Here is a 71,634-nt window from a genome sequence, read left to right on the forward strand (position 1 = left end):
GAGAGAGAGAGAGAGGAGAGAGAGAGAGAGAGAGAGAGAGCTGTGTTATCAGAAGTTACTGTAAACTGTTGAATCATGTAGTTCATCTACTTTTAGTAGTTTGTTTAAATGTTTTAATGATGTTGTGTTTGTTTGTAGAAGTGCATCATTCCTTGATTTATTGTAAAATGAATCTGAACTCTTTGATCTGTTCTGATGATAAACTGAAGCCATTTCTAAATTAACCCAATTAAGTGAGTTTTAAATCGTCCTACTTTTAGTTTATCAGGAAATGATGAAGAGGAACAAATTAAATGATTTGAAAATGATATCTATGTAGGTGCTGACGCTGTTGGTGGTTCTAGTGTTTACAGACATTTATATTAAATATGTGTAATGGCAAATTCCATTTATGATTTTCTTACCTGGAATTCTGCCTTTCTGAACAGACTGACTGAGTCCTAGCTATACTGAGTCCTAGCTATACTGAGTCCTAGCTATACTGAGTCCTAGCTATATTGAGTCCTAGCTATACTGAGTCCTAGCTATACTGAGTCCTAGCTATACTGAGTCCTAGCTATATTGAGTCCTAGCTATACTGAGTCCTAGCTATACTGAGTCCTAGCTATACTGAGTCCTAGCTATATTGAGTCCTAGCTATACTGAGTCCTAGCTATACTGAGTCCTAGCTATACTGAGTCCTAGCTATACTGAGTCCTAGCTATATTGAGTCCTAGCTATATTGAGTCCTAGCTATATTGAGTCCTAGCTATATTGAGTCCTAGCTATATTGAGTCCTAGCTATACTGAGTCCTAGCTATACTGAGTCCTAGCTATACTGAGTCCTAGCTATATTGAGTCCTAGCTATATTGAGTCCTAGCTATATTGAGTCCTAGCTATACTGAGTCCTAGCTATACTGAGTCCTAGCTATACTGAGTCCTAGCTATATTGAGTCCTAGCTATATTGAGTCCTAGCTATATTGAGTCCTAGCTATATTGAGTCCTAGCTATACTGAGTCCTAGCTATACTGAGTCCTAGCTATACTGAGTCCTAGCTATACTGAGTCCTAGCTATACTGAGTCCTAGCTATATTGAGTCCTAGCTATATTGAGTCCTAGCTATACTGAGTCCTAGCTATACTGAGTCCTAGCTATACTGAGTCCTAGCTATACTGAGTCCTAGCTATATTGAGTCCTAGCTATATTGAGTCCTAGCTATACTGAGTCCTAGCTATATTGAGTCCTAGCTATACTGAGTCCTAGCTATACTGAGTCCTAGCTATACTGAGTCCTAGCTATATTGAGTCCTAGCTATACTGAGTCCTAGCTATATTGAGTCTATATTGAGTCCTAGCTATATTGACTCCTAGCTATATTGAGTCCTAGCTATATTGAGTCCTAGCTATACTGAGTCCTAGCTATATTGAGTCCTAGCTATACTGAGTCTATATTGAGTCCTAGCTATATTGAGTCCTAGCTATATTGAGTCCTAGCTATATTGAGTATATTGAGTCCTAGCTATATTGAGTCCTAGCTATACTGAGTCCTAGCTATATTGAGTCCTAGCTATATTGAGTCTATATTGAGTCCTAGCTATATTGAGTCCTAGCTATATTGAGTCTATATTGAGTCCTAGCTATATTGAGTCCTAGCTATATTGAGTCCTAGCTATATTGAGTCTATATTGAGTCCTAGCTATACTGAGTCTATATTGAGTCCTAGCTATATTGAGTCCTAGCTATACTGAGTCCTAGCTATATTGAGTCCTAGCTATACTGAGTCTATACTGAGTCCTAGCTATACTGAGTCTATATTGAGTCCTAGCTATACTGAGTCCTAGCTATATTGAGTCCTAGCTATACTGAGTCTATATTGAGTCCTAGCTATATTGAGTCCTAGCTATATTGAGTCCTAGCTATACTGAGTCCTAGCTATATTGAGTCCTAGCTATATTGAGTCCTAGCTATACTGAGTCCTAGCTATATTGAGTCCTAGCTATATTGAGTCTATATTGAGTCCTAGCTATATTGAGTCCTAGCTATACTGAGTCCTAGCTATATTGAGTCCTAGCTATATTGAGTCTATATTGAGTCCTAGCTATATTGAGTCCTAGCTATACTGAGTCCTAGCTATATTGAGTCCTAGCTATACTGAGTCTATATTGAGTCCTAGCTATATTGAGTCCTAGCTATACTGAGTCCTAGCTATACTGAGTCCTAGCTATACTGAGTCTATATTGAGTCCTAGCTATATTGAGTCCTAGCTATACTGAGTCCTAGCTATATTGAGTCCTAGCTATATTGAGTCCTAGCTATACTGAGTCCTAGCTATACTGAGTCCTAGCTATATTGAGTCTATATTGAGTCCTAGCTATACTGAGTCCTAGCTATATTGAGTCCTAGCTATATTGAGTCCTAGCTATATTGAGTCTATATTGAGTCCTAGCTATACTGAGTCTATATTGAGTCCTAGCTATATTGAGTCCTAGCTATATTGAGTCCTAGCTATACTGAGTCTATACTGAGTCCTAGCTATATTGAGTCCTAGCTATACTGAGTCTATACTGAGTCCTAGCTATACTGAGTCCTAGCTATATTGAGTCCTAGCTATATTGAGTCTATATTGAGTCCTAGCTATATTGAGTCCTAGCTATACTGAGTCCTAGCTATACTGAGTCCTAGCTATATTGAGTCCTAGCTATACTGAGTCTATATTGAGTCCTAGCTATATTGAGTCCTAGCTATACTGAGTCCTAGCTATATTGAGTCCTAGCTATATTGAGTCTATATTGAGTCCTAGCTATATTGAGTCCTAGCTATACTGAGTCCTAGCTATATTGAGTCCTAGCTATACTGAGTCTATATTGAGTCCTAGCTATATTGAGTCCTAGCTATACTGAGTCCTAGCTATATTGAGTCCTAGCTATACTGAGTCCTAGCTATACTGAGTCTATATTGAGTCCTAGCTATATTGAGTCCTAGCTATACTGAGTCCTAGCTATATTGAGTCCTAGCTATACTGAGTCCTAGCTATACTGAGTCCTAGCTATACTGAGTCCTAGCTATACTGAGTCCTAGCTATATTGAGTCCTAGCTATACTGAGTCCTAGCTATACTGAGTCTATATTGAGTCCTAGCTATATTGAGTCCTAGCTATATTGAGTCCTAGCTATATTGAGTCCTAGCTATACTGAGTCCTAGCTATACTGAGTCCTAGCTATATTGAGTCTATATTGAGTCCTAGCTATACTGAGTCCTAGCTATATTGAGTCCTAGCTATATTGAGTCCTAGCTATACTGAGTCTATACTGAGTCCTAGCTATACTGAGTCCTAGCTATATTGAGTCCTAGCTATACTGAGTCCTAGCTATATTGAGTCCTAGCTATATTGAGTCTATATTGAGTCCTAGCTATATTGAGTCCTAGCTATACTGAGTCTATATTGAGTCCTAGCTATATTGAGTCCTAGCTATACTGAGTCCTAGCTATACTGAGTCCTAGCTATATTGAGTCCTAGCTATACTGAGTCCTAGCTATACTGAGTCTATATTGAGTCCTAGCTATATTGAGTCCTAGCTATACTGAGTCCTAGCTATATTGAGTCCTAGCTATATTGAGTCCTAGCTATACTGAGTCCTAGCTATACTGAGTCCTAGCTATATTGAGTCTATATTGAGTCCTAGCTATACTGAGTCCTAGCTATATTGAGTCCTAGCTATATTGAGTCCTAGCTATACTGAGTCCTAGCTATATTGAGTCCTAGCTATATTGAGTCCTAGCTATATTGAGTCCTAGCTATACTGAGTCCTAGCTATATTGAGTCCTAGCTATATTGAGTCCTAGCTATACTGAGTCCTAGCTATATTGAGTCCTAGCTATATTGAGTCCTAGCTATACTGAGTCCTAGCTATATTGAGTCCTAGCTATATTGAGTCCTAGCTATATTGAGTCCTAGCTATACTGAGTCCTAGCTATATTGAGTCCTAGCTATACTGAGTCCTAGCTATATGGAGTCCTAGCTATACTGAGTCCTAGCTATATTGAGTCCTAGCTATATTGAGTCCTAGCTATACTGAGTCCTAGCTATATTGTCTGCAGTTCTAGGGTTAATATGAATCTAATATGATTGTCATCGGTCTAAATTAGATTTCAAATGATTAACTGTGTATGTAATGAAGATCATAGTGTGGGTTGAATCCATTTTCATAACTACTGTCTTTTAACTGATTTAAATACGGAAACTGGGGTTACTCATCAGAATTTCATATGACTTGACTTGCTTGACCTGAGCAATGACTTGACTTGACTTGCTTGACCTGAGCAATGACTTGACTTGACTTGCTTGACCTGAGCAATGACTTGACTTGACTTGCTTGACTCTCACCACAGTGACTTGGGACTTGCTTGATACTTGTAGGTCAAGACTTGAGACTTGCTCATGACTTGCACATGTAGGACTTACTCCCACCTCTGATGATTACCTAGAAGAGCATCAGGACTGTTTGAGGCATATGATAGCTATGTGATTAACATGATGACTCAGCCTCTATGGAGAGAGACATCAAGCATGCTCATTTCTGACGTGGAGCTAATCTGAAGTAAACATTGAATACTGCTTTCTATTCCTCCATCTTGTGACTGTGTAACTCCCTCTCTTGGATATCAGCATGTGAAGGACACTGTTCAGGAACTAGTTGATGCTCTGTATGTGATGACTACTTCCATTCTGGAGAGGATCACAGATACATGGATCCTGAGATTGAAGATCAAGCCGGGGACCAGTGATTATTAACATTTAAAGAGGAAAAGCCATATTTTTGAGAAAAAGTCATATTTTTGATATGTTTTTAGAAAAAGTCATATTTTTGATATTTTTTAGAAAAAGTCATATTTTTTATAAAGTCATATTTTTTTAGAAAAAGTCATATTTTTCATATTTTGGGAAAAAAGTCAGGATTTTGCGATTTTGAGAAAAAGTCAGATACCAAATACCAACAAATGATCTTTTTTTGTTTTGACTACTTCCATTCTTGAGAGGATCAGAAATACATGGATCCTGAGATTGAAGCTCAAGCCGGAGACCAGGGATTATTAACATTTTAAAGTGTTCAGAAAAAGTCTGAATTCTAAGAAAAATACATATTTTTGAGAAAAATACATATTTTTGAGAAAAATACATATTTTTGAGAAAAAGTCATATTTTTGAGAAAAAGTCATATTTTTGAGAAAAAGTCATATTTTTGAGAAAAAGCCATATTTTTGAGAAAAAGTTATATTTGAGAAAAATACATATTTTTGAGAAAAATACATAATTTTGAGAAAAAGTCATATTTGAGAAAAATACGTATTTTGAGAAAAAGTCATATTTGAGAAAAATACATATTTTTGAGGAAAATACATATTTTTGAGTAAAATACATATTTTTGAGAAAAATACATATTTGAGAAAAATACATATTTTTTTTAGAAAAAGTCATATTTTTCATATTTTGGGAAAAAAGTCAGGATTTTGAGAAAAAGTCAGAATTTTGTGAAAAAGTCAGATACCAACAAATGATCTTTTTTTGTTTTGACTACTTCCATTCTTGAGAGGATCAGAAATACATGGATCCTGAGATTGAAGCTCAAGCCGGAGACCAGGGAGAGTTTTCTAACAACATGTTAGTATTATTCACTGTTACATGAGATTACCTGAAGGATTAGTAATACTGGTGGCATCAGTTATTCAGTTAGTGACACATCTTACATTATATCTGACCTTTTTTACTTTATTATAGGGACCTAGAAATACCCCGGGACGTATGACCTTTGACCCCTAACCGATCACTGCTTCCACTCCGACTACTATTTATTTAATGTTTTACTTTATTATTTGCCCCTCTTGTTTGTTTGTTTGTTTGTAAAGCTTGGGTCCTTGAAAGGCGCCATACAAATCTATTATGAGGGTCTGAGACCTAGGTCGGCGAAGACCCTATTGAAATCGGTCGCGACCGATAAACCTTTGACCCCCGCAACATATGTGAAAACTCACTAAATGTTGCACGCGCGTCAGAAGTGGTGCAACTTCAGATGTGTAATCGGTTCCGGAACTTTGCGTCAAAAATTGCGTAGGCCACGCCCACTTCCGTTTTTTAACTTTCACGTAAACGAACGAAACTCGCTACGCATATCTAGGGTGCGGAGACAAACCAAAAAGCCTCTTGGAGGGGTATAAAATAACGTACAGGAAGCCGGCCATTTTGAATTTGGCGTCGGAAAAACGCGATTTATCGCGTTTTTCGTCCTCCGCACGAAATCTATCTTCTCCCAGGGACTTTATCCGTACGACTCGAAATTCATCGGGTAGCGTCTCGAGACATGGGCAATTCAAAGCTATCACGGAAGTTTTTTTCTTTCACACGGCGTAGCCGTGGTTTGGCGCCAAAGTTCGCGTTCGCTCGATGCTAGGCGATCCCTCGCCATGGAACACGATGATGTCATAACGCCAACTGACATACTCAGAACGCCACCAAACTTCACGTGATGGTTAACACTGCAGCCCTGAACAGCTCTACGTCAAATGTGATGTTACTTAATATGGCGTTACCATGGCAACGCATCCCTCGCCATAAAACACGGTGTCGCTGTAACTCCAATGGACACGGTCCCATCGTCCCCCAATCTTCACTTTTATATCACCGGTCCATGCCTCAACAGCTCTACGTGAAATCTGAGATCTCACCGTATGCCGTTTCCATGGCAACGCATCCCTCGCCATAAAACACAATGTTGTCTTAAATCAATGGAAAATGGTCCAAACGGCACGAGACTGCAGATGACAGTTAATGGTCCGGCCCTCAACACCTCAATATGACAATAGTGAGTTTTCCTCAAAAGCTGTTGCCATGGCAACGCATCCCTCACCGTTAAGCACCATATTGCTTTAACTCCTGTGTAAATGGTAAAAAAGTGTTCAAATTTCACATGTGTGCTAACCGTCAAGCCCTCGAGACATATATGTGTCAGTTTTTAGATTTCGTCAAATGTCGTTGCTATGGTAACAAAATGGTCGCCGTGAAACACGGTTTTCTCATAACTCCAGTTACCATGCTCCAAACGGCCCAAAACTTCACAGGTTTGATAACGATGCAGCCCTCAACACATCTAGGCGTATTATGGGGTGTCATCAAATTCCGTTGCCATGGCGACAGATCACTCGCCATCAAACACAATGTTTATGATACAGCTGTAACTCCTAAATACATTGTCCGATCGGCCTGAAACTTCCCACGTTTGCCAACGGCCGAGTCCTCGAGACATCTGCCTGACGTCGACGTGCGGACAACAGCCTGCGGAGCGTTGAAGACCCGCTCAACGCTGCTTGCAGCTTTAATTATTATTATTATTATTAATATTAACGTTACAGGAAGGGGGGCAGACTACAAAATAAAAGCATTTTTCATCTGCTGACGTTAGCGGTGTTATTTGTCACAGGGACAGTGCGCATTGATCAGCATTCTGTAAATGTGCCAGAGGCTATTTTTCATCTGGAGTCCCTGGACAGATTTTGTAAATCAACCTAAAACTAATTTCATTTTAAACAAGTAAATACAATCAAATAAAAACATGCAGCATACAGTACTGGAAGACTTCATAAAACTAAATTAAAAAAACAGAACAATAAAATAAAACAAGAAGAACATGTTAAACCCAGGCAGAGGGTTGTGAGGAGCAGAAGATGCTGTCAGAGTTTCAGATTCCTCACTAACCAGGTTTTGAATTGGGATTTAAATAAAATAAATGTAATGTGGTCTCTGGTTGGAGGGTTGGAGGATTGAGGTCCTTTGTTGAGAAGCTTTAAAGGACATGAAGACCGACTGGAAGAACTTCTCCTGAGTGGAATAATCTCTTGCACCAAAGATATTGAAGTGACTGTTATGTTGTATTGATTGTTGTGTGTTTTTATCTTCATGTGTGCATGTGTGTAAATGTGTCTGCTGATTGTGTATAATAGGATATACATGTTTTATACATATTCGTAAACATATCTGTATAATTTATATTCTGGATTGTTGGAAACGTCATTTCGATCTCTCTGTAAACTCAAACTGAGTAAGATGGACATTCAAGTTGACTGTGCCTCCTCTTGGTCTCCGTATGATAAACTGAGAGGAGGTCAGGCCGTGGGTCATCTGGTGAAGAAGGCAAGTGTTTTCTGACTCACCCATTGGACGTCGCTGGGCGTCAGGTGACCCGAGCGGCTCAGGATGTGAGGGCCGGGCTGCGAGGGGGGGGGGGGGGGGGGGGGGGTTACAATATTAGATTTAATTATATAAATATAAACATGAAGACGCTCTACAACGATACTCAGCGATACTCAACGATACACAACGATACACAACGATACTCAACGATACACAGCGATACTCAACGATACTCAACGATACACAACGATACACAGCGATACTCAACGATACACAACGATACTCAACGATACACAGCGATACTCAACGATACTCAACGATACTCAACGATACTCAACGATACTCAACGATACACAACGATACTCAACGATACTCACCGATACACAACGATACACAACGATACACAACGATACACAGCGATACTCAACGATACACAGCGATACTCAACGATACACAGCGATACTCAACGATACTCAGCGATACACAACGATACTCAACGATACTCAACGATACACAGCGATACACAACGATACTCAACGATACACAGCGATACTCAACGATACACAGCGATACACAACGATACACAACGATACTCAGCGATACTCAGCGATACACAACGATACTCAACGATACACAGCGATACACAACGATACACAACGATACTCAACGATACACAACGATACTCAACGATACACAACGATACACAGCGATACACAACGATACACAACGATACTCAACGATACACAACGATACACAACGATACACAACGATACTCAACGATACTCAACGATACACAACGATACTCAACGATACACAGCGATACTCAACGATACTCAGCGAAACACAACGATACTCAACGATACTCAGCGATACACAGCGATACACAGCGATACACAACGATACTCAACGATACACAGCGATACACAACGATACACAACGATACTCAACGATACACAACGATACTCAACGATACACAGCGATACTCAACGATACACAGCGATACTCAGCGATACACAGCGATACACAACGATACTCAGCGATACACAACGATACTCAGCGATACACAACGATACACAGCGATACACAGCGATACACAACGATACTCAACGATACACAGCGATACTCAACGATACACAACGATACTCAACGATACACAACGATACTCAACGATACTCAGCGAAACACAACGATACTCAACGATACTCAGCGATACACAACGATACACAGCGATACACAACGATACTCAACGATACTCAGCGATACACAACGATACTCAGCGATACACAGCGATACACAACGATACTCAGCGATACACAACGATACTCAGCGATACACAACGATACTCAGCGATACACAACGATACACAGCGATACACAGCGATACACAGCGATACTCAGCGATACACAACGATACTCAGCGATACACAACGATACACAGCGATACACAACGATACACAGCGATACACAACGATATTCAACGATACTCAGCGATACTCAGCGATACACAACGATACACAGCGATACACAGCGATACACAACGATACTCAACGATACACAAATACAAACTACAGGAGAGTAGAAGTAATCATAATTATGTGTTTTTTTTAAGTTTCTTGATCTTTTAGGAAACACCATTTTTTAAATTGTGAAAATAATGTATAAGAAGAATAAAAGAAAGAATATAAAAATAAAATAAAAAAGTTAGAAAATGTTGGAATATAAATTAATAGATAATAAAATATTAAAATAGTATAATTATATATATATTATTAAATATAATAAATAATAATATATAAAAATATTAGATAAATTAACTACATTTCCCTTGTTTCTTGCGGTGCCCGGCTCTCACCTTGCTGACGTAGTTCCGGAAGTAGTAGAGCTGGAACAGCAGGAACGCGGAGCTGCACGCGACCAGCAGCCATAACACCGTCCGGTGAGCGCGAGGCATCCGGTGACTCTGCTCGGTAACCGGAAGCTCATCACAAACCCGCCGGGAATCCGGGGAGAACGGCGGGGGAAACACGCGGGAGAAACAAGCGCGGAGCAGCGGCGAGACCATGGGCGAGACCCAGCGCCATCTTTAAAACCCCCAACTTCCGGCTGCTGGGACCTTCAGAGTAAAAGCATGGAGGAAACAGCTTCCGGCTGCTGGGACCTTCAGAGTAAAAGCATGGACATGACTTTTATCCCAGTTGAGTATTTGTACAGTGTTTTACTTTGGTGTTAGTACTTTTCCTCCCAGTAGAGTACTTGTACAGTATGAGTACTTTTCCTCCCAGTAGAGTACTTTTACAGTATGAGTACTTTAACTCCCAGTAGAGTACTTGTACAGTAGAGTACTTGTACAGTATGAGTACTTTTCCTCCCAGTAGAGTACTTGTACAGTATGAGTACTTTTCCTCCCAGTAGAGTACTTGTACAGTATGAGTACTTTTCCTCCCAGTAGAGTACTTGTACAGTATGAGTACTTTTCCTCCCAGTAGAGTACTTGTACAGTATGAGTACTTTAACTCCCAGTAGAGTACTTGTACAGTATGAGTACTTTTCCTCCCAGTAGAGTACTTGTACAGTATGAGTACTTTTCCTCCCAGTAGAGTACTTGTACAGTATGAGTACTTTTCCTCCCAGTAGAGTACTTGTAGAGTATGAGTACTTTTACTCCCAGTAGAGTACTTGTACAGTATGAGTACTTTTCCTCCCAGTAGAGTACTTGTACAGTATGAGTACTTTTCCTCCCAGTAGAGTACTTGTACAGTATGAGTACTTTTCCTCCCAGTAGAGTACTTGTACAGTATGAGTACTTTAACTCCCAGTAGAGTACTTGTACAGTATGAGTACTTTTCCTCCCAGTAGAGTACTTGTACAGTATGAGTACTTTTCCTCCCAGTAGAGTACTTGTACAGTATGAGTACTTTTCCTCCCAGTAGAGTACTTGTAGAGTATGAGTACTTTTACTCCCAGTAGAGTACTTGTACAGTATGAGTACTTTTCCTCCCAGTAGAGTACTTGTACAGTATGAGTACTTTTCCTCCCAGTAGAGTACTTGTACAGTACGAGTACTTTTCCTCCCAGTAGAGTACTTGTACAGTATGAGTACTTTTCCTCCCAGTAGAGTACTTGTAGAGTATGAGTACTTTTACTCCCAGTAGAGTACTTGTACAGTATGAGTACTTTTCCTCCCAGTAGAGTACTTGTACAGTATGAATACTTTTCCTCCCAGTAGAGTACTTGTACAGTATGAGTACTTTTCCTCCCAGTAGAGTACTTGTACAGTATGAGTACTTTTCCTCCAGTGAAGAAGCTGAAGACTTTCCGCTCCTCTGGTCCTCAGTCAGGCACAAGATGGCGGCCAGCTGCAGTTTCTCACAGTGAGGCCCGAGAGAGAAAACTTCTCCTGACTTTAGTAACTGTTTCCCCGCAGTGACCGAAGAGATGAGCCGGTACTGACGGGTCCTCTTCCCGGTACCGGCAGAGAGAGGCTTCCCCGGGGATGTTCCGAGACTCTGGAGCTCTTTGTTTTCTTTAAAGGTAAGAACCACAGCGAATGCTAACCGTTAGCTTCATGCTAACGGTTTGTTTTGGTTGTTAGTCGGTGTTTTAACGGCCTTTTTAACGGTGTTTTAACGGTTACCGTCTCTAACCGGGGACAGGATGGAGGGACCGGTGTTTAATAAACCAACCGACAGGCGATAGTTATGGATTTATTCTGAGAAAAGTGAGAAAAAAAGTAACGGGTCAGTTGTTCTGTTGAGCTAACGGCTAACTGCTAACATAGCTTTTGTCACAAAAACACTTATGTTACGCGATACTGTACAATATTTATATAGTATTGTATTTATATAGTACTGTATTACATAGTACTGTACAGTAGTTGTATAATACTGTATTCATATAGTCCTGTATTACATAGTACTGAGCTGTATTGATATAGTACTGTATTTATATAGTACTATATTTATACAGTACTATACAGTAATTATATAGTACTGTATTCATATATACTGAGCTGTATTTATATCACAGTCTTTATATAGTACAGTCTTTATATCACAGTATTTATATAGTACAGTATTTATATAGTACTGCACAGTATACAGTATCAACATAAATACTGAACTATGCAGCAAAGATAAAGTATCTATAGAGGATACAGTATATATATTAGATAAGATCGTAGAAGTACTTAAAACCACAAATTGTAGTTAGCATCTAACCAGAAGTGAAAAACGTATATTATACTTGCGTGAAAACAATAGCTGTAAGAAAGAAGATAACAGAAGAATGTGGAAGATATACTATGATGTTCACTATATCTGAATGTGGAAATCCGTATGGGGTTAACACAGGGATTTCATCCTCTGCAGACCGTTTACATGCACTAACAGCTGGTGAGAAGTAGTTCCTCTGCAGACCGTTTACATGCACTAACAGCTGGTGAGAAGTAGTTCCTCTGCAGACCGTTTACATGCACTAACAGCTGGTGAGAAGTAGTTCCTCTGCAGACCGTTTACATGCACTAACAGCTGGTGAGAAGTAGTTCCTCTGCAGACCGTTTACATGCACTAACAGCTGGTGAGAAATAGTTCCTCTGCAGACCGTTTACATGCACTAACAGCTGGTGAGAAGTAGTTCCTCTGCAGACCGTTTACATGCACTAACAGCTGGTGAGAAGTAGTTCCTCTGCAGACCGTTTACATGCACTAACAGCTAGTGAGAAGTAGTTCCTCTGCAGACCGTTTACATGCACTAACAGCTGGTGAGAAGTAGTTCCTCTGCAGACTGTTTACATGCACTAACAGCTGGTGAGAAGTAGTTCCTCTGCAGACCGTTTACATGCACTAACAGCTGGTGAGAAGTAGTTTCTCTGCAGACCGTTTACATGCACTAACAGCTGGTGAGAAGTAGTTCCTCTGCAGACCGTTTACATGCACTAACAGCTAGTGAGAAGTAGTTTCTCTGCAGACCGTTTACATGCACTAACAGCTGGTGAGAAGTAGTTCCTCTGCAGACCGTTTACATGCACTAACAGCTGGTGAGAAATAGTTCCTCTGCAGACCGTTTACATGCACTGACAGCTGGTGAGAAGTAGTTCCTCTGCAGACCGTTTACATGCACTAACAGCTGGTGAGAAGTAGTTCCTCTGCAGACCGTTTACATGCACTAACAGCTGGTGTAAAGAAGTAGTTCCTCTGCAGACCGTTTACATGCACTAACAGCTGGTGAGAAGTAGTTCCTCTGCAGACCGTTTACATGCACTAACAGCTGGTGAGAAGTAGTTCCTCTGCAGACCGTTTACATGCACTAACAGCTGGTGAGAAATAGTTCCTCTGCAGACCGTTTACATGCACTAACAGCTGGTGAGAAGTAGTTCCTCTGCAGACCGTTTACATGCACTAACAGCTGGTGAGAAGTAGTTCCTCTGCAGACCGTTTACATGCACTAACAGCTGGTGTAAAGAAGTAGTCCTCTGCAGACCGTTTACATGCACTAACAGCTAGTGTAAAGAAGTAGTTCCTCTGCAGACCGTTTACATGCACTAACAGCTAGTGTAAAGAAGTAGTTCCTCTGCAGACCGTTTACATGCACTAACAGCTGGTGAGAAGTAGTTCCTCTGCAGACCGTTTACATGCACTAACAGCTGGTGAGAAGTAGTTCCTCTGCAGACCGTTTACATGCACTAACAGCTAGTGTAAAGAAGTAGTTCCTCTGCAGACCGTTTACATGCACTAACAGCTGGTGAGAAGTAGTTTCTCTGCAGACCGTTTACATGCACTAACAGCTGGTGAGAAGTAGTTTCTCTGCAGACCGTTTACATGCACTAACAGCTGGTGAGAAGTAGTTTCTCTGCAGACCGTTTACATGCACTAACAGCTGGTGAGAAGTAGTTTCTCTGCAGACCGTTTACATGCACTAACAGCTGGTGAGAAGTAGTTCCTCTGCAGACCGTTTACATGCACTAACAGCTGGTGAGAAGTAGTTCCTCTGCAGACCGTTTACATGCACTAACAGCTGGTGAGAAGTAGTTCCTCTGCAGACCGTTTACATGCACTAACAGCTGGTGAGAAGTAGTTCCTCTGCAGACCGTTTACATGCACTAACAGCTGGTGAGAAGTAGTTCCTCTGCAGACCGTTTACATGCACTAACAGCTGGTGAGAAGTAGTTCCTCTGCAGACCGTTTACATGCACTAACAGCTGGTGAGAAGTAGTTCCTCTGCAGACCGTTTACATGCACTAACAGCTGGTGAGAAGTAGTTCCTCTGCAGACCGTTTTACATGCACTAACAGCTGGTGAGAAGTAGTTCCTCTGCAGACCGTTTACATGCACTAACAGCTGGTGAGAAGTAGTTCCTCTGCAGACCGTTTACATGCACTAACAGCTGGTGAGAAGTAGTTTCTCTGCAGACCGTTTACATGCACTAACAGCTGGTGAGAAGTAGTTCCTCTGCAGACCGTTTACATGCACTAACAGCTGGTGAGAAGTAGTTCCTCTGCAGACCGTTTACATGCACTAACAGCTGGTGAGAAGTAGTTCCTCTGCAGACCGTTTACATGCACTAACAGCTGGTGAGAAGTAGTTTCTCTGCAGACCGTTTACATGCACTAACAGCTAGTGAGAAGTAGTTTCTCTGCAGACCGTTTACATGCACTAACAGCTGGTGAGAAGTAGTTCCTCTGCAGACCGTTTACATGCACTAACAGCTAGATCTGAAAAGCTGCCCGGCGTACCAGGGTATCGATCAGATCAGAAACATGTTATTGATCCCAGCGGGGTGAACAGGGTCACAACACACACACACACACACACACACACACACACACACACACACACACACACACACACACACACACACACACACACACACACACACACACACACTAGGGGTGTAACGGTTCACAGACATTTCGGTTCGGTACGTACCTCGGTTTTTAGGTCACGGTTCGGTGTGTTTTCGGTACAGCAGAAAAAATGATCACAAAACAATAAATATTTTTTGGGGGTTTTTAATTATTATTAAACTGAATAGTGTGGTGCGAGACGGGAGGTGTGGTGCGAGACGGGAGGTGTGGTGCGAGACGGGAGGTGTGGTGCGAGACGGGAGATGTGGTGCGAGACGGGAGGTGTGGTGCGAGACGGGAGGTGTGGTGCGAGACGGGAGGTGTGGTGCGAGACGGGAGGTGTGGTGCGAGACGGGAGGTGTGGTGCGAGACGGGAGATGTGGTGCGAGACGGGAGATGTGGTGCGAGACGGGAGGTGTGGTGCGAGACGGGAGGTGTGGTGCGAGACGGGAGGTGTGGTGCGAGACGGGAGGTGTGGTGCGAGACGGGAGGTGTGGTGCGAGACGGGAGGTGTGGTGCGAGACGGGAGATGGAGCTCATCGAGCGGTTTCACACACAAAGTGTTACTTCACAGTTTTACGACACATTTTTATTTTTTTGACTTGCAATGATCTTTTAAATTGACAAACATCAGATGTGTAATTTGTGGCTCAATTCAAACGGGATCCAAAGATAATCTTTCTCTCTCCATTGACTTCAATGCGGAAAAGGAGGGACTTCGCCTCTCTGACAATTCAATTAAATTCAATTCAAAACCTTTATTTATCCAGATGAAATCCCATTGAGATCATTGATCTCTTTTTCAAGGGAGACCTGCAGCCGTAGGTTCCACATGAAGACATCAAAACATCAACAGAACAACAACAGGACATCATACAGCAAAGATTACAGGGAGTGACGCGTTGAAATGACACTGAACACTGCGACGCAGCACCTGAGCATGGGCTGCAGGAACATGCTACTCGAACGCTGCGACGCAGCACCTGAGATTACTTCCAAAAAGTTTTTCACGTTCTCAATTTTTCACGTTTAACGTTATATTCGTTCGGTACACTTCGGTACACACGTGCACGCACGTACGCACGCACGCATGCTATGGTTTCTGGGGGTTAGGACTGTTGTTGCTATGGTTTCTCTGGGTTAGGACTGTTATTGCTATGGTTTCTCTGGGATAGGACTGTTGTTGCTATGGTTTCTGGGGGTTAGGACTGTTGTTGCTATGGTTTCTCTGGGATAGGACTGTTGTTGCTATGGTTTCTCTGGGATAGGACTGTTGTTGCTATGGTTTCTCTGGGTTAGGACTGTTGTTGCTATGGTTTCTGGGGGTTAGGACTGTTGTTGCTATGGTTTCTGGGGGTTAGGACTGTTGTTGCTATGGTTTCTGGGGGTTAGGACTGTTGTTGCTATGGTTTCTCTGGGATAGGACTGTTGTTGCTATGGTTTCTCTGGGATAGGACTGTTGTTGCTATGGTTTCTCTGGGATAGGACTGTTGTTGCTATGGTTTCTGGGAGTTAGGACTGTTGTTGCTATGGTTTCTCTGGGATAGGACTGTTGTTGCTATGGTTTCTCTGGGATAGGACTGTTGTTGCTATGGTTTCTCGGGTGAGGACTACTCGGGATATTTATAAATCCTGCTGGTTTGATTTTAAGGTGGGAGAGAAACTGCCTCTGGAGGAACAGCTGACCTCCAGAAACACACATTTAAAGCCACCTGAGAAACAGTCAGTGTAAGCTATTCTTTCTGACATGTTATCTTATATACATTATATCTATATATATATATATATATATATATATATATATATATATATATATATATATAGATGTATATATAATGTATGGCGCTGCAGCATCACATGGTTTTATCAGGAATTGGATCAGCGTCTGAACAGCTCGTGTGTCTTTGATCACAACATCGAACACAACCGGTCGAGCTCCATGACCTGAACCCTGTAATCGATCAGACTGCAGAGTGTGTGAGTGTGTGAGTGTGTGTGTGTGTGTGTCAGTAACCCAGTCTGCAGCTGATGCAAAGCATTCTGGGAGCAGGCAGGCCCCCCCCCTCCCCCCTCTGTGTGCTGCCTCCTGATTGGCTGCTGCAGGCCCCAGCTGACTGTCAGACGGGGGAGGGAGGGAGAGGGAGACGGGAGTGATGGAGGCTACAGCGATGGGGTGAGCTGCCATTTTCTCTTTCTGCATCCTAATCTGTTCTTTACTCTGTTCACCTCCGAACACACACTCTCTGTGTTCGTCTGCAGAGAGAGTGTGTGTGTGTGTGTGTGAGAGAGAGAGAGGGGGGATACAGAGGGGGAGAGGGGGGAGGAGAGAGGGGGGGGGCGGTGAGCGGAGGTTCCTCTTTTATTCTCTCATTGTCTGCTGTTCGCTGGATCTCTGCTTCTCTGCCGGATTAAATGTGTTACTCTGTTAGTGTGTGTGTGTGTGTGTGTGTGTGTGTGTGTGTGTGTGTGTGTGTGTTGCTGTGTGTGGATGGATGGAGGGAGGATGGGAGGATGGAGAAAATGGCTGCCTGGTGATGGAGGATGAGGCTGTTTCTCTGATCGTCCTCCGCCACAATGGGCTGATTGATCCTGGCAGCAGAGGGGATTCTGGGAGTTGTAGTTCTCTGTGGGTGACCTGTAGTTCTGAAGTGTGTGTGTGTGTGTGTGTGTGTGTGTGTGTGTGTGTGTGTGTGTGTGTGTGTGTGTGTGTGTGTGTGTGTGTGTGTGTGTGTGTGTGTGTGTGTGTGTGTGTGTGTGTGTGTGTGTGTGTGTGTGTGTGTGTGTGTGTGTGTGTGTGTGGTGTGTGTGTGTGTGTGTGTGTGTGTGTGTGTGTGTGTGTGTGTGTGTGTGTGTGTGTGTGTGTGTGTGTGTGTGTGTGTGTGTGTGTGTGTGTGTGTGTGTGTGTAATATAGAAATCATTTTAAAGATGTCACGTAATGTGAACTATTTCAAAAGGAACTTAATTATCATTTTTAAATGGAAATAATGTCATAATTTAAACAATTATTTCTAAAGAGATTAAAATGTAATAATGTATAAGTAGTGTCACTGTAGTTTTGATGCAGTTGTTGTGAACGCTGTTTAAAGTGAGTTGTGATGAACATGAATCATGTGACAATGAAACAGTGACATCAGTGTTTGTAACGAGACATCACATGACACACACACACACACACACACACACACACACACACACACACACACACACACACACACACACCATGATTTAATCTCTTACTGATTATGAAATCACGACAAAGTGAGTTTTCAGGTTTAATCTGAATTATTCTCCATTAAAGCTGAACCGGATGAGCGGGAGGAGATGGATAATACTGAACCCCAGTTACACATTCATGGAGCAGAATATAAAACACACAGACATAAAGATTCTAAATGATAAACAGATTAAACCTGTATATATTAATACATATTGAATAAATACTTATCTTTAGGTTACAGTCCTTTCACAATAAAAGCCTTCTGGTTCTAACTGGAGGGATTCTGTCCACAGAAACGCTGGAGGGCTTTTAGTTTGAAACGCAGATGTAATAGTTGTTTGAGTTTTGTTAATGTTGTTGTGTTTGTGCCTCAGGTCAGCGGCGGCTCCTCCGTCATGGCGGCAGCGTCGTACGATCAGTTGCTGAGACAGGTGGAGGTGTTAAAGATGGAAAACACCACCCTGAGGCAGGAGCTGCAGGACAACTCCAACCACCTGACCCACCTGGAGTCTGAGGCCGAGAACATGAAGGTAACACACCTGAGATACACCTGAGATACACCTGAGATAATACACCTGTGATGCACCTGAGATAATACACCTGAGATGATACACCTGTGATACACCTGTAATACACCTGAGATACACCTGAGATGATACACCTGAGATACACCTGAGATACACCTGAGATACACCTGAGATACACCTGTAATACACCTGTAATACACCTGTAATACACCTGTAATACACCTGAGATACACATGAGATACACATGAGATACACCTGAGATACACCTGAGATACACCTGTAATACACCTGAGATACACCTGAGATACACCTGTAATACACATGTGATATACCTGAGATACACCTGTAATACACCTGAGATGATACACCTGAGATACACCTGAGATACACCTGTAATACACCTGTGATACACCTGTAATACACCTGTAATACACCTGAGATACACCTGTAATACACCTGTAATACACCTGTAATACACCTGTGATACACCTGAGATGATACACCTGAGATACACCTGAGATACACCTGTAATACACCTGAGATACACCTGAGATAATACACCTGAGATACACCTGAGATACACATGAGATAATACACCTGTGATACACCTGAGATACACCTGAGATACACCTGTAATACACCTGAGATACACCTGTAATACACCTGAGATACACATGAGATAATACACCTGAGATACACCTGAGATACACCTGAGATACACATGAGATACACATGAGATAATACACCTGTGATACACCTGAGATACACCTGAGATACACCTGTAATACACCTGAGATACACCTGTAATACACCTGAGATACACATGAGATAATACACCTGAGATACACCTGTAATACACCTGAGATACACCTGAGATACACCTGAGATACACATGAGATACACCTGAGATAATACACCTGAGATACACCTGAGATACACCTGAGATACACATGAGATACACCTGAGATAATACACCTGAGATACACCTGAGATACACCTGAGATACACCTGAGATACACCTGAGATAATACACCTGAGATAATACACCTGAGATAATACACCCGAGATAATACACCCGAGATACACCCGAGATACACCCGAGATACACCCGAGATACACCCGAGATAATACACATGAGATACACCTGAGATACACCTGAGATACACCTGAGATACACCTGTAATACACCCGAGATACACCCGAGATACACCCGAGATACACCTGAGATACACCTGAGATACACCTGTAATACACCTGTGATACACCTGAGATACACCTGTAATACACCTGAGATACACCTGAGATACACCTGTAATACACCTGTAATACACCTGAGATGATACACCTGAGATGATACACCTGTGATACACCTGAGATGATACACCTGAGATACACCTGAGATACACCTGTAATACACCTGAGATACACCTGAGATACACATGAGATAATACACCTGTGATACACCTGAGATACACATGAGATACACATGAGATAATACACCTGTGATACACCTGAGATACACCTGAGATACACCTGTAATACACCTGAGATACACCTGTAATACACCTGAGATACACATGAGATAATACACCTGAGATACACCTGTAATACACCTGAGATACACCTGAGATACACCTGAGATACACATGAGATACACCTGAGATAATACACCTGAGATACACCTGAGATACACCTGAGATACACCTGAGATACACCTGAGATAATACACCTGAGATAATACACCTGAGATAATACACCCGAGATAATACACCCGAGATACACCTGAGATACACCCGAGATACACCCGAGATAATACACATGAGATACACCTGAGATACACCTGAGATACACCCGAGATACACCCGAGATACACCCGAGATAATACACATGAGATACACCTGAGATACACCTGAGATACACCTGAGATACACCTGAGATACACCTGTAATACACCCGAGATACACCCGAGATACACCAGAGATACACCTGAGATACACCTGAGATACACCTGTAATACACCTGTGATACACCTGAGATACACCTGTAATACACCTGAGATACACCTGAGATACACCTGTAATACACCTGTAATACACCTGAGATGATACACCTGAGATGATACACCTGTGATACACCTGAGATGATACACCTGAGATACACCTGAGATACACCTGTAATACACCTGAGATACACCTGAGATACACATGAGATAATACACCTGTGATACACCTGAGATACACCTGAGATACACCTGTAATACACCTGAGATACACCTGTAATACACCTGAGATACACATGAGATAATACACCTGAGATACACCTGTAATACACCTGAGATACACCTGAGATACACCTGTAATACACCTGAGATACACCTGAGATACACCTGTAATACACCTGAGATACACCTGAGATACACATGAGATACACATGAGATAATACACCTGTGATACACCTGAGATACACCTGAGATACACCTGTAATACACCTGAGATACACCTGTAATACACCTGAGATACACATGAGATAATACACCTGAGATACACCTGTAATACACCTGAGATACACATGAGATACACCTGAGATAATACACCTGAGATACACCTGAGATACACCTGAGATACACCTGAGATAATACACCTGAGATACACCTGAGATAATACACCTGAGATAATACACCCGAGATACACCCGAGATACACCCGAGATAATACACATGAGATACACCTGAGATACACCTGAGATACACCTGAGATACACCTGTAATACACCCGAGATACACCCGAGATACACCCGAGATACACCCGAGATACACCCGAGATACACCTGAGATACACCTGTAATACACCTGTGATACACCTGAGATACACCTGTAATACACCTGAGATACACCTGTAATACACCTGAGATACACCTGAGATAATACACCTGAGATACACCTGAGATACACATGAGATAATACACCTGTGATACACCTGAGATACACCTGTAATACACCTGTAATACACCTGTAATACACCTGTAATACACCTGTAATACACCTGTAATACACCTGAGATGATACACCTGTGATACACCTGAGATGATACACCTGAGATACACCTGAGATACACCTGTAATACACCTGAGATACACCTGAGATAATACACCTGAGATACACCTGAGATACACATGAGATAATACACCTGTGATACACCTGAGATACACCTGTAATACACCTGAGATACACCTGTAATACACCTGAGATACACATGAGATAATACACCTGAGATACACATGAGATACACCTGAGATAATACACCTGTGATACACCTGAGATACACCTGAGATACACCTGTAATACACCTGAGATAATACACCTGAGATGCACCTGTAATACACCTGAGATACACCTGTAATACACCTGAGATACACATGAGATAATACACCTGAGATACACCTGTAATACACATGAGATACACATGAGATACACATGAGATACACCTGAGATAATACACCTGAGATACACCTGAGATACACCTGAGATAATACACCTGAGATAATACACCTGAGATAATACACCTGAGATAATACACCTGAGATACACCCGAGATACACCCGAGATAATACACATGAGATACACCTGAGATACACCTGTAATACACCCGAGATACACCTGACGCTGCTGGAGTCTGAGGCCGAGAACATGAAGGTAATACTGCTGAAATACAGCTCGGAGTACTCCTGAAATACTGCTCAGAGTACTCCTGAAATACAGCTCAGAGTACTCCTGAAATACAGCTCAGAGTACTCCTGAAATACAGCTCAGAGTACTCCTGAAATACAGCTCAGAGTACTGCTGAAATACAGATCAGAGTACTCCTGAAATACAGCTCAGAGTACTCCTGAAATACAGCTCAGAGTACTGCTGAAATACAGCTCAGAGTACTGCTGAAATACAGCTCAGAGTACTCCTGAAATACAGCTCAGAGTACTGCTGAAATACAGCTCAGAGTACTCCTGAAATACAGCTCAGAGTACTGCTGAAATACAGCTCAGAGTACTGCTGAAATACAGATCAGAGTACTCCTGAAATACAGCTCAGAGTACTCCTGAAATACAGCTCAGAGTACTCCTGAAATACTGCTGAAATACTGCTCAGAGTACTCCTGAAATACAGATCAGAGTACTCCTGAAATACAGCTCAGAGTACTCCTGAAATATAGATCAGAGTACTGCTGAAATACTGCTCAGAGTACTGCTGAAATACTGCTCAGAGTACTGCTGAAATACTGCTCAGAGTACTGCTGAAATACTGCTCAGAGTACTGCTGAAATACTGCTCAGAGTACTGCTGAAATACTGCTCAGAGTACTGCTGAAATACTGCTCAGAGTACTGCTGAAATACAGATCAGAGTACTGCTGAAATACAGATCAGAGTACTGCTGAAATACAGCTCAGAGTACTCCTAAAATACAGCTCAGAGTACTGCTGAAATACAGATCAGAGTACTCCTGAAATACAGCTCAGAGTACTCCTGAAATACAGCTCAGAGTACTCCTGAAATACTGCTGAAATACTGCTCAGAGTACTCCTGAAATACAGATCAGAGTACTCCTGAAATACAGCTCAGAGTACTCCTGAAATATAGATCAGAGTACTGCTGAAATACAGCTCAGAGTACTGCTGAAATACTGCTCAGAGTACTGCTAAAATACTGCTCAGGGTACTCCTGAAATACTGCTCAGAGTACTCCTGAAATACAGCTCAGAGTACTGCTGAAATACTGCTCAGAGTACTCCTGAAATACTGCTGAAATACTGCTCAGAGTACTCCTGAAATACTGCTCAGAGTACTCCTGAAATACTGCTGAAATACAGCTCAGAGTACTCCTGAAATACTGCTGAAATACAGCTCAGAGTACTCCTGAAATACTGCTCAGAGTACTCCTGAAATACTGCTGAAATACAGCTCAGAGTACTCCTGAAATACTGCTCAGAGTACTCCTGAAATACTGCTGAAATACAGCTCAGAGTACTCCTGAAATACTGCTGAAATACAGCTCAGAGTACTTCTGAAATACTGCTCAGGGTACTGCTGAAATACAGCTCAGAGTACTGCTGAAATACTGCTCAGAGTACTCCTGAAATACTGCTGAAATACTGCTCAGAGTACTCCTGAAATACTGCTCAGAGTACTCCTGAAATACTGCTGAAATACAGCTCAGAGTACTCCTGAAATACTGCTGAAATACAGCTCAGAGTACTCCTGAAATACTGCTCAGAGTACTCCTGAAATACTGCTGAAATACAGCTCAGAGTACTTCTGAAATACTGCTCAGGGTACTGCTGAAATACAGCTCAGAGTACTGCTGAAATACTGCTCAGAGTACTCCTGAAATACTGCTGAAATACAGATCAGAGTACTGCTGAAATACTGCTGAAATCCAGCTGAAAGCTAACATGTGATTTCCAGTATTTGTACCTCGAGATGTGTTTTTGTATCACTTCCTGTTTGAGGCCCTTTGTCCCCCCCCCCCCCTATAATCCCAGAATAGCCTGTGGTGTCTCCACCAATCACACGCTGCGCTGCTCAGCGGCTCCTTGTTGTCGTCGGGAGCGAGATGTTTGTCAGTTTGAGGATCTTTGATTTGCAGGAAATCTTAAGGAGTGAGCGCTCTGTCTTCTTCTGTCTCTCTTCTGTCTGTAGTTCACTTCCTGTCGCCTTCTTCTTCTCTGGTTTGAGTTCTCGTTGTTTGTTGTGTTACTCTCCGTCTGATTTTATTTTGTCTTTACCTAACTTCTGTTATGTCTGAACAGATAAACTAAATGTATTCTTAGTTTTTATTTCCCGTCTGTTTATCGTTTTATTTATCTCTCGTTTCATTCCTTTTTCGTTCCTCTCTTTCTGTTGTTTTCTAACTTGTAGTTTTATTGTCCCGTCCTTCCTCTTCTACTCACCCTCACTTCCTGTTTCCTGCTTCCTGCTTCCTGTTTACTGTGTAGAGCAGAAAACAGTGAGTGAGTGTTTTAGTCTCCATCATGTCGCTGTTCGAGCGCTGCCGACTCATCGTGGTGAGGAGCGAAAATCTGACCGTAGAGACGCAGTGTTTCTGTTTGATATGTTTTATTCTGAAAATCTGACCATAGAGACGCAGTGTTTCTGTTTGTTTTATTCTGAAAATCTGACCGTAGAGACGCAGTGTTTCTGTTTGTGGTTAATATGTTTTATTCTGAAAATCTGACCATAGAGACGCAGTGTTTCTGTTTGTTTTATTCTGAAAATCTGACCATAGAGACGCAGTGTTTCTGTTTGTGGTTAATATGTTTTATTCTGAAAATCTGACCATAGAGACGCAGTGTTTCTGTTTGTGGTTAATATGTTTTATTCTGAAAATCTGACCATAGAGACGCAGTGTTTCTGTTTAATATGTTTTATTCTGAAAATCTGACCATAGAGACGCAGTGTTTCTGTTTGTTTTATTCTGAAAATCTGACCGTAGAGACGCAGTGTTTCTGTTTGATATGTTTTATTCTGAAAATCTGATCATAGAGACGCAGTGTTTCTGTTTGTTTTATTCTGAAAATCTGACCGTAGAGACGCAGTGTTTCTGTTTGTGGTTAATATGTTTTATTCTGAAAATCTGACCATAGAGACGCAGTGTTTCTGTTTGTTTTATTCTGAAAATCTGACCATAGAGACGCAGTGTTTCTGTTTGTGGTTAATATGTTTTATTCTGAAAATCTGACCATAGAGACGCAGTGTTTCTGTTTGTGGTTAATATGTTTTATTCTGAAAATCTGACCATAGAGACGCAGTGTTTCTGTTTAATATGTTTTATTCTGAAAATCTGACCATAGAGACGCAGTGTTTCTGTTTAATATGTTTTATTCTGAAAATCTGACCGTAGAGACGCAGTGTTTCTGTTTGATATGTTTTATTCTGAAAATCTGATCATAGAGACGCAGTGTTTCTGTTTGTTTTATTCTGAAAATCTGACCGTAGAGACGCAGTGTTTCTGTTTGTGGTTAATATGTTTTATTCTGAAAATCTGACCATAGAGACGCAGTGTTTCTGTTTGTTTTATTCTGAAAATCTGACCATAGAGACGCAGTGTTTCTGTTTGTGGTTAATATGTTTTATTCTGAAAATCTGACCATAGAGACGCAGTGTTTCTGTTTGTGGTTAATATGTTTTATTCTGAAAATCTGACCATAGAGACGCAGTGTTTCTGTTTAATATGTTTTATTCTGAAAATCTGACCATAGAGACGCAGTGTTTCTGTTTAATATGTTTTATTCTGAAAATGTGACCGTAGAGACGCAGTGTTTCTGTTTGATATGTTTTATTCTGAAAATCTGACCATAGAGACGCAGTGTTTCTGTTTGTTTTATTCTGAAAATCTGACCGTAGAGACGCAGTGTTTCTGTTTGTGGTTAATATGTTTTATTCTGAAAATCTGACCATAGAGACGCAGTGTTTCTGTTTGTGGTTAATATGTTTTATTCTGAAAATCTGACCATAGAGACGCAGTGTTTCTGTTTGTGGTTAATATGTTTTATTCTGAAAATCTGACCATAGAGACGCAGTGTTTCTGTTTGTGGTTAATATGTTTTATTCTGAAAATCTGACCATAGAGACGCAGTGTTTCTGTTTAATATGTTTTATTCTGAAAATCTGACCATAGAGACGCAGTGTTTCTGTTTGTTTTATTCTGAAAATCTGACCGTAGAGACGCAGTGTTTCTGTTTGATATGTTTTATTCTGAAAATCTGACCATAGAGACGCAGTGTTTCTGTTTGTGGTTAATATGTTTTATTCTGAAAATCTGACCATAGAGACGCAGTGTTTCTGTTTGTTTTATTCTGAAAATCTGACCATAGAGACGCAGTGTTTCTGTTTGTGGTTAATATGTTTTATTCTGAAAATCTGACCATAGAGACGCAGTGTTTCTGTTTGTGGTTAATATGTTTTATTCTGAAAATCTGACCATAGAGACGCAGTGTTTCTGTTTAATATGTTTTATTCTGAAAATCTGACCATAGAGACGCAGTGTTTCTGTTTAATATGTTTTATTCTGAAAATGTGACCGTAGATACGCAGTGTTTCTGTTTGATATGTTTTATTCTGAAAATCTGACCGTAGAGACGCAGTGTTTCTGTTTGTGGTTAATGTTTTATTCTGAAAATCTGACCATAGAGACGCAGTGTTTCTGTTTAATATGTTTTATTCTGAAAATCTGACCATAGAGACGCAGTGTTTCTGTTTGTGGTTAATATGTTTTATTCTGAAAATCTGACCATAGAGACGCAGTGTTTCTGTTTAATATGTTTTATTCTGAAAATCTGACCATAGAGACGCAGTGTTTCTGTTTAATATGTTTTATTCTGAAAATCTGACCATAGAGACGCAGTGTTTGTGGTTAATATGTTTTATTCTGAAAATCTGACTACAGGGACGCAGTGTTTCTGTTTGTTTTATTCTGAAAATCTGAGGAGAGATGCAGGGGCCGTTTCTCAATCGCGAGGATATTGGCTTCCAAGCCAAGGATGCTACGTCATCGAGTGCCGCCGAAGGACTGTTCCAATCTCCAGCATACTTGGAATTCCACCGAGGCCGCGTCCTTGGTTTGGAGGAAATTTCGAGGCTGCACATGTGTAGACTTCGCGTCCTTAAAATCCCCACAATGCTTTGCGCATGGACCAATTTCCCCAAATCTGTGGCGGAAGATGTAAGAGGCGGGGCCTCTCATATGACGCACACCTGCACACTTGCTAGCCTGTTCCACTCTTTGTTTTCCGAATGCCAGGAAGTATTCTTGCCTCGCTTCTGAAGCAAGACACTCAGAAGACATGTGCTACCAAGCAAGCGTACTCGAGATTGAGAAACGGCCTCAGTTTCTGTTTGTGATGAATAGGTTTCCTGTAATAGTGTTTAAAATGTCTCTCTCTCTAACAGTCTCTCTGCTCAGATGAAAACTAAAGGCTTTTATTTTGTGGCCTCAACAGGAAGTGCTGAAGCAGCTGCAGGGCACCATAGAAGAAGAGTCGGGCGAGGCATCTGGCTCCCAGCTGGAGCTCATCGAGAGGCTGAAGGAGATGAGCCTGGACTCATCAGGGTTTAAACCCCGAGCGAAGCCTCCTGGAGCCTCCGGGGGGGCAGGAGGCAGCGCTCTGCCCAGGAGAGGAGCTCCTTCAGCGGGGAGAGAACAGGAGCGCTGCCTGGAGGACCTGGAGAAGGAGAGGTACACACACACACACACACACACACACACACACGTACACACACACACTCATTACACACACTCATTACACGTATTACAGTTGTTGATAAACTACGAGATAGAATTTGTGTCTCTGATTGGCTCCTCTGTTTCCTGCTATGTGATTGGCTGCCAACCCCTGACAGAGCTCTCCTATTGGCTGAGCTGGAGAAGGAGGAGAAAGAGAAGGACTGGTACTACGCTCAGCTGCAGAATCTGACCAAGAGGATCGACAGCCTGCCGCTCACCGAGAACGTGAGGGGCACACACGCACGCACACACACACACACACACACACACACACACACACACACACACTCTATAAATAACAGTGTGTGTGTGTGTGTGTTAGTTCACCCTGCAGACGGACATGAGTCGCCGTCAGCTGGAGTTCGAGGCTCGTCAGATCCGCTCAGCGATGGAAGAGCAGCTGGGATCCTGTCAGGAGATGGAGAGGAGAGCTCAGGTAAACTCACCTGTCTCTAAGACACCTGTTCTCCATGTTTGTGATTGGTCGATCGCTCCAAATACCACCCCTTTCATGTGAACGCGCACCTAACTAGATAGGACACGGCTGGCTTGAGCGATACACTTGATAACCAGCGTCGTAGGACCGTTTATCGAGAGCGGGTTGGTTTTGGATTTAGTCAACCGGATAACTCAAAACATATCCAGGATATGTTGAACTAGATTCGTAGTACAGGCCTCTGGTTAGCCGCTCAGCATCAGTTACCATGGAGATCCAGCCCGCTAAGAAGAGAACCAGCGTCGTAGGACCGGAAACCCAGAGTTCTCCCTGAAGTTAGCTAAGAGAACATCCGGCTTCGTAGTACAGGCCTCAGGTACTCATCTGTTGTTAAGATACATAGAGAGGAGAGCTCAGGTAAACTCACCTGTTGTTAAGATACATAGAGAGCTCAGGTAAACTCACCTGTTGTTAAGATACATAGAGAGCTCAGGTAAACTAACCCTAACCAGGTAGGTGTTCAGCAGGTGAGCTCTGATGAGGACAGGTAGGTGTTCAGCAGGTGAGCTCTGATGAGGACAGGTAGGTGTTCAGCAGGTGAGCTCTGATGAGGACAGGTAGGTGTTCAGCAGGTGAGCTCTGATGAGGACAGGTAGGTGTTCAGCAGGTGAGCTCTGATGAGGACAGGTAGGTGTTCAGCAGGTGAGCTCTGATGAGGACAGGTAGGTGTTCAGCAGGTGATGAAACAGTGTCTCTCTCTTCAGGCTCGTGTCTCTCGCGTCCAGCAGATCGAGAAGGACATCCTGCGCCTGGGAGCTCGTCTGCAGGTAAACTCAAACACCTGGAGACACATATCAATACCTGTTTTAGCTTCTTTATTGATGTCTGATTGATTTCCTCTTCTCTCTGCAGGGGGATGAAAGTCAGAGCGACAGCAGCGACTTACCTGGCGCTCAGGTGAGCTTCCTGTTTCCTGTTTCCTCTTCCTCTTCTTCTTCTGTTCACATTACAAAAGTGATCTGATGTTTCCTCCTGCAGAGCTCCAGCAGCCGATTGGAGCACGAGCCGGCCAATGAGGCGAGCTACTCCGTGCCTCGACGAATCACCAGCCACCTGGGAACCAAGGCGAGTAACCCCGCCCACTTTACCTCCTTAACGACCAATCAGCAACCAGAGCTGTTAAACATTAGGCCCACTGTAAAGGTAGAGATGGTGGATAGTGTTATGAACAGTGTCGCCCCCTGCAGGTAGAGATGGTGTATAGTGTTATGAACAGTGTCGCCCCCTGCAGGTAGAGATGGTGTATAGTGTTATGAACAGTGTCGCCCCCTGCAGGTAGAGATGGTGTATAGTGTTATGAACAGTGTCGCCCCCTGCAGGTGGAGATGGTGTATAGTGTTATGAACAGTGTCGCCCCCTGCAGGTAGAGATGGTGTATAGTGTTATGAACAGTGTCGCCCCCTGCAGGTGGAGATGGTGTATAGTGTTATGAACAGTGTCGCCCCCTGCAGGTGGAGATGGTGTATAGTGTTATGAACAGTGTCGCCCCCTGCAGGTGGAGATGGTGTATAGTGTTATGAACAGTGTCGCCCCCTGCAGGTGGAGATTGTGTATAGTGTTATGAACAGTGTCGCCCCCTGCAGGTGGAGATTGTGTATAGTGTTATGAACAGTGTCGCCCCCTGCAGGTGGAGATGGTGTATAGTGTTATGAACAGTGTCGCCCCCTGCAGGTGGAGATGGTGTATAGTGTTATGAACAGTGTCGCCCCCTGCAGGTGGAGATGGTGTATAGTGTTATGAACAGTGTCGCCCCCTGCAGGTGGAGATGGTGTATAGTGTTATGAACAGTGTCGCCCCCTGCAGGTGGAGATGGTGTATAGTGTTATGAACAGTGTCGCCCCCTGCAGGTAGAGATGGTGTATAGTGTTATGAACAGTGTCGCCCCCTGCAGGTGGAGATGGTGTATAGTGTTATGAACAGTGTCGCCCCCTGCAGGTAGAGATGGTGTATAGTGTTATGAACAGTGTCGCCCCCTGCAGGTAGAGATGGTGTACAGTGTTATGAACAGTGTCGCCCCCTGCAGGTGGAGATGGTGTATAGTGTTATGAACAGTGTCGTCCCCTGCAGGTAGAGATGGTGTATAGTGTTATGAACAGTGTCGTCCCCTGCAGGTGGAGATGGTGTATAGTGTTATGAACAGTGTCGTCCCCTGCAGGTAGAGATGGTGTATAGTGTTATGAACAGTGTCGTCCCCTGCAGGTGGAGATGGTGTATAGTGTTATGAACAGTGTCGCCCCCTGCAGGTGGAGATGGTGTATAGTGTTATGAACAGTGTCGCCCCCTGCAGGTGGAGATGGTGTATAGTGTTATGAACAGTGTCGTCCCCTGCAGGTAGAGATGGTGTATAGTGTTATGAACAGTGTCGTCCCCTGCAGGTGGAGATGGTGTACAGCCTGCTGTCCATGCTGGGGACTCACGATAAGGACGACATGTCGCGCACGCTGCTGGCCATGTCGTCCTCTCAGGACTCGTGCATCGCAATGCGTCAGTCGGGCTGCCTGCCGCTGCTCATCCAGCTGCTGCACGGCAACGACAAGGACTCCCTGCTGCTGGGGAACTCCCGCGGCAGCAAGGAGGCGAGGGCGAGGGCGTCTGCGGCGCTGCACAACATCGTGCACAGCCAACCGGACGATAAGAGAGGCCGGCGCGAGATCAGAGTGCTCCACCTGCTGGAACAAGTGAGGCATTACTGCGAGGAGTGCTGGAGCTGGCAGGAGAACCACGAGAGGGGCGTGGACCAGGAGGACAACCCCAGTGAGTGATGTCACACACACCGGCCAATCAGAGGCACACACAGGCAGCATGCACGTCACACGATCAGAAACATATAATCCTAATGTTAAATGATATGTGATTATATAGAAACGGTATAATGTTCTGAATGTAATATAATATATAACGCTGTGTGCTGTGTTCAGTGCCGTCTCCAGTGGAGCATCAGATCTGTCCGGCTGTCTGCGTCCTGATGAAGCTTTCCTTCGACGAGGAGCATCGGCACGCCATGAACGAGCTGGGTGAGACTTAGTGACTCAGCTGTTTCCTGTTTCCTGTTTATCCTGACTCAGCGTTCTCTCTGACTGTCCTGTGTTCTCTCTGACTGTCCTGTGTTCTCTCTGACTGTCCTGTGTTCTCTCTGACTGTCCTGTGTTCTCTCTGACTGTCTGGTGTTCTCTCTGACTGTCTGGTGTTCTCTCTGACTGTCCTGTGTTCTCTCTGACTGTCCTGTGTTCTCTCTGACTGTCCTGTGTTCTCTCTGACTGTCTGGTGTTCTCTCTGACTGTCCTGTGTTCTCTCTGACTGTCCTGTGTTCTCTCTGACTGTCTGGTGTTCTCTCTGACTGTCCGGTGTTCTCTCTGACTGTCCTGTGTTCTCTCTGACTGTCCTGTGTTCTCTCTGACTGTCCTGTGTTCTCTCTGACTGTCCTGTGTTTCTCTCTGACTGTCCTGTGTTCTCTCTGACTGTCCTGTGTTCTCTCTGACTGTCCTGTGTTCTCTCTGACTGTCCTGTGTTCTCTCTGACTGTCCTGTGTTCTCTCTGACTGTCCTGTGTTCTCTCTGACTGTCCTGTGTTCTCTCTGACTGTCCTGTGTTCTCTCTGACTGTCCTGTGTTCTCTCTGACTGTCCTGGTGTTCTCTCTGACTGTCCTGTGTTCTCTCTGACTGTCCTGTGTTCTCTCTGACTGTCCTGTGTTCTCTCTGACTGTCCTGTGTTCTCTCTGACTGTCCTGTGTTCTCTCTGACTGTCCTGTGTTCTCTCTGACTGTCCTGTGTTCTCTCTGACTGTCCTGTGTTCTCTCTGACTGTCCTGTGTTCTCTCTGACTGTCCTGTGTTCTCTCTGACTGTCCTGTGTTCTCTCTGACTGTCCTGTGTTCTCTCTGACTGTCCTGTGTTCTCTCTGACTGTCTGGTGTTCTCTCTGACTGTCCTGTGTTCTCTCTGACTGTCCTGTGTTCTCTCTGACTGTCCTGTGTTCTCTCTGACTGTCTGGTGTTCTCTCTGACTGTCCTGTGTTCTCTCTGACTGTCCTGTGTTCTCTCTGACTGTCCTGTGTTCTCTCTGACTGTCCTGTGTTCTCTCTGACTGTCCTGTGTTCTCTCTGACTGTCTGGTGTTCTCTCTGACTGTCCTGTGTTCTCTCTGACTGTCTGGTGTTCTCTCTGACTGTCCTGTGTTCTCTCTGACTGTCCTGTGTTCTCTCTAACTGTCTGGTGTTCTCTCTGACTGTCCTGTGTTCTCTCTGACTGTTCTCTCTGACTGTCCTGTGTTCTCTCTGACTGTTCTCTCTGACTGTCTGGTGTTCTCTCTGACTGTTCTCTCTGACTGTCCTGTGTTCTCTCTGACTGTTCTCTCTGACTGTCCTGTGTTCTCTCTAACTGTCTAGTGTTCTCTCTGACTGTCCTGTGTTCTCTCTGACTGTTCTCTCTGACTGTCCTGTGTTCTCTCTGACTGTCCTGTGTTCTCTCTGACTGTCCTGTGTTCTCTCTGACTGTCCTGTGTTCTCTCTAACTGTCTGGTGTTCTCTCTGACTGTCCTGTGTTCTCTCTGACTGTCCTGTGTTCTCTCTGACTGTCCTGTGTTCTCTCTGACTGTCTGGTGTTCTCTCTGACTGTCCTGTGTTCTCTCTGACTGTCCTGTGTTCTCTCTGACTGTCTGGTGTTCTCTCTGACTGTCCTGTGTTCTCTCTAACTGTCTGGTGTTCTCTCTGACTGTCCTGTGTTCTCTGTCCTGTGTTCTCTCTGACTGTCTGGTGTTCTCTCTGACTGTCCTGTGTTCTCTCTGACTGTCCTGTGTTCTCTCTGACTGTCTGGTGTTCTCTCTGACTGTCCTGTGTTCTCTCTAACTGTCCTGTGTTCTCTCTGACTGTCCTGTGTTCTCTCTGACTGTCCTGTGTTCTCTCTGACTGTCTGGTGTTCTCTCTGACTGTCCTGTGTTCTCTCTGACTGTTCTCTCTGACTGTCTGGTGTTCTCTCTGACTGTCTGGTGTTCTCTCTGACTGTCCTGTGTTCTCTCTGACTGTCCTGTGTTCTCTCTGACTGTCCTGTGTTCTCTCTGACTGTCCTGTGTTCTCTCTGACTGTCCTGTGTTCTCTCTGACTGTCCTGTGTTCTCTCTGACTGTCCTGTGTTCTCTCTGACTGTCTGGTGTTCTCTCTGACTGTCCTGTGTTCTCTCTGACTGTCTGGTGTTCTCTCTGACTGTCCTGTGTTCTCTCTGACTGTCTGGTGTTCTCTCTGACTGTCCTGTGTTCTCTCTGACTGTCCTGTGTTCTCTCTGACTGTCCTGTGTTCTCTCTGACTGTCCTGTGTTCTCTCTGACTGTCCTGTGTTCTCTCTGACTGTCCTGTGTTCTCTCTGACTGTCTGGTGTTCTCTCTGACTGTCCTGTGTTCTCTCTGACTGTCCTGTGTTTTCTCTGACTGTCCTGTGTTCTCTCTGACTGTCCTGTGTTCTCTCTGACTGTCCTGTGTTCTCTCTGACTGTCTGGTGTTCTCTCTGACTGTCTGGTGTTCTCTCTGACTGTCCTGTGTTCTCTCTGACTGTCTGGTGTTCTCTCTGACTGTCCTGTGTTCTCTCTGACTGTCCTGTGTTCTCTCTGACTGTCCTGTGTTCTCTCTGACTGTCTGGTGTTCTCTCTGACTGTCCTGTGTTCTCTCTAACTGTCTGGTGTTCTCTCTGACTGTCCTGTGTTCTCTGTCCTGTGTTCTCTCTGACTGTCTGGTGTTCTCTCTGACTGTCCTGTGTTCTCTCTGACTGTCCTGTGTTCTCTCTGACTGTCTGGTGTTCTCTCTGACTGTCCTGTGTTCTCTCTAACTGTCCTGTGTTCTCTCTGACTGTCCTGTGTTCTCTCTGACTGTCCTGTGTTCTCTCTGACTGTCTGGTGTTCTCTCTGACTGTCCTGTGTTCTCTCTGACTGTTCTCTCTGACTGTCTGGTGTTCTCTCTGACTGTCTGGTGTTCTCTCTGACTGTCCTGTGTTCTCTCTGACTGTCCTGTGTTCTCTCTGACTGTCCTGTGTTCTCTCTGACTGTCCTGTGTTCTCTCTGACTGTCCTGTGTTCTCTCTGACTGTCCTGTGTTCTCTCTGACTGTCCTGTGTTCTCTCTGACTGTCTGGTGTTCTCTCTGACTGTCCTGTGTTCTCTCTGACTGTCTGGTGTTCTCTCTGACTGTCCTGTGTTCTCTCTGACTGTCTGGTGTTCTCTCTGACTGTCCTGTGTTCTCTCTGACTGTCCTGTGTTCTCTCTGACTGTCCTGTGTTCTCTCTGACTGTCCTGTGTTCTCTCTGACTGTCCTGTGTTCTCTCTGACTGTCCTGTGTTCTCTCTGACTGTCCTGTGTTCTCTCTGACTGTCTGGTGTTCTCTCTGACTGTCCTGTGCTGACTGTCCTGTGTTCTCTCTGACTGTCCTGTGTTCTCTCTGACTGTCCTGTGTTCTCTCTGACTGTCTGGTGTTCTCTCTGACTGTCCTGTGTTCTCTCTAACTGTCTGGTGTTCTCTCTGACTGTCCTGTGTTCTCTCTGACTGTCCTGTGTTCTCTCTGACTGTCTGGTGTTCTCTCTGACTGTCCTGTGTTCTCTCTGACTGTCCTGTGTTCTCTCTGACTGTCCTGTGTTCTCTCTGACTGTCCTGTGTTCTCTCTGACTGTCCTGTGTTCTCTCTGACTGTCTGGTGTTCTCTCTGACTGTCCTGTGTTCTCTCTGACTGTCCTGTGTTCTCTCTGACTGTTCTCTCTGACTGTCCTGTGTTCTCTCTGACTGTCCTGTGTTCTCTCTGACTGTCCTGTGTTCTCTCTGACTGTCCTGTGTTCTCTCTGACTGTCTGGTGTTCTCTCTGACTGTCCTGTGTTCTCTCTGACTGTCCTGTGTTCTCTCTGACTGTCTGGTGTTCTCTCTGACTGTCCTGTGTTCTCTCTGACTGTCTGGTGTTCTCTTTGACTGTCCTGTGTTCTCTCTGACTGTCTGGTGTTCTCTCTACCTGTGCCCTGCAGGTGGTCTACAGGCGGTGGCTGAGCTGCTGCAGGTGGACTGTGAGATGTTCGGTCTGAGCAGCGATCACTACAGCGTGACACTGCGACGCTACGCCGGCATGGGCCTCACCAACCTCACCTTTGGAGACGTGGCCAACAAGGTGAGAAGAAACACACACACGCCTCTCTTCATGTTTCACACACACACACACTCACACTCACACTCACACTCACACTCACACTCACACTCACACTCACACCTCTGACTCTGTGTTTCCCATCAGGCCACGCTGTGCTCCATGAAGGGCTGCATGAGGGCGATGGTGGCCCAGCTGAAGTCCGACAGTGAAGACCTGCAGCAGGTAACCTCCTCCACCTCTTACTGACTTTTAAAATAATGTATTCATCTCTGTATCACGTTTTAAATTCGTGGAAGCAGCAAAATAATCTTGAAATATATAAATGAGACTTAACAGTCCTGGAATATCACGGGGATTAAGGACCTCATGAGAATCAGATTATTTGTTTTATCAGATTTTTTTAAATGTTGTTGAAAAAAGAATGAAAGTCAGAATCCCAAATAATCTTTGATCTCATCCAAAAGAAAAGGTTTCAGTGCGAACAAATAAAAACAGATCTCCCAACAAACTCAAAAGTGGAAATCAGTTTGATCAGAAATGATAAAAGCTCAAACCATTTTAAATACCGCGAAAAGTTTGAGCATAAAATTTAAAAAAAATATATTCCTGACATTTATCAATCGACGGAAATCAAAGTGGAAAAGCCCAAAACTAATCAAAGAGTTTGGAAATATATTGTACAGTAAATACGTTTCTCCACGTGTCTCGGCTGTCCTTTGTTGACGGCAGTACCTGTACCTGTCTCTTGTTGACGGCAGTACCTGTACCTGTCTCTTGTTGACGGCAGTACCTGTACCTGTCTCTTGTTGACGGTAGTACCTGTACCTGTCTCTTGTTGACGGCAGTACCTGTACCTGTCTCTTGTTGACGGCAGTACCTGTACCTGTCTCTTGTTGACGGCAGTACCTGTACCTGTCTCTTGTTGACGGCAGTACCTGTACCTGTCTCTTGTTGACGGTAGTACTTCCTGTCTCAGGTGATAGCCAGCGTCCTGAGGAACTTGTCGTGGCGCGCCGACGTGAACAGCAAGAAAACTCTGAGAGAGGTCGGCAGCGTGCGAGCTCTGACCGGCTGCGCCCTGGAGGTCCAGAAGGTGAGAAGACAGCACTTCTGTCCTCATGTCTCTTTGTCTGTGTCGTCTCTAAATGTCTCTGTCCTCGTCTCTCTGTCTCTGTGTCTCTGTGTCCTCGTCTCTAAATGTCTCTGTCCTCGTCTCTCTGTCTCTGTGTCTCTGTGTCCTCGTCTCTAAATGTCTCTGTCCTCGTCTCTCTGTCTCTGTGTCCTCGTCTCTAAATGTCTCTGTCCTCGTCTCTCTGTCTCTCTGTCTCTGTGTCCTCGTCTCTCTGTCCTAGTCTCTCTGTCTCTAAATGTGTCCTCTCGTCCTTTAGGAGTCCACCCTGAAGTCTGTCCTCTCTGCTCTGTGGAACCTCTCGGCTCACTGCACAGAGAACAAAGCTGATATCTGCTCAGTGGACGGGGCTCTGGGCTTTCTGGTGGGAACGCTGACGCACCGCAGCCACACCAACACGCTCGCTATCATCGAGAGCGGAGGAGGCATCCTGAGGAACGTGTCCAGCCTCATCGCCACCAACGAGGCGCACAGGTAAACTCCTGGAAACACCTGTAGACCCCTGTAGACCCCTGTAATGACCTGTGGACTGTAAACACTGTCCTGTAGTGAGCCTCTGAAGGCTGATGGATTCTTCTCCCTGTGTGTTGCAGGCAGATCCTGCGAGATCACGGCTGCCTGCCCACGCTGCTGCAGCACCTGAAGTCTCACAGCCTCACCATCGTCTCCAACGCCTGCGGAACGCTCTGGAATCTTTCGGCTCGAGACGCCAAGGACCAGGAGGCATTGTGGGAGCTGGGCGCCGTGGGCATGTTGCGCAACCTCATCCACTCGCGCCACAAGATGATCGCCATGGGCAGCGCCGCCGCTCTGCGCAACCTGATGGCCAACCGGCCGGCGAGGTACAAAGACGCCAGCGTGGTGTCGCCGGGCGCCGGCGCCCCCTCGCTGCACGCCAGGAAGCAGAAGGCTCTGTTCGAGGAGCTGGACGCCCAGCAGCTCTCAGAGACCTTCGACAACATCGACAACCTGAGCCCGAAGGCAGCGCACAGGAAGGGGCGGGGCTGCAGCGGCGCCGCGGGGGGGGGCGGCCCGACACGCTCTTACACCAACACGCCCGTTCTGTCCAGCCCGAAGAGCGCCGACGGGTCGAAGCGGACGAGCGAGGAGCCGTTCGCCCGGCCCGTGTTCCCGCCCAGCGTCCGGGCGTCCAGCGACAGCCTCAACAGCGTCACGAGCGCAGACGGGTACGGAAACCGCGGCAAAACCAAACCGTCCACCGAGCCGTTCTACTCCTCGGACGAGAACGGAGGCAACAAGTGCTGCGTCTACAGGAAGTACCCGGCCGACCTGGCGCACAAGATCCGCAGCGCCAACCACATGGCGGACGACGACGGCGGCGAGCTGGACACGCCCATCAACTACAGCCTGAAGTACTCTGACGAGCAGCTGAACTCTGGGCGTCAGAGCCCGAGTCACCGCGGCGCCGCAGAGAGCGAGGAGGACGAGCCGCTGGACGCCCGGCTGCGGCGCCGCGGTGACCCGGCCCCCAAAGGGAACCGCATGGCGTCCGCTCCGCCGCAGCGCTATGTCGCCACGGCAACATCAAACTACAGCGGCGAGGCGGCACCGGAGCAGCCGATCGACTACAGCCTGAAGTATGGCGCCGACGTGACCCGCAAACCTCTGTTCAAACCTGAGGAGAGCGCCCCCCCCTCAGCACCCCCTCCCCCGCCATCCTCCGCTAACAAGCTCCGCCCCCCGCCGCCGACCAAGCGCCCGCCGCCCAAAGGCAGCCAGGAGGCACCGCAGACGTACTGCGTGGAGGACACGCCCATCTGCTTCTCTAGGGGCTCCTCGCTGTCCTCGCTGTCATCGGAGGAAGAGGAGGAGGATGGGAGGAAGAGGAGGGGGGGGGGCAGCGACTACCCCACGCTTCCTGTGAGCGAGAAGGAGGAGCAGCAGCGTCAGCAGAAGGAGGCGCAGAGTCAGACCTCCAGCGCCGCCGCTGCTGCTGCCGCCGCCGCCGCCGCCTCTAGGGGGCGACGCAGCCACCATCATCATCATCACGTGACATCATCCGGCGCCCGGACGCCGAAGAGCCCCCCCGAGCCGCCGTACGCTCAGGAGACGCCGCTGATGTTCAGCCGCTGCACCTCCGTCAGCTCTCTGGACAGCTTCTCCACCTCCTCCATCGCCTCGTCGGTGCGCAGCAGCGAGCCGTGCAGCGGCATGCCGAGCGGCGTGGTGAGTCCCAGCGATCTGCCCGACAGCCCGGGGCAGACGATGCCTCCGAGCCGCGCCAAGACGCCGCCGCCGCCCAGCAGCAAACAGGAGAAGAAGAAGCAGGAGGAGGAGAGCAGCGCCGACGTCATGCTGCACTTCGCCACCGAAAGCACGCCGCACGGATTCAGCCGAGCGTCCAGTCTGAGCGCGCTCAGTGTGGACGAGCCTTACATCATGGCGGAGATGAGGAAGGAGGAAGAGGAGGAGGCGAGCGAGGAGATGAAGGAGAGGAAGGAGAGGAAAGAGAGGAAAGAGAGGGAGGAGAGGGAGGAGGAGGAAGGACAACTGGACGAGTCGGACGACGACGACGACATCGAGATCCTGGAGGCCTGCATCAAGAGGGCCATGCCCAAGTCGTCACGGAAACCAAAGAAACAACAACAACAACAGCAGCAACAGCAGCCGGCGCCACGGAAACCCAGCCAGCTTCCTGTCTACAAGCTCCTCCCCCCGCAGGGCCGCAGCCAATCACAGCAGAGGAAGGACGGTCCATCGGAAGAGGTGCCGAGGATTTACTGCGTGGAGGGAACGCCGCTCAATTTCTCCACCGCCACCTCGCTGAGCGACCTTACCATCGACTCGCCGCCCAATGAGGAGGCAGCACCCGCGGCTCAGCCCTCCAATCAGAGCAGGGGGGCGGGGCTTAGGGGGGCGGGGCCTTCTGAGGGCGACAACGGTGACGACATCTTGGCGGAGTGCATCAGTGCCGCCATGCCTAAAGCGAGACCCAGGAAGCCGGTCCGTGCGGCGCCTGGCGAGATACAGGCTCCGCCCCCTCTGCAGGCTCCGCCCCTTCCCCCCCCGGCCCCGCCTCTACTCGGCACGCAGCAGCAGAAGAGGAAACCGACGTCTCCGGTGAAGCCGATGCCCCCGCGGGCGCCATACAGCATCTCCGCGGCAACAGCAGCCAAAGCGAAGCCGGGCTTCACCTTCGACTCGCCGCACCACTACACTCCCATCGAAGGCACGCCGTGCTGCTTCTCACGCAACGACTCACTCAGCTCGCTCGACTTCGACGAAGACGAAGGCGGCGAGAAGGACGAAGAGAAGCGAGTGAAGGAGGAAGACGGCAGGAAGAGGAAGCAGCAGACGGCGGCCGTCGTTCCCCGAACAAAACCCGCCGCCAACCTGCCGGACGATCGGCAAAAGTTCTGCATCGAGGACACGCCCGTCTGCTTCTCCAGGAACTCGTCTCTGAGCTCGCTGAGCGACATCGACCAGGAGAACAACAACAAGGAGTTCGCTGCCCCCCCCCCTCCGGAGCAGCAGGAGGGAGGAACAGCCGGCAGGACGTCGCCCCCCCTGCAGGAAGAGCAGAAGCCCCGCCCCCCAGCGAGCGGCTACACCCCCAGAGCGTTCCACGTGGAGGACACGCCCGTCTGCTTCTCCAGGAACTCGTCTCTCTCGTCTCTGAGCATCGACTCCGAGGACGACCTCCTGCAGGAGTGCATCAGCAGCGCCATGCCCAAGAAGAAGAAGAAGGGTTCCGCCGCGCCGCCGTCTCTCCCTAAAGAAGAAGAAGAAGATGAAGAAGAAGAAGAAGACGACGACGACGGGATATTAGCCGAAGAGGAGCCTTCGGACGGGCCGCGGAGCCCCGCCTCCCCGGACTCGGAGTCTTTTGATTGGAAGGCGATCCAGGAAGGAGCGAACTCGATCGTCAGCAGCCTGAACGCCGCCGCCGCCGCGCCGCTGTCCCGCCAGCCGTCCTCCGACTCCGACTCTGTGCTGTCACTCAAGTCTGTTGGATCACCATTCCGCCTGCCGCCGCCGTCCAATCAGAGCGCAGAGGAGGGAGAGAAGGAGGAGGGGGGGAAGCGAGGGGGGCGGATCCTGAAGCCTGGCGAGCGCAGCACTCTGGAAGCCAAGAAGAAGAAGGAGCAGGAGGAAGAGGAAGAGGAGGCGAAGGCGCTGCGCGGAGGGAAGAAGGTTTACAAGAGTCTGATCACCGGGAAGCCTCGTGTGGAGGCCAGGGGGCGGAGCCAACCTCAGGTGGAGGCCAGGGGGCGGAGCCAACCTCAGGTGGAGGCCAGGGGGCGGAGCCAACCTCAGGTGGAGGCCAGGGGGCGGAGCCAACCCCGAGCGGCGCCCGCTGCCAAACCCCCAGGGAGCGACCCCGAGCGAGGCTCCTCTCGAGACTCCACCCCCTCACGCTCCTCCTCAGCCAATCAGAAGGGAGGGAAACTGCTTCCGCCGCGCACCGCCTCTCCAGGAAGTGCTTCGTCTTCATCATCTTCAGCGTCCAGAACGACCAATAAGAGCGGATCGGCGGTGAGGAGCGGCGGCATCCCGAGGAGCGAGTCGGCGTCTCGAGTCGGAGGATCGACGGCAGCGAAGAAAGCGAAGGCGGAGTCTGAGAAGCCGCCGGCGCTCGTCAGACAGTCGACTTTCATCAAAGAGGCTCCGAGCCCCACGCTGAAGAGGAAGATGGAGGACGGAGAGACCGCCTCCAGCCCCGAGAGGAGCCACGAGAGCCCCGCACGCCCACAGGAAGTGACATCATCATCACGCTTCAGCCGCACCGGCACCTGGAAGCGGGAGAGTAGCAGCAGCGGGGGGGGAGGAGGAGGAGGCGGGGCTAGCGGCGGCGGGAAACACTCGACCTCGCTGCCCCGCGTCGGAACCTGGAAGAGAACGGGAAGCTCCTCCTCCGTCCTGTCAGCATCATCAGAGTCCAGCGAGAAGGGGAGGAGTCAGGAGGGGCAGGAGGGGCGGGGCCAAGAGGACAGGAAGGGCACGTGGAGGAGGGCGAAGAGTGGGGGAGAGGGGCGGGGCTTCAGCGACCGAGCGGAAGACGTTTGGGTGCGATTGGAAGATTGTCCCGTCAACAACCCCCGCTCCCCTAACGGCCCCCCAATCATAAGCCCCGCCCCTTCCTCCTCCGTCATAAGCCCCGCCTCCTCCTCCTCAAAGATCCCGTCCTCCACCTCGTCCTCGTGCTCCAACCTCAACCTGCGGCGCAGCTGCGAGAGTCTGGACGACAAACAGCAACCGCCCTCGCAACCGTCGCTGCAACAGACCCCCCATCAACAACAACAGACCCCCCCTCAGCATCAGACCCCCCCCCAGCAGACCCCCCCTCAGCGTGGCGTCTCCCAGCCTCGCGGCGCTGTAGCGGCCCGAGTTTCGCCCTTTAATTACACCCCGAGTCCGAGGAAAAGCAACAACGACATCATCAACACCATCACCTCCTCCGCCCCCCCCCCCACGCCTCCCACCACCACCACCACCTCCTCTTCCTCCTCCTCTTCCTCCACCACCACCCCCCCCACGCGCCCCTCACTCATCCCCACCCCCGTCACCAAGAAGCGGGAACCTAAAGGTGGGGAGGGCGATCGATCGGGGGGGGAGCGCGGCTCGTACATCGTGACGTCCGTTTGAATAAAGACTAAAACGTGTAGATATGGTGGAAGTGAACTGTACAGGAAGTATTTAAGCCCCGCCCCTCACCCCCCGCCTCATTGGCTCCTCCCACCTGTCAGTCGAGCTTCTTAATGAATGACTTTACATGAACTTTTTATGTTTTTATACCACTACTACTACTACTACTAAACCATGTGTAGCGCTTAGCTCCGCCCCCTGCCTGTGTCCCTGCATGGCCCCGCCCCCTTATCGATGATGCTGTTCCTGCTAGCTATTACCTGTGTGTCTGGATCTGAAGGTGTTTCTCCCTAAACTAATTTATTCCTAAGGAGCTGGGGGGGTTCCTGCTGCGTGGGGGGGTCAGAGTCTGTTCAGTGGCTCTGAATAACACTGTTATTAAGTTATTGCTGTAAAACCTTAAAACCTTTTAACTTTGAAGCACATAATTTAAAAATGTTTTTGCCAAAAAGAGTTCCTCAGTGCTCTTCATGCTGTCACTCACTGTCTGTGCTGGAGGAGAACGTCTTTGGTGAAACCTTAATGAAATAAAAATCTACATTTTAGCTGCAAACGGTGTGTGTGTGGAAGACATGATGTTATTTACACATTGTACATGACAGGTTAAGGGGCGGGACATCTCTAAGCCGTTGACCAATCACAACAGAGACACTACATACTGATATACACCTGAACATCAGCAGGAGAGGACTCTTTAAAGTAGAGACACTACATACTGATATACACCTGAACATCAGCAGGAGAGGACTCTTTAAAGTAGAGACACTACATACTGATATACACCTGAACATCAGCAGGAGAGGACTCTTTAAAGTAGAGACACTACATACTGATATACACCTGAACATCAGCAGGAGAGGACTCTTTAAAGTAGAGACACTACATACTGATATACACCTGAACATCAGCAGGAGAGGACTCTTTAAAGTAGAGACACTACATACTGATATACACCTGAACATCAGCAGGAGAGGACTCTTTAAAGTAGAGACACTACATACTGATATACACCTGAACATCAGCAGGAGAGGACTCTTTAAAGTAGAGACACTACATACTGATATAATGGGTTATTATTTGCATGAATTAAACACATGATATAGGTGTATATATTTACACAGCGTTTAAATGAATTGTTGACAGCTTCAGACCCTTATTTTGAAACTCCACACCGGAAGTTGTGATGTGTGACGTCACTCTGTGAAAGCGTCCTCTCAGGTGATGGACTCTCAGAAGGTGAGGAGGATGATATGTAACTGTGTTCAGGTGTTCATGTGTTAATGAGTTAATGACAGCAGGGTTAAAGGTCAGTGAGTGAACTCATCGATCCTCTGATCAGGTGAAGCTGCTCCGGGTTCAGCGGGTTAGAGAGCAGAGGATTAGCTGTTAGCTGTTAGCCGTTAGCTCCTAAACCGCAGGAAGCTGAAGCCGCTGTGGCCAAACGGTGGTACTGCAAGTAGCGTGACGTGATGATGGCCCAAATAGACCTACCTTTGACTTACATTGAAAGATAGATATATATATATATATATATATACTTTTTTGTGATGGGTTGTTTTAAAAGTTACTTATATAATTATATTTGTAATGGTATTAACATTATGAAGCCTGTTCTCTGTCGCTCCTGAATCTCCCTCTGGGGATCAACAAAGGTCCATCTTGTCTAAATAAAATAAAGATACACATTTCTACATTTAAAAACAATATATATACCTCCTCAGAAAGAAATAACTATATAGAGGAGTATCGAGTGTGTTTTGTGTGGGGAAACTCCACTGCGCATGCTCAGTCGGCCCACATCCGGGTGTCTTAGCTTCATGCGCCACTGAGCAGCTTCTCAGAGGAATGAACGGAGATCTCTCTCTGTACAGACTGTTAGCTGTTAGCTTCTCTGTGCCTGTGATTCACTCTGGATGAGATCTCAGATTAAAATTAGCATCAGCTACAGCTAGCTGTGGTGCTGTCGGTGCGTTTTAATATCAGGTGTGCTACTCTACAGGTAACTCGACCTCTGTCAGTCACTCGACCTGTGACACACACACACACACACACACACACACACACACACACACACACACACACACACCCTGTGCACCTGTTCAACAACAGCTGCCAACAAATAGACTATTTAGATTGTACATCTTTCTCTAAGTATTAGTATTCTATGAAGCCTCTATGACAACATGATCATATAATTAAATAACATTTGAATTGTTATAAAAACAGTTTATGTAGTTTTTAATATTCCTAAAGTGTATATATAGCTTCATCTTATAATATATTTAAATGCTTACAGATAAGTATGAATCTGAGTTTGTTCCACTTTATAATACTGAGTGTGTTGAACAGGAAGCTCTGTGCCGCATCATCAGCACGCTAGCCAATAAGAATGAAGAGCTGCAAACCTTCCTGGAGACCGTCGACAACACGCTGACGGGCCTGCAGGTCAGCAGCTGATTGGCTCAGAGGGAGAAAGGGGGAGGGGCTTATGGTTTATTACTTTGAATTAAAGTTAAAACGTGTTCTGTCCCATCAGGAGGAGTCATGTAAGGTGATGTCAGAGCTGGAGGCGGAGCTCGAAGAGCTAAGCTCCGCCCTGGAGGAGAAAGGGGCGGGGCTCCGTGACGTCATCAAAGAGGAGAAGCGGAGGAAGGAGGCGGAGCTTCAGGTGGAGACGCTTATTATAATCAGGAATTATTCATTATTATTCATTTTCCCTCTGTTTTAAATACTTTGACTGAATAACCATTTGTATAAATGTATTATATTAAACGTGTTTCAGAAGCAGATGTCGGAGGGGAAGTTCGCCCTACGTTCGGGCGAAGAGCTGCTCGAGTTCGCTAACCAAACGCTGACGATCACCAACGAAGAAGAGTTCCTCAAGGTAGGATGGGAGGACATTAAAAATAAGATCAATTAAAAACAAACATCAAATAATAAAGTTATTTATGTGTTTTCTGTCCAGGCGGCGAAACAGATCAAAGAGAGGTTCGTTAACCCGTCCTTTGATACGTTAACAAACACTTTGATGTTGACAGGTTTTAACATTTTATTTATTTTGCTCTTTCTTTGTTTCTGTTTTATTTTATTTTTAATCAACACTTTTTTAATTTAATTTTATTTTACCTTTTAATGAAATTAGTAAAAACCACTAACACGTTTTAAACCAATCAAAGCTCAGCGTTTAACCCCCGTTGCCAGGGTAACCATGGCCCCGGGGTTCCGCCTGGCGACCCGTCCGGCAGCGTCGGAGACAATGTCGCAGTTCACAGTCGACTTCAGCGCCGAGAGGGCGGGGCTTCAGAGGCTGCACTTCCTGCCAGGTGATCAATATCAGATCGATATCAGATCAATATCAGAGTCAGAATCAGATCAATATCAGATCAATATCAGAGTCAGAATCAGAATTTGTTTTCTTCAGTGAATATATTATTTATTTTAATGTTTGTGTGTGTCGGCCAAATCTTTATGAATGTATAAAGTGCACCGTCTCCTGCTCGGTGTCATCCGGATGAATATCTGTATTTTATTTTGAAAATCTCCCTCTCAGTCCCCAAAGCTCCGGAGATCGACGCCCCCTCCTGCGTTGCCAGGGACAACAACATCACGGTTGCCTGGCGACCGGCCGGCGACGGTGACGCTGACGACGGACGAATCGAACGCTACGATCTGGAATACAGGAAGTCGAACAGAGAGGATTCGCTGAGGGCCGCCGGAGATGCATGCTGGGAAAAAATCCCCGACATCGAGGAGACTCAGGCGACCATCTCAGGTCTGAAGTTCGACTCCCGCTTCGTGGTGGTTCGCGTTCGAGCGAGGAACAAAGCGGCCGCCGGCGACTTCTCCGAGCCGGTTGCCGTGCTGACCGCAGGTGGTTTTATATAAATATTTATCGTAGCTTAATTTCATTTATTCTCTGCATAACTTTATATTATTACTTATTCATTTTAAATGTCCGCAGCGTTCGCCTTTGTGTTTGACGGCTCGTCGGCTCACGCTGAGCTCAGGGTTCAGAGCGACACGGTGACCTGGGAGCCGCAGGGGGTCAAAGGTCACGACGCCCGGCTGAGAGGCAAAGAGAACAAGAGCAGGTACCGCTGAGCATCATGGGAGTTGTAGTCCTTTCTGCCTTTTCCCTCCCAGGTGGTCGAACCCCATCTTAACTGTCATTAATTTAGGTTTTGCTTTCTGCTGCTGACCTTTTTGTCCCTCTTCAGTCTCCGTACCGCGTCGCCGCCGCTCGCTCAGGTAGAAACGACTTCGCTGACCAATCACGTTCTCCATCCGCCATTTCCTGCTCCACTCAGCCAATCACATCACTGCTCCACTCAGCCAATCACATCACTGCTCCACTCAGCCAATCACATCACTGCTCCACTCAGCCAATCACATCACTGCAACCGCTGACATCATCTAACCCTGATTTAATATTCAGATCTGTTTGTGGCTCCTTTTGTTCACGTGTTTCATATAACACAAACCTCTTCAATAAACTCATAACAGAGTGAATATATATATATATATTATAACATATTACATTTTAATATCCAGCTTATTTAGATTTATAATTATAATAATACATGGGATTTTCCTGAAGCTCAAAGTCGCTTAAATTAAAACACTAACATTTTAATTGTTTGTTTGTTTCTATTTATTTAGATGTTGTGTATTTTGTTGTTTACAGAATTATAAATCAATTAGATTAATATTTTGAGTTTTTTCACGTTTTCTCATCATCGCTTCGACTCGTCTCATTGGCTGTTTCACTTCCTGGTTTCTCACTTTCACTCTCTACGAGTTTAAAGGGTTTTAAATATTTCTTTATATCTTTTACTAAATGATGTGTTCTTATTGGTCGGCAGCCGGAGCGCCACGCCCTCGCCCAATAAGACGGCAGGAAGTCGAGGCGCACGCGACCGATTCGCCGGAGAGTCGTACACCGTGCTGGGTGAGGAATGCTAACCAATGCTAATGCTAATGCTTTACAATATGGGTTTTAAAATATAAAGAATAAAATAAGAAACAGTCTCACCAGCTTTTATTTTGATATCTTTATGAAAAAGAAAACCCGTCCTGTTTAGTGGACCTTTATTTTGAAGGTTTAATAAAACATCCTCCCGTCTCCTAGGCGATCAGGAGATGGTGGGCGGCGGCCTCTACTGGGAGCTCCGCCCCCTCGCCGACTGGAAGTCCTTCAGTGTGGGCGTGGCCTATCGCTCCAGCCTGGGACGCTTCGACCAATTAGGTAAAAGCTCCGGTTCCTGGTGTCTCCACGCCAGCCAATGGCTGCAGAGCTCGCTCGCTGTCAAGCACAACAACCGGGCGAAGGCGCTCGATTGGCCGCTGCCTCAGCGAATCGGAATCTACTGCGACTACGACAACGGTAGATATTCTGCTCTGTTCTTATTCTAACTTTTAATCTGTGTTTACAGACGGCCTCTCCGTCTACTGCTTTATTTATACGATATATTTATATATTTATGATGTTAATATTTTCAGTTTTGTATTCAGTCGTTGACGTCTCTGTGTTTCAGGAGATTTAATCTTCATCGACGTCGATCGTCTTCGTCTTCTTCACTCCTTCAAAACAAAGTTCAGCCAGCCGCTCGTCCCCGCCTTCACCGTCAGTACTCAGACTTGTGTTTGATATCTTAATATTATTTTACTATCTTATTATTATCTTGATATTATTTTAATATTTTATGATATTTGTATCATTTAAATATTTTACTATCTTATTATTATTTTAATATTTTATAATGATTTTATTTTATTATTCTTTTTTGTAACAATTATTTTGAAGTTCATAATTTGAAGCTTTAGTTTTAGAGCTTTTATTTTGAAAAAGCGCTGCCGTTTTGTTGAATGCCAGACTTTTATTTTGAAGGTCTTTATTTAAACAATAATCCGACTGTATTAAATCGTTGCAGGTTTGGTGCGGCGGCATCGCCTTGACGACGGGCCTGCAGGTGCCGAGCTTCATGGGTAATTTCCTCTCGACCAATCAGAGCCTGAGCAACCTGTCGCCGTAGATCCTCGTCCAATCAGCTGCTTCCATTTCCCTGCTGTTGATTATCATTAATTTATTATTTTATACATTTGTAATTATGAGTTTAATTTATTACAGTAAATGTTATTATTACAGATTTACGTGTTGTTGTTGTTGTTGTCTTCGTCAAATATAAACAAAAAGAATATTTAAATTAAATTATTTAATAAAATTTATATATTTGTATTTCCTGTTCGATGATGAAATTCTGGACCTGAAGCTTTATTTTGAAGGGATTATAACTTTATGTCATAGCTCAGCTCTTATTTTGAAGAAGCAACAGAAAACAAGGCCTTTTCCCTCTGGCTTTTATTTTGAAAATCTATTATTGTCTTTTAGCTATAGCTATTTTGAAAAGACTCATGAGAAACCAAAAAAGACTTTTATTCTGAAATGCGTCATCACTTACTGGCCGTTTCTCAATCTCGAGGATATTGGCTTCCAAGCCAATATTTCAAGGATGCTACGTCATAGAGTGCCGCCGAAGGACTGTTCCAATCTCCAGCATACTTGGAATTCTACCGAGGCCGCGTCCTTGGTTTGGGGGAAATTTCGAGGCTGCACATGGGTAGACTTCGCCTCCTTAAAATCCCCACAATGCTTTGCGCATGGACCAATTTCCCCAAATCTGTGGCGGAAGATGTAAGGAGGCGGGGCCTCTCATATGACGCACACCTGCACACTTGCTAGCCTGTTCCACTCTTTGTTTTCCGAATAGCAGGAAGTATTCTTGCCTCGCTTCTGAAGCAAGACGCTCGGCTCGGCTGTGCTACCAAGCAAGCGTACTCGCGATTGAGAAACGGCCACTGTTGTGCATTCCTTCTGGCTTTTATTTTGAAAATGTACTATTATTGTCTTTTCTCTATGGCTTTTATTTTGAAAATCTACTATTATTGTCTTTTCTCTATGGCTTTTATTTTGAAAATCTACTATTATTGTCTTTTAGCTATGGCTTTTATTTTGAAAAAACTTTCATGAGAAACCAAAAAAAACTTTTATTCTGAAATGCGTCATCACTTACTGTTGTGCATTCCTTCTGGCTTTTATTTTGAAGGCTGTAACAAAGCGTACATTATTTTGAAATTCATGAAGAATTGATGTGTTTTATAGAGAGGCGAAGTCCCTCCCCTTCCGGTGGGACTCATGGGACCTTATTTCAGAAAAATTATGTATTGAAGTCAATGGGGAGAGAAAGATTATCTCTGGATCCCGTTTGAATTGAACCATGAATTACACATATGATGTTTGTCAATCTTTAAAAATCATTTCCATGTCAAAAAAGTCACAGTTTGTCGTAAAACTGTTGAAATATAAGACTATGGAAAATACCCAACTAGAAAGACTACAAATCCCAGAGTCCCGGTCCCGCATGCTGGCTCTTAGGAACCGACTCACTCCCCTTGTGTGTATGTACAGCTCTCAACATGCCCAGACTTGGAGTGATTTTCACCTCTTTTAATACTTTCCGCCTCATTCTGAAAGAAAGAAGTGAGATGTGCCAACGTGACGGCCGTCTGGGTGTGTGGTGCGAGACGGGAGATGGAGTTCATTGAGCGGTTTCACACAAAGAAAGTGTTACTTCACAGTTTTACCACACATTTTTATTTTTTGACTTGTAAAATAATCTTTTAGATTGACAAACATCATATGTGTAATTCATGGCTCAATTCAAACGGGATCCAGAGATAATCTTTCTCTCTCCATTGACTTCAATGCATACTTTTTCTGAAATAAGGTCCCATGGAGGTCCCCCGGAAGGGGAGGGACTTCGCCTCTCTATTGTTTTGAAAGACTTTTATTGTGAAAGACCTCGTTAGAGTTCATGTATTTCGCCTGGCTCTTATTTTGAAATCTCTACCAAGATGTACTTTATTTTTAAACATATCAAATCCTCTATGTTTAATAATGTGAAAGGCTTTTATTGTGAAAGACTGGATTAGTGTTCCTTCTGGCTTTTATTTTGAAGGCTATGTGGGAACTTCCTGGCATTTTGACTGAATTACTTTTATTTTGAAGGAAAATATATTTAACAGATAAGTTATACTGAAAACAGAATTAAAGGTTTATTTATTGATTATTGATTATTGATGACATCATGCGTGTGAATGTTTTATATCCACACATATTTTGATAAACTGTGAAATAAATAAATGTATTGAAGCTGTAAAAACATGTGGAATAATTTGTGTCGAAGGTTAAAATCAGCACTTCCTCCTGACCTTTCAAAGTAAAAGTCTTGCTGTCTTCTTTTTATACGAAGGCTTTTAATGTGAAAAACCGCAGGAAGTGTTGTTTTGTGATGTCATAATGAGCTATTGATCCTGTGTGACGTCTAATGAGCTATTGATCCTGTGTGACGTCATAATGAGCTATTGATCCTGTGTGATGTCATAATGAGCTATTGATCCTGTGTGACGTCATAATGAGCTATTGATCCTGTGTGACGTCATAATGAGCTATTGATCCTGTGTGATGTCATAATGAGCTATTGATCCTGTGTGATGTCATAATGAGCTATTGATCCTGTGTGATGTCATAATGAGCTATTGATCCTGTGTGACGTCATAATGAGCTATTGATCCTGTGTGATGTCATAATGAGCTATTGATCCTGTGTGATGTCATAATGAGCTATTGATCCTGTGTGACGTCATAATGAGCTATTGATCCTGTGTGACGTCATAATGAGGCTCCTTGTGGATAAAAAGGGAGGTTTTATTCATGTTTTGATGAAATGGATGAAAACTACAGAATCTGTATTTTCCGCCATTTCATGACAGCGAGTGTTTTCACAAAGAAGGGGGCGGGGCCTGCGTAGAGGGAAGGTTATCTCTTATCTTTAACATTTTAAATTAAAATAATCATAATTTTCTGTTTCTCGTTTTTTTTGAGTAAGTTAAAAAAAAATACACAAATATTTCAGACAGTCTGACAAGAAAACGAAACCGTTTGAATATACACATAAATAATAAAAAACCGAAACAGTGAGACAGAGAGGAGGGGGCGGTGCCAGAGGGTTGTCTCCATGGCAACAGGTCAACAGAGCAGCGTCAGAGCAGGAGGAGAAGAGGTGAGGGTAAACTTTAATAACAATAGCGTCTGTCTTTAAAGGTTCAATATAAATAACCTTTATTTATATTAGGGGGGGGGGGATACACAAACAAACATTTAAACATTTAGTGTCTGGAGTGTTTGGTTCTGTAACTCAGCTCCTGATTGGTTGATTTCTCGTTCAACTTATCCGACTATCTTTCGTGCTTAGTAACGATGGCGTGTTTCCGTGGCAACCGGGAAGATTTCTATGGAGAAGTGCTCCTATTGGACGAGAGGAAGCTCTGCCTGACGTCAGAGCAGGGCATCAAAGTGAGAGTTCATATTAATATGAGATCAAATAATATGAATAAAAGTGTTTTATTGTCCTTTAATAATAATGTAGTTTTATATATTTATTGATCTCCTCTTTTTAATGTCCTCAGAAGTCTTCCAAGGCGGTGGCCATCTTGCGGCTCGTGTTTTTTCACCTAAAAATCTCACAAGTCGAATTCTTCGGTTTGAGATTCTGCGACAGAAACCAGCAGACGGTAACGGAGAACATATTTAACAACTACTGCGTCTCTTTTACAAATGACTTAGATTGGTTTGAAGTATTAAAAGTGTAGTTTCATGTTTTATTGTTATTATGTTCTAAGAGGTATTTTCTTTTATTATTTTCTGTACAAAACACACATTATTGATAAGTTGAGATAAATTAGATTAAAGGGGACCTATCATGCAAAATGCACTTGTGTACGTCTTTTCTACATGAATATGTGTCCCCGGTGTTCCAGGGAACTCACCAAGTGTCAGAAAACACAACCCTCTCTATTTTCCTCCATACCCAAATCTCTAAAAAAGGGGCTGCAACGGATCTGATAAAAACTGATCCAGATTTGAACACTGTCCTGACGTCAGGACGGTGGCGCTACGGCTATTGGGCCAACTCTCCACCTATCAGGGGAATGTGGGGTTGGGCCACGGCCGGCCATTGCCGCTCGAAAGCGCTGGAGACGCTGTAGTACATATGCCAGGCCTGTAAGTGGCGCTGTAGTCTGCCACAAAAGCAGCGAAGAAGACTTCTCACAGAATCAGCCCTTGCAAAAACAGGGCTGGAAAAGAGCAAATAGAGCGAAATGAGGCATGGCTAAAATGCATGATCTGTTTGGTATTTTGAAAAAAAAACTTCACAGACATGTTTTATATAGGTATGGTCCTACAATATATTATTCAAATATAGCATGATAGGTCCACTTTAAGTAATAATTGTATGTGTTTTTGCAGAACTGGTTGGATCCTCAGAAAGCTCTCTCTCAGCATCGAGACCTCGGTACCTAGAGCTCATTTAATATAAAGTGAATTAAAAACAATAACAGCAACAAATCATTTTCTGTCTACATGATGATATAATACATTTTAACAAATAAATGTCGTAATTTAATTTCTCTTTGTCTCTGTTTCGTCACAGTCGGACCGCCGTACATTTTCTATTTCGGGGTGAAGTTTTACGCTCAGGATCCGTCGGAGCTGGAGGACGAAGCTACGCTGTAAGGTTTATAATGTTATAATGTTAGGTTAAAGTTCCTTTGAAGAGTAGACTAGGTTACATAGTGACATCACTAGGTTACAGAGTGACATCACTAGGTTACATAGTGACATCACTAGGTTACAGAGTGACATCATTAGGTTAGTGACATCATTAGGTTACATAGTGACATCACTAGGTTACAGAGTGACATCACTAGGTTACAGAGTGACATCACTAGGTTACATAGTGACATCACTAGGTTACAGAGTGACATCACTAGGTTACATAGTGACATCACTAGGTTACAGAGTGACATCACTAGGTTACATAGTGACATCACTAGGTTACATAGTGACATCATTATGTTACATAATGATGTCATTAGGTTCCATAGTGACATCACTGTGTTCCATAGTGACATCATTATGTTACATAGTGACATCACTAGGTTACAGAGTGACATCATTAGGTTAGTGACATCATTAGGTTACATAGTGACATCACTAGGTTACAGAGTGACATCACTAGGTTACAGAGTGACATCACTAGGTTACAGAGTGACATCATTAGGTTAGTGACATCACTAGGTTACATAGTGACATCACTAGGTTACAGAGTGACATCACTAGGTTACATAGTGACATCATTAGGTTAGTGACATCATTAGGTTTCATAGTGACATCACTAGGTTACAGAGTGACATCACTAGGTTACATAGTGACATCACTAGGTTACAGAGTGACATCACTAGGTTACATAGTGACATCACTAGGTTACAGAGTGACATCACTAGGTTACATAGTGACATCACTAGGTTACATAGTGACATCATTATGTTACATAATGATGTCATTAGGTTCCATAGTGACATCACTGTGTTCCATAGTGACATCATTATGTTACATAGTGACATCACTAGGTTACAGAGTGACATCATTAGGTTAGTGACATCATTAGGTTACATAGTGACATCACTAGGTTACAGAGTGACATCACTAGGTTACAGAGTGACATCACTAGGTTACAGAGTGACATCATTAGGTTACAGAGTGACATCATTAGGTTAGTGACATCACTAGGTTACATAGTGACATCACTAGGTTACAGAGTGACATCACTAGGTTACAGAGTGACATCACTAGGTTACAGAGTGACATCACTAGGTTACATAGTGACATCATTAGGTTATATAGTGACATCATTAGGTTACATAGTGACATCATTATGTTACATAATGATGTCATTAGGTTCCATAGTGACATCACTGTGTTCCATAGTGACATCATTATGTTACATAGTGACATCATTAGGTTACATAGTGAAGTCATTGTGTTCCATAGTAATGTTGCTGTGTTTCATAGTGATGTCGCTCTGTTACATAGTGATGTCATTAGGTTCCATAGTGATGTCACTGTGTTCCATAGTAATGTCATTGTGTTTCATAGTGATGTCGCTGTGTTACATAGTGATGTCACTGTGTTCCGTAGTGACATCACTGTGTTCCATAGTGACGTCATTGTGTTCCATAGTAATGTCACTGTGTTCCGTAGTGATGTCACTGTGTTACATAGTGATGTCATTGTGTCCCATAGTGATGTCATTAGGTTCCATAGTGATGTCACTGTGTTCCATAGTGATGTCATTAGATTCCATAGTGATGTCACTGTGTTCCATAGTGATGTCATTAGGTTCCATAGTGATGTCACTGTGTTCCATAGTGATGTCATTAGGTTCCATAGTGATGTCACTGTGTTCCATAGTGATGTCATTAGGTTCCATAGTGATGTCACTGTGTTCCATAGTGATGTCATTAGGTTCCATAGTGATGTCACTGTGTTCCATAGTGATGTCATTAGGTTCCATAGTGATGTCACTGTGTTCCATAGTGATGTCATTAGGTTCCATAGTGATGTCACTGTGTTCCATAGTGATGTCATTAGGTTCCATAGTCAAATCAAATCAAATCAAATCAGGTTTTATTTATAAAGCACATTTAAAAGCGATTTTTGGTCGAGCCAAAGTGCTGTACATGTAATAAAAACACATTACTACAAAACACAATAAACGACAATAAATTACAACAGATATAACTTAAAAAACAAAATAAGAATAAAACACAGGGAAAAGTCAGGAGTCGTGCTCCGCTCTGACTAGAAGGCCAGAGAGAAGAAGTGTGTTTTTAGAGTAGATTTAAGAACCCCTAGGGTCTGGGCCGACCTCACATGGAGGGGCAGAGTGTTCCAGAGCCTAGGGCCAGCTGCTGAGAAGGCTCGGTGCCCTCGGGTTTTGAGCCTGGTCTTGGGCACTACCAGCAGCAGCTGGTCAGCAGACCTTAAAGCTCTGGCTGGGGTGTAGCGCTGGAGCAGTTCAGCTATATAGGCCGGAGCCAGCCCATTTAGTGCTTTAAAAACAAATAAAAGGATTTTAAAATCAATTCTGAACCGAACTGGAAGCCAGTGTAGTGAGGCCAGAATAGGGGTGATGTGGTCGCGCTTTTTGTGACCAGTCAGCAAACGTGCAGCTGCGTTTTGGACTAGCTGCAGGCGTTTAATTGAGGCCTGGTCCATACCCACATACAGAGCATTACAATAGTCCAGTCTCGAGGTTACAAAGGCGTTAATAACCCTTTCCAAGTCTTTAAAAGATAAATACGACTTGGTTTTGGCCAATAGTCTTATTTTAAAAAAGCAGGATTTTACTACGGTGCTGACCTGCTTGTCAAATTTAAAAGTGCTAGTGAATGTCACTCCAAGGTTCATGACCGAGGGGAGGATGTTTTTTTTGATAGAGCCCAGAATATCAACCGGAGAGGCTGGAGGTTGCGGTCCAAAAAAGATGACCTCAGTCTTGCTCTCGTTGAGGTTGAGGAAGTTTTTGCTCAGCCAGGATTTTATCTCTGTTAAGCAGTCCATCAACTGCTGTAGTGAGTGTGTGACATTTGCTTTGAGAGGCAGATATATCTGTACATCGTCGGCGTAGCAGTGGAAGGGAATATTATGTTTTGTGAGTATTGAACCTAGGGGCAGTATGTACAGTAGAAAAAGGATGGGGCCCAGAATCGAGCCTTGGGGAACCCCACAGGTAAGAGGGGCTTTGGCAGAGGAGAAGGCACCTAGCTGTACCGAGAAGCTACGGTCTGTCAGGTAGGACCTGAACCATGCAAGGGCAGAGCCTGTGATGCCAGCGGACTGTTCAAGCCGTGACAGCAGGATGCTATGGTCCACAGTGTCAAAGGCAGCTGTCAGGTCTAACAGCACCAGGACAGCTGGGCTACCTGAGTCGGCGGCTAGGAGCAGATCATTAAAAACTCTTCAAAGGGCTGTTTCAGTGCTGTGCATGGGTTTGAAGCCAGACTGGAACTTTTCATGGATTCCATGTGTGGTTAAAAAAGACTGCAGCTGGGCGTAGACTACTCGCTCCAGGGCTTTTGATAAAAAAGGTAGCTGGGAGATGGGCCTAAAATTTGCGAGAATGGAGGGGTCGAGATTTTTCTTTTTAAGGAGTGGCTTAACCACGGCATGGTTGAAGGCAGCTGGGACACATCCTGAGGTAAGAGAGGTGTTTAAAAGTAATAAAATACTTGCTCCAACTGATTCTAAAACATCTCTGAGAAGGCGAGAGGGAATGCTGTCTGAGGTGCAGTTTGTCGGCCGCAGGTGCTTGACTACATCCGAGAGAGAAGAGAGGGGTACAGGCTCAAAGTGGTCGAGGACAGCAGGGCACAGAAAAGGAGCAGGATCTGGGGTAGCACTAGTGTGGGCTAGCCTAAGAGCAGATACTTTTTCAATAAACAATGTAAGAAACTTATCACAGAGAGTAGTCGATGGGACAATAGAAGAAACTTCACAGGGATTAATGATAGAGTTGAGGACATTAAAAAGAACCTGAGGTTTATGGCTGTTTTTGGAGATGAACAGAGAAATGTGCTCTGTTTCGGCTGCTTTGACTGCCGTCTGGTAGTCAGAAAGGCAAGCACGAAGGATTTCTAGGGAGACATGGAGTTTATCCTTTTTCCATTTTCTCTCTGCACGCCTGCAAGCGCGTCTGAGAGCACGAGTACAGTCATTGAGCCACGGCTCTGAGAGACCTTTGGTGCGTCTAAGCGTAAAAGGAGCAACAGAATCCAGTATTAGGGTACATGTCGAATCAAACATGGAGATAAGCTCATCAGCATTAAAAGCACAGTTCACATCTAATTTACAGATCGGAGAAGCATTAAAAGCATCAGAGAACTGTGAGGCAGTCAAGGGGTTAATCGAACGCAGACGACGCGCCGGGGCACGTGATTCGACTCCTGCGGAAGGGATGGAGGTTGTAAACAGAACCGGTAAATGGTCTGAGATACACGTTGCTGCACATATTTCATCCACAGATACAGACAGTCCAAACGATTATACTAAGTCCAAAGTGTGTCCTTTTCGTGTGTTGGGCCACGGACTGAACGAGACCAAAGGAATCAAGGAGATTTAAAAAGTCCCTAACCAGAGGTTTGGACTCGCAGCACACATGGACATTGAAGTCTCCGGAGATCAAAACACGATCATATTTCACCATGATCCCGGACAGAAAGTCAGAAAAGTCATTTATGAAATCCTTATTGCACTTTGGCGGACGATACACGACTGCGCAGAGTATAGGCGAGGCCGGGTTCAGTTCAAAAAGCTGCAACTCAAAGCTAGCATAGCTAGATACAGGGTGAAGCAATCGGCATTGGAGGCTAGCTCTAAACACTGATGCTATGCCCCCACCATGGCCAGTGGCACGGGGGGAGCTGAAGAATGTACAGTCAGGAGGAAGAAGTTCAGAGAACGGTGTATACTCGCCAGCGTGAGCCCAGGTCTCCGTCAGGAACATCAAATCCAGTTCACGAGAGGTGAAGAAGTCGTTTAGCAGGAACGTTTTGTTTGCTATCGACCTAGCATTTAGCAAAGCCATGCAAAGTTTTCGCTCCGGGCTAGCCGAAGGTGTAGTGCGTCTCAGCTGACGAAGATGTACGTGTTGAACGCCGCGCGGGCCGGGAGCAGTCAGTCGGGCAGGAGGAGCTGCCAGCGGGCCCCTCAGAGTCCGGAGCTCCGGAAAAACGGGGCGAATCCACCGATCTCTCACTTGGCGTGCAGCGGGAGGGCCATGACATCCGAGGCGTGGATAAGTCCCAGAAGAAGCCGTCAGGTATGCCTTCAGATGGACCAGTGCACCACCACGCTTTCCCCGTCGTCGAAAGCGCTTTCGGCGAGGCAGGATGCAGGGCAACCTGCGCAGGTAAGTGGGGATATCCGACAGTAGAGGGGGGGGAGACGATTTATGGTTGCCAGATGTCGGTTTGGGCAGCAATATCAACTCCAGTGAGGGTCTGAGGTGGAGGAGAGCTTGGCGATCATAAACTAGCAGAGCAGAGACATTCTGACAAACATAAAACAAAAACAGGATAGCTAAAGTTAGAGAGCTTAGCGAGCGGCGAGCCGACACAGGCGCCATCTTGAATCACATAGTGATGTCACTGTGTTCCATAGTGATGTCATTAGGTTCCATAGTGATGTCACTGTGTTCCATAGTGATGTCACTGTGTTCCATAGTGATGTCATTAGGTTCCATAGTGATGTCACTGTGTTCCGTAGTGATGTCACTGTGTCCCGTAGTGATGTCACTGTGTTCCGTAGTGATGTCACTGTGTTCCATAGTGATGTCACTGTGTTCCATAGTGATGTCATTAGGTTCCATAGTGATGTCACTGTGTTCCATAGTGATGTCACTGTGTTCCATAGTGATGTCATTAGGTTCCATAGTGATGTCACTGTGTTCCATAGTGATGTCACTGTGTTCCATAGTGATGTCACTGTGTTCCATAGTGATGTCATTAGGTTCCATAGTGATGTCACTGTGTTCCGTAGTGATGTCACTGTGTTCCGTAGTGATGTCACTGTGTCCCGTAGTGATGTCACTGTGTTCCGTAGTGATGTCACTGTGTTCCATAGTGATGTCACTGTGTTCCATAGTGATGTCACTTTGTTCCGTAGTGATGTCACTGTGTTCCGTAGTGATGTCACTGTGTTCCATAGTGATGTCATTAGGTTCCATAGTGATGTCACTGTGTTCCATAGTGATGTCATTAGGTTCCATAGTGATGTCACTGTGTTCCATAGTGATGTCACTGTGTTCCATAGTGATGTCACTGTGTTCCATAGTGATGTCATTAGGTTCCATAGTGATGTCACTGTGTTCCATAGTGATGTCACTGTGTTCCATAGTGATGTCATTAGGTTCCATAGTGATGTCACTGTGTTCCATAGTGATGTCATTAGGTTCCATAGTGATGTCACTGTGTTCCATAGTGATGTCATTAGGTTCCATAGTGATGTCACTGTGTTCCATAGTGATGTCACTGTGTTCCATAGTGATGTCATTAGGTTCCATAGTGATTTCACTGTGTTCCATAGTGATGTCATTAGGTTCCATAGTGATGTCACTGTGTTCCATAGTGATGTCACTGTGTTCCATAGTGATGTCACTGTGTTCCCCAGGTGTCAGTTTTACCTGCAGGTGCGTCAGGACGTCCATCATGGCCGCCTCCCCTGCCCCCCCTCCCTGAAGCCCCGCCTCTCCGCCCTGATGCTGCTCGGTAACACTTTGATTTCAAATGTTATTTATTCTTTCCTTCATTTATTTATTTCGATCAGTTTAAAAGTCCTTGGAAAATTATTTTTATAATTGAGATGGAAAGTTAAACTTTCCATCTCAATTATAAAAATATGTTTCTTTATTTGTGTGTATTTGTGTTTATTTGCGTGTATTTGCGTGTATTTGTGTTTATTTGTGTGTATTTGCATGTATTTGTGTTTATTTGTGTGTATTTGTGTGTATTTGTGTGTATTTGCGTGTATTTGCGTGTATTTGTGTTTATTTGTGTGTATTGTGTGTATTTGTGTGTATTGTGTGTATTTGTGTGTATTTGTGTGTATTTGTGTGTATTTGTGTGTATTTGCGTGTATTTGCGTGTATTTGTGTTTATTTGTGTGTATTGTGTGTATTTGTGTGTATTGTGTGTATTTGTGTGTATTTGTGTGTATTTGTGTTTATTTGTGTGTATTTGCGTGTATTTGTGTTTATTTGTGTGTATTGTGTGTATTTGTGTGTATTGTGTGTATTTGTGTTTATTTGTGTGTATTTGTGTGTATTCGTGTGTATTTGCGTGTATTTGTGTGTATTTGTGTTTATTTGTGTGTATTGTGTGTATTTGTGTGTATTTGTGTGTATTTGCGTGTATTTGCGTGTATTTGTGTTTATTTGTGTGTATTGTGTGTATTTGTGTGTATTGTGTGTATTTGTGTGTATTTGTGTGTATTTGTGTTTATTTGTGTGTATTCCTGCAGTGGATGGAGGAGAGCGCAGCGACGTAGAGCCGACTGAGGAAATAAAGACCCTGTGTGAAACCCTCAGGTACAGAGATACTAATATATATTATATTATATTTTTTATGTATTTTAATATAATATATCTGTGTGTGTGCAGCGGTGTTTCCGGTCCCCAGGCGCAGCGCCACTTCCTGTCCCTCTGCAGCTCTCTGGAGACCTTCGGAGTCTCTCTGTTCCCCGTCTACGTGAGAATACACACTTTCATTATTATATTTACTGTATTTTATATCTTGCTTTTTGTCTTTGTCAGTTTACATGTTTATCTATTTATTCGTAGATAAGTAAAACATGTGTTATTAAAGTATTTAGTTGCACTTTAACAGTGTAATAATGTGTGTTTCAGGGTGAGGGGGGGACAGAGTACTTCCTGGGTCCCACGCCGGCTGCTGTACTGGTTTACAGGAGCCGAGAGCTGCTGGGGAAATATCTCTGGTAGGACTGAGACCTCTGACCTATCTTTGTTTCTCTGTTAGCTGCATATATAAAGTGTGTGATTTCTCTCAGAGTGAGACCTCTCACCTATCTTTGTTTCTCTGTTAGCTGCATATATAAAGTGTGTGATTTCTCTCAGAGTGAGACCTCACACCTATCTTTGTTTCTCTGTTAGCTGCATATATAAAGTGTGTGATTTCTCTCAGAGTGAGACCTCTCACCTATCTTTGTTTCTCTGTTAGCTGCATATATAAAGTGTGTGATTTCTCTCAGAGTGAGACCTCACACCTATCTTTGTTTCTCTGTTAGCTGCATATATAAAGTGTGTGATTTCTCTCAGAGTGAGACCTCACACCTATCTTTGTTTCTCTGTTAGCTGCATATATAAAGTGTGTGATTTCTCTCAGAGTGAGACCTCACACCTCTCTTTGTTTCTCTGTTAGCTGCATATATAAAGTGTGTGATTTCTCTCAGAGTGAGACCTCTCACCTCTCTTTGTTTCTCTGTTAGCTGCATATATAAAGTGTGTGATTTCTCTCAGAGTGAGACCTCTCACCTCTCTTTGATTTATTCTTCATTAACAACAATAATACAAATCAATAACAAATATCTGATAATAGTAATCAATCTTTCTTCAGGCAGAACATCTCTAAACTTCATTTCAAAGACGAAACCTTCGAACTCAGAGTCGCTAAAAACGTGAGTAACCCTGCTAACGATGCTAATGCTAACAATACTGATAACTGCTAACGTTAGTGTGTGTGTGTGTGTGTGTGTGTGTGTGTGTGTGTGTGTGTGTGTGTGTGTGTGTGTGTGTGTGTGTGTGTGTGTGTGTGTGTGTTTCAGGGCTCAGAGACATCCTTCTTCTTCCACACATTGAATCGATCTGACTGTAAACGTCTGTGGAGATGTTGTGTTGAACATCATGCCTTCTTCAGGTACACACACACACACACACACACACACACACACACACACACACACACACACACACACACACACACACACACACACACACTCACACACTCACACACACACACACACACACCACACACACACTCACACACACACACACCACACACACACACACACACACACACACAGATGATCTCACAGTAGTTCTGTATGTTCTCAGGATGTCCTCGTTGACCTTCAGACTGAAACACAGCAGGTAAATCTCAGGATGATTTTTACAGTTTAATGATTTTTATTTTTCTGATAAAATAAAAACTCTCTCTCTCTCTCCGTCTCTGAAGTGTCTCTCGCTCGCCCGCTCTCCCTCGGCTGAACGTGGGCTTGTTGAGAAACAGAACAACCAGGAAACACAGTGCGTCGCTCTGCTTCGTGTAATCTGACACCATGATTCATAATTATGAGGTTTATTTTTCTATTTGTTTATTTATTAAATAATGAGTTTGCTCCGCCTCCTCTGCTCCAGCCAATCAGAGGGCGGGTCTCACACACGGACCAATAGAGACGCAGACAGCGCCCCCTGCGGTTCAGAGGTGAGAGAGAGATCTGATTGGGCTTCATGAAGTCATGTGATCATTAAACTAAACTAAAATACTTATATTTTGACAAAATGTTGATTTTCTTTTCTTATGAAAGCTATAAAGCCTCAGCAGAACACTTTGTTCACGCAGCAACATGCAACGCTATGGATCCGTTTTGAATGACTTTTATTCTTAATGTCATGTGACCCTGTGGTCATGTGATCATGTGACCCTGCGATCATGTGGTCATGTGACCCTGCGATCATGTGGTCCTGTGACCCTGCGATCATGTGGTCCTGTGACCCTGTGGTCATGTGGTCATGTGACTGTGTTCCTGCAGGTCAGAGGTCGGGACCCAGCAGGAGCACCTGAAGCCCAGTGCACCATGGGAAAACAGCGGCCCCAAAGAGGTGAGAGGAAACAGATTCAGTTTTACTGGAGAAAATAACAACAATAAACATCTTTATACGTTGAAATGTAAAATGACCTTCAGAGGTGAGCTGTCTGTGTGTGAGACCAGCATGTAGTCTGTGTGTGAGACCAGCATGTAGTCTGTGTGTGAGACCAGCATGTAGTCTGTGTGTGAGACCAGCATGTAGTCTGTGTGTGAGACCAGCATGTAGTCTGTGTGTGAGACCAGCATGTAGTCTGTGTGTGAGACCAGCATGTAGTCTGTGTGTGAGACCAGCATGTAGTCTGTGTGTGAGACCAGCACGTAGTCTGTGTGTGAGACCAGCACGTAGTCTGTGTGTGAGACCAGCACGTAGTCTGTGTGTGAGACCCAGCACGTAGTCTGTGTGTGAGACCAGCACGTAGTCTGTGTGTGAGACCAGCACGTAGTCTGTGTGTGAGACCAGCACGTCATCTGTGTGTGAGACCAGCACGTAGTCTGTGCGTGAGACCAGCACGTAGTCTGTGCGTGAGACCAGCACGTCGTCTGTGTGTGAGACCAGCACGTAGTCTGTGTGTGAGACCAGCACGTAGTCTGTGTGTGAGACCAGCACGTCGTCTGTGTGTGAGACCAGCACGTCGTCTGTGTGTGAGACCAGCACGTCGTCTGTGTGTGAGACCAGCATGTAGTCTGTGTGTGAGACCAGCATGTAGTCTGTGTGTGAGACCAGCATGTCGTCTGTGTGTGAGACCAGCATGTAGTCTGTGTGTGAGACCAGCATGTCGTCTGTGTGTGAGACCAGCATGTAGTCTGTGTGTGAGACCAGCATGTCGTCTGTGTGTGAGACCAGCATGTAGTCTGTGTGTGAGACCAGCATGTCGTCTGTGTGTGAGACCAGCATGTAGTCTGTGTGTGAGACCAGCATGTAGTCTGTGTGTGAGACCAGCATGTAGTCTGTGTGTGAGACCAGCATGTCATCTGTGTGTGAGACCAGCATGTCCACTGCAGGTTTTAGCTTGGCTCACCATGGCTCGGCTCGGCTCACTTTAAGCTGCGTTTCCATTACAGTCAGTAACGAGGGTAGCTTTAGTAACTTTAGTAACTTTAGTAACTTTAGTCACTTTAGTCACTTTAGTAACTTTAGTCACTTTAGTCACTTACTTTAGTCACTTTAGTCACTTTAGTAACTTTAGTAACTTTAGTCACTTTAGTCACTTTAGTCACTGTAGTCACTTTAGTCACTTTAGTTACTTTAGTCACTTACTTTAGTCACTTTAGTCACTTTAGTAACTTTAGTCACTTTAGTCACTTACTTTAGTAACTTTAGTAACTTTAGTCACTTTAGAAACTTTAGTAACTTTAGTCACTTTAGTCACTTTAGTCACTTTAGTAACTTTAGTAACTTTAGTCACTTACTTTAGTAACTTTAGTAACTTTAGTCACTTTAGAAACTTTAGTAACTTTAGTCACTTTAGTCACTTTAGTCACTTTAGTAACTTTAGTAACTTTAGTAACTTTAGTCACTTTAGTAACTTTAGTCACTTTAGTAACTTTAGTTACATTAGTCACTTACTTTAGTCACTTTAGTCACTTTAGTCACTTTAGTAACTTTAGTAACTTTAGTCACTTTAGTCACTTACTTTAGTACTTTTACTTTAGTCACTTTAGAAACTTTAGTACTTTAGTAACTTTAGTCACTTAGGTAACTTTAGTCACTTTAGTCACTTTAGTCACTTTCTTTAGTACTTTAGTCACTTTAGTCACTTTAGTCACTTTAGTAACTTTAGTAACTGTAGTAACTTAGTCACTTAGTCACTTACTTTAGTAACTTTAGTAACTTTAGTCACTTTAGAAACTTTAGTAACTTTAGTAACTTAGTAACTTAGTCACTTTAGTAACTTTAGTCACTTAGTCACTTTAGTCACTTTCTTAGTAACTTTAGTAACTTTAGTAACTTTAGTCACTTTAGTAACTTTAGTAACTTTAGTAACTTTAGTCACTTTAGAAACTTTAGTAACTTTAGTAACTTTAGTCACTTTAGAAACTTTAGTAACTTTAGTAACTTTAGTCACTTTAGAAACTTTAGTAACTTTAGTCACTTTAGTAACTTTAGTAACTTTAGTCACTTTAGAAACTTTAGTAACTTTAGTCACTTTAGTCACTTTAGAAACTTTAGTAACTTTAGTCACTTTAGTCACTTTAGTCACTTTAGTCACTTTAGTCACTTAGTAACTTTAGTAACTTTAGTAACTTTAGTCACTTTAAACTTAGTAACTTTAGTCACTTTAGTAACTTTAGTCACTTTAGTCACTTTAGAAACTTTAGTAACTTTAGTCACTTTAGTCACTTTAGAAACTTTAGTAACTTTAGTCACTTTAGTCACTTTAGTCACTTTAGTCACTTTAGAAACTTTAGTAAATTTAGTAACTTTAGTCACTTTAGTCACTTTAGTCACTTTAGTCACTTTAGAAACTTTAGTAACTTAGTCACTTTAGTCACTTTAGTCACTTTAGAAACTTTAGTCACTTTAGTCACTTAGTCACTTTAGTCACTTTAGTCAACTTAGAAAACTTTAGTAACTTTAGTCACTTAGTCACTTTAGTCACTTTAGTCACTTTAGTCACTTTAGTCACTTTAGTCACTTAGTCGCTTTAGTCACTTTGGTCACTTTGGTCATGTAGTCACTTACTTTAGTAACTTTAGTAAACTTTAGTCTTGTCACTTTAGAACTTTAGTAACTTTAGTCACTTTAGTAACTTTAGTAACTTTAGTCACTTTAGTCACTTTAGTCACTTTAGTCACTTTAGTACTTTAGTAACTTTAGTCACTTTAGTCACTTTAGTCACTTTAGTCACTTTAGAAACTTTAGTAACTTTAGTAACTTTAGTCACTTTAGTCACTTTAGTCACTTTAGAAACTTTAGTAACTTTAGTAACTTTAGTAACTTTAGTCACTTTAGTCACTTTAGAAACTTTAGTAACTTTAGTCACTTTAGAAACTTTAGTAACTTTAGTAACTTTAGTCACTTTAGTAACTTTAGTCACTTTAGTCACTTTAGTCACTTTAGTCACTTTAGTCACTTTAGTCACTTTAGTAACTTTAGTCACTTTAGTCACTTTAGTCACTTTGGTCACTTTGGTCACTGTAGTCACTTACTTTAGTAACTTTAGTAACTTTAGTAACTTTAGTCACTTTAGAAACTTTAGTAACTTTAGTCACTTTAGTAACTTTAGTAACTTTAGTAACTTTAGTCACTTTAGAAACTTTAGTAACTTTAGTCACTTTAGTAACTTTAGTCACTTTAGTCACTTTAGTCACTTTAGTCACTTTAGTCACTGTAGTCACTTACTTTAGTATCTTTAGTCACTTTAGTAACTTTAGTCACTTAGTCACTTTAGTCACTTTAGTAACCTTTAGTCACTTTAGTCACTTTAGTAACTTTAGTCACTTTAGTCACTTTAGTCACTTTAGTCACTTTAGTCACTTTGGTCACTTTGGTCACTGTAGTCACTTACTTTAGTAACTTTAGTCACTTTAGTAACTTTAGTCACTTTAGTAACTTTAGTAACTTTAGTCACTTTAGTCACTTTAGTCACTTTAGTAACTTTAGTAACTTTAGTCACTTTAGAAACTTTAGTAACTTTAGTAACTTTAGTAACTTTAGTCACTTTAGTCACTTTAGTCACTTTAGTCACCTTTAGTCACTTAGTCACTTTAGTCACTTTACAGTCACTGTAGTCACTTACTTTAGTAACTTTAGTAACTTTAGTCACTTTAGTCACTTTCTTTAGTAACTTTAGTAACTTTAGTAACTGTAGTCACTTTAGTCACTTTAGTCACTTTAGTCACTGTAGTCACTTACTTTAGTAACTTTAGTAACTTTAGTCACTTTAGTCACTTTCTTTAGTAACTTTAGTAACTTTAGTAACTGTAGTCACTTTAGTCACTTTAGTCACTTTAGTAACTTTAGTAACTGTAGTAACTGTAGTAACTTTAGTCACTTTAGTCACTTTAGTCACTTTAGTAACTTTAGTCACTTTAGAACTTTAGTCACTTTAGTAACTTTAGTCACTACTTTAGTCACTTTAGTAACTTTAGTCCACCTTTAGTCACTTTAGTCACTTAGCACTTTAGTAACTTTAGTAACTTTAGTCACTTTAGTAACTTTAGTAACTTTAGTCACTTTAGTAACTTTAGTCACTTTAGTCACTTTAGTAACTTTAGTCACTTTAGTCACTTTAGTAACTTTAGTCACTTTAGTCACTTTAGAAACTTTAGTCACTTTAGTCACTTTAGTCACTTTAGTCACTTTAGTCACTTTAGAAACTTTAGGTACACTTTAGTAACTTTAGTCACTTTAGTCACTTTAGTCACTTTAGTCACTTTAGTCACTTTAGAAACTTTAGTAACTTTAGTCACTTTAGTCACTTTAGTCACTTTAGTCACTTTAGTCACTTTAGTAACTTTAGTCACTTTAGTCACTTTAGTCACTTTAGAAACTTTAGTAACTTTAGTAACTTTAGTCACTTTAGTCACTTTAGAAACTTTAGTAACTTTAGTAACTTTAGTCACTTTAGTCACTTTAGTCACTTTAGAAACTTTAGTAACTTTAGTCACTTTAGAAACTTTAGTAACTTTAGTAACTTTAGTCACTTTAGTAACTTTAGTCACTTTAGTCACTTTAGTAACTTTAGTCACTTTAGTCACTTTAGTCACTTTAGTCACTTTAGTCACTTTAGTCACTTTAGTCACTTAGTCACTTTGGTCACTTTGGGTCACTGTAGTCACTTACTTTAGTAACTTTAGTAACTTTAGTAACTTCAGTCACTTTAGAAACTTTAGTAACTTTAGTCACTTTAGTAACTTTAGTAACTTTAGTAACTTTAGTCACTTTAGAAACTTTAGTAACTTTAGTCACTTTAGTAACTTTAGTCACTTTAGTCACTTTAGTCACTTTAGTCACTTTAGTCACTTTAGTCACTGTAGTCACTTACTTTAGTATCTTTAGTCACTTTAGTAACTTTAGTCACTTTAGTCACTTTAGTCACTTTAGTAACTTTAGTCACTTTAGTCACTTTAGTAACTTTAGTCACTTTAGTCACTTTAGTCACTTTAGTCACTTTGGTCACTTTGGTCACTTTGGTCACTGTAGTCACTTACTTTAGTAACTTTAGTCACTTTAGTAACTTTAGTCACTTTAGTAACTTTAGTAACTTTAGTCACTTTAGTCACTTTAGTCACTTTAGTCACTTTAGTAACTTTAGTCACTTTAGAAACTTTAGTAACTTTAGTAACTTTAGTAACTTTAGTAACTTTAGTAACTTTAGTCACTTTAGTCACTTTAGTCACTTTAGTCACTGTAGTCACTTTAGTCACTTTAGTCACTTTAGTCACTGTAGTCACTTACTTTAGTAACTTTAGTAACTTTAGTCACTTTAGTCACTTTCTTTAGTAACTTTAGTAACTTTAGTAACTGTAGTCACTTTAGTCACTTTAGTCACTTTAGTCACTGTAGTCACTTACTTTAGTAACTTTAGTAACTTTAGTCACTTTAGTCACTTTCTTTAGTAACTTTAGTAACTTTAGTCACTTTAGTAACTTTAGTAACTTTAGTCACTTTAGTCACTTTAGTCACTTTAGAAACTTTAGTCACTTTAGTAACTTTAGTCACTTTAGTCACTTTAGTAACTTTAGTCACTTTAGTCACTTTAGTCACTTACTTTAGTAACTTTAGTAACTTTAGTCACTTTAGAAACTTTAGTAACTTTAGTCACTTTAGTAACTTTAGTAACTTTAGTCACTTTAGTAACTTTAGTCACTTTAGTCACTTTAGTAACTTTAGTCACTTTAGTCACTTTAGTAACTTTAGTCACTTTAGAAACTTTAGTAACTTTAGTCACTTTAGTCACTTTAGTCACTTTAGTCACTTTAGTAACTTTAGTCACTTTAGTCACTTTAGAAACTTTAGTAACTTTAGTAACTTTAGTCACTTTAGTCACTTTAGTCACTTTAGTAACTTTAGTCACTTTAGTCACTTTAGTCACTTTAGTCACTTTAGTCACTTTAGTCACTTTAGTAACTTTAGTAACTTTAGTAACTTTAGTCACTTTAGTCACTTTAGTAACTTTAGTCACTTTAGTCACTTACTTTAGTCACTTTAGTCACTTTAGTAACTTTAGTAACTTTAGTCACTTTAGTCACTTTAGTCACTGTAGTCACTTACTTTAGTAACTTTAGTCACTTTAGAAACTTTAGTAACTTTAGTAACTTTAGTCACTTTAGTCACTTTAGTCACTTTAGTAACTTTAGTCACTTTAGTCACTTTAGTCACTTTAGTCACTTTAGTCACTTTAGTAACTTTAGTAACTTTAGTAACTTTAGTAACTTTAGTCACTTTAGTCACTTTAGTAACTTTAGTTACTTTAGTCACTTACTTTAGTCACTTTAGTCACTTTAGTCACTTTAGTAACTTTAGTCACTTTAGTCACTTACTTTAGTAACTTTAGTAACTTTAGTCACTTTAGAAACTTTAGTAACTTTAGTAACTTTAGTAACTTTAGTCACTTTAGTAACTTTAGTCACTTTAGTCACTTTAGTCACTTTCTTTAGTAACTTTAGTCACTTTAGTCACTTTAGTCACTTTAGTAACTTTAGTAACTGTAGTAACTTTAGTCACTTTAGTCACTTACTTTAGTAACTTTAGTAACTTTAGTCACTTTAGAAACTTTAGTAACTTTAGTAACTTTAGTAACTTTAGTCACTTTAGTAACTTTAGTCACTTTAGTCACTTTAGTCACTTTCTTTAGTAACTTTAGTAACTTTAGTAACTTTAGTCACTTTAGTAACTTTAGTAACTTTAGTAACTTTAGTCACTAAGTCACTTTAGAAACTTTAGTCACTTTAGTCACTTTAGTCACTTTAGAAACTTTAGTAACTTAGTCACTTTAGTCACTTTAGTCACTTTAGTCACTTTAGAAACTTTAGTAAATTTAGTAACTTTAGTCACTTTAGTCACTTTAGTCACTTTAGGTCCACTTTAGAAAACTTTAGTAACTTTAGTCACTTAGTCCACTTTAGTCCACTTTAGAAACTTTAGTCACTTTAGTCACTTTAGTCACTTTAGTCACTTTAGTCACTTTAGAAACTTTAGTAACTTTAGTCACTTTAGTCACTTTAGTCACTTTAGTCACTTTAGTCACTTTAGTCACTTTAGTCACTTTAGTCACTTTAGTCGCTTTAGTCACTTTGGTCACTTTGGTCACTGTAGTCACTTACTTTAGTAACTTTAGTAACTTTAGTAACTTTAGTCACTTTAGAAACTTTAGTAACTTTAGTCACTTTAGTAACTTTAGTAACTTTAGTCACTTTAGTCACTTTAGTCACTTTAGTCACTTTAGTAACTTTAGTAACTTTAGTCACTTTAGTCACTTTAGTCACTTTAGAAACTTTAGTAACTTTAGTAACTTTAGTCACTTTAGTCACTTTAGTCACTTTAGAAACTTTAGTAACTTTAGTAACTTTAGTAACTTTAGTCACTTTAGTCACTTTAGAAACTTTAGTAACTTTAGTCACTTTAGAAACTTTAGTAACTTTAGTAACTTTAGTAACTTTAGTCACTTTAGTAACTTTAGTCACTTTAGTCACTTTAGTCACTTTAGTAACTTTAGTCACTTTAGTCACTTTAGTAACTTTAGTCACTTTAGTCACTTTAGTCACTTTGGTCACTTTGGTCACTGTAGTCACTTACTTTAGTAACTTTAGTAACTTTAGTAACTTTAGTCACTTTAGAAACTTTAGTAACTTTAGTCACTTTAGTAACTTTAGTAACTTTAGTAACTTTAGTCACTTTAGAAACTTTAGTAACTTTAGTCACTTTAGTAACTTTAGTCACTTTAGTCACTTTAGTCACTTTAGTCACTTTAGTCACTGTAGTCACTTCTTTAGTATCTTTAGTCACTTTAGTAACTTTAGTCACTTTAGTCACTTTAGTCACTTTAGTAACTTTAGTCACTTTAGTCACTTTAGTAACTTTAGTCACTTTAGTCACTTTAGTCACTTTAGTCACTTTGGTCACTTTGGTCACTGTAGTCACTTACTTTAGTAACTTTAGTCACTTTAGTAACTTTAGTCACTTTAGTAACTTTAGTAACTTTAGTCACTTTAGTCACTTTAGTAACTTTAGTAACTTTAGTAACTTTAGTCACTTTAGAAACTTTAGTAACTTTAGTAACTTTAGTAACTTTAGTCACTTTAGTCACTGTAGTCACTTTAGTCACTTTAGTCACTGTAGTCACTTACTTTAGTAACTTTAGTAACTTTAGTCACTTTAGTCACTTTCTTTAGTAACTTTAGTAACTTTAGTAACTGTAGTCACTTTAGTCACTTTAGTCACTTTAGTCACTGTAGTCACTTACTTTAGTAACTTTAGTAACTTTAGTCACTTTAGTCACTTTCTTTAGTAACTTTAGTAACTTTAGTAACTGTAGTCACTTTAGTCACTTTAGTCACTTTAGTAACTTTAGTAACTGTAGTAACTGTAGTAACTTTAGTCACTTTAGTAACTTTAGTAACTTTAGAAACTTTAGTCACTTTAGTAACTTTAGTCACTTTAGTCACTTTAGTAACTTTAGTCACTTTAGTCACTTTAGTCACTTACTTTAGTAACTTTAGTAACTTTAGTCACTTTAGAAACTTTAGTAACTTTAGTCACTTTAGTAACTTTAGTAACTTTAGTCACTTTAGTAACTTTAGTCACTTTAGTCACTTTAGTAACTTTAGTCACTTTAGTCACTTTAGAAACTTTAGTCACTTTAGTAACTTTAGTCACTTTAGTCACTTTAGTCACTTTAGAAACTTTAGTAACTTTAGTAACTTTAGTCACTTTAGTCACTTTAGTCACTTTAGTCACTTTAGTCACTTTAGAAACTTTAGTAACTTTAGTCACTTTAGTCACT

At 43.3% G+C, this 71,634-nt stretch overlaps 4 protein-coding genes across 11 annotated transcripts; 3 read left to right on the plus strand and 1 right to left on the minus strand.

The window, feature by feature from the left end:
• Window positions 1-8,182: 8,182 nt before the first annotated feature.
• On the minus strand, window positions 8,183-10,257 carry LOC117469726 (fukutin-like; the record flags this gene model as incomplete). The annotated part of the gene is given in 2 exon segments (XM_034114219.1): window positions 8,183-8,239; window positions 10,014-10,257. Coding segments are annotated over 2 exon segments (267 nt in total), but the record flags the coding sequence as incomplete, so codon positions are not given.
• A 9-nt stretch (window positions 10,258-10,266) lies between these two features.
• apc (APC regulator of WNT signaling pathway) lies at window positions 10,267-42,899 on the plus strand. Of its 7 annotated transcripts, none has more exons than XM_034114214.1 (16): window positions 10,267-10,355; window positions 11,586-11,692; window positions 18,595-18,750; window positions 27,734-27,969; window positions 28,134-28,242; window positions 28,340-28,453; window positions 29,218-29,280; window positions 29,366-29,410; window positions 29,492-29,578; window positions 30,889-31,267; window positions 31,432-31,527; window positions 35,492-35,631; window positions 35,755-35,832; window positions 36,587-36,703; window positions 36,999-37,213; window positions 37,333-42,899. In XM_034114214.1, the coding sequence occupies exons 3-16, from the start codon at window positions 18,616-18,618 to the stop codon at window positions 42,344-42,346; spliced, it is 6,828 nt and encodes a 2,275-aa protein (XP_033970105.1). In that variant the 5' UTR covers window positions 10,267-10,355; window positions 11,586-11,692; window positions 18,595-18,615; the 3' UTR covers window positions 42,347-42,899. The 7 variants fall into 7 exon arrangements, with proteins under 7 accessions (XP_033970105.1, XP_033970107.1, XP_033970102.1 ...); XM_034114216.1 differs by lacking the exon at window positions 10,267-10,355 and having other exon boundaries at window positions 11,485-11,692; window positions 37,333-40,927; window positions 40,958-42,899; XM_034114211.1 differs by lacking the exon at window positions 10,267-10,355 and having other exon boundaries at window positions 11,485-11,692.
• Window positions 42,900-43,517: 618 nt separating this feature from the next.
• On the plus strand, window positions 43,518-48,492 carry LOC117469724 (FSD1-like protein). Of its 2 annotated transcripts, none has more exons than XM_034114209.1 (12): window positions 43,518-43,582; window positions 44,696-44,791; window positions 44,883-45,014; window positions 45,129-45,230; window positions 45,312-45,334; window positions 45,548-45,669; window positions 45,897-46,217; window positions 46,308-46,437; window positions 47,209-47,294; window positions 47,475-47,729; window positions 47,881-47,969; window positions 48,277-48,492. In XM_034114209.1, exons 1-12 carry the CDS (start codon window positions 43,568-43,570, stop codon window positions 48,376-48,378), a joined length of 1,473 nt encoding a protein of 490 aa, XP_033970100.1. In that variant the 5' UTR covers window positions 43,518-43,567; the 3' UTR covers window positions 48,379-48,492. The 2 variants fall into 2 exon arrangements, with proteins under 2 accessions (XP_033970100.1, XP_033970101.1); XM_034114210.1 differs by lacking the exon at window positions 43,518-43,582 and adding an exon at window positions 44,237-44,345.
• Window positions 48,493-51,661: 3,169 nt separating this feature from the next.
• On the plus strand, window positions 51,662-62,699 carry epb41l4a (erythrocyte membrane protein band 4.1 like 4A; the record flags this gene model as incomplete). Its single annotated transcript, XM_034114208.1, has 13 exons — window positions 51,662-51,757; window positions 51,871-51,975; window positions 52,712-52,757; window positions 52,896-52,974; window positions 59,474-59,571; window positions 60,323-60,389; window positions 60,462-60,549; window positions 60,708-60,796; window positions 61,435-61,495; window positions 61,643-61,769; window positions 62,049-62,123; window positions 62,235-62,301; window positions 62,630-62,699. Coding segments are annotated over exons 1-13 (1,068 nt in total), but the record flags the coding sequence as incomplete, so codon positions are not given.
• Between the last annotated feature and the right edge of the window lie 8,935 nt (window positions 62,700-71,634).

This window comes from Trematomus bernacchii, unplaced genomic scaffold (genome assembly GCF_902827165.1).
Source record: "Trematomus bernacchii unplaced genomic scaffold, fTreBer1.1, whole genome shotgun sequence".
In the NCBI taxonomy this organism is placed as follows: domain Eukaryota; kingdom Metazoa; phylum Chordata; class Actinopteri; order Perciformes; family Nototheniidae; genus Trematomus; species Trematomus bernacchii.

Excerpts from the sequence above, each read along its gene's own strand:
- apc (XM_034114214.1), top strand. The coding sequence starts at position 18,616 with ATGGCGGCAGCGTCGTACGATCAGTTGCTGAGACAGGTGGAGGTGTTA. Across the intron at positions 28,454-29,217 it reads AGATGGAGAGGAGAGCTCAG|GCTCGTGTCTCTCGCGTCCA; the intron begins GTAAACTCACCT and ends CTCTCTCTTCAG. Across the intron at positions 29,281-29,365 it reads GCCTGGGAGCTCGTCTGCAG|GGGGATGAAAGTCAGAGCGA; the intron begins GTAAACTCAAAC and ends TTCTCTCTGCAG.
- LOC117469724 (XM_034114209.1), top strand. Across the intron at positions 46,218-46,307 it reads GGTTGCCGTGCTGACCGCAG|CGTTCGCCTTTGTGTTTGAC; the intron begins GTGGTTTTATAT and ends AAATGTCCGCAG. Across the intron at positions 47,970-48,276 it reads CGCTCGTCCCCGCCTTCACC|GTTTGGTGCGGCGGCATCGC; the intron begins GTCAGTACTCAG and ends AAATCGTTGCAG.